Source organism: Sturnira hondurensis, unplaced genomic scaffold (assembly GCF_014824575.4).
Source record: "Sturnira hondurensis isolate 20B ecotype Veracruz unplaced genomic scaffold, ASM1482457v3 Scaffold0017254, whole genome shotgun sequence".
In the NCBI taxonomy this organism is placed as follows: Eukaryota; Metazoa; Chordata; class Mammalia; order Chiroptera; family Phyllostomidae; genus Sturnira; species Sturnira hondurensis.
Genome location: NW_028089885.1, coordinates 25,199 through 94,578, shown reverse-complemented (window position 1 = coordinate 94,578; position 69,380 = coordinate 25,199). Strand labels below are relative to the sequence as shown.

Sequence of the window (69,380 nt, the reverse complement as noted above, 5' to 3'; positions counted from 1 at the left end):
TCCACCCCCCACTCTTGAAGGACACCTGAATCAGCGGGGCAATGACATCACGTGGATGGAGCACGTGCCTGCACTCTGAGAAGCTGAGCAGGCGTTCTCGCCTCCAGGGCCCAGGACGTTCTCCTGAAATGAGCCGCCATCATGGGCTCCTCTTTCCCTCTTTGCAGCAGGGCTGGAGTCCTTTTCAGCACCAGAGTCCTCCTCCCGCATCATAACTCACCTGGAGGCCGCTCTGCACCCAGCTCTCCGTGTTGGCGTGTCCTATCACTGCTGACCTTGTCGTTCTGTGGGGGTTGCGGGGAATGGGGATACGTGGAGGCAGATTAGGAGGGAGGCCCTCTTCCTGCTCCTGGTGATGAGAGTGGCCCACAAAGGGGCCCAGGGTGGGAGAGCCTGAGAGATAAGCTAGACCCAGGGCACGAGGTTGGTGAGCCTGTCTTGCTGGGCCGTCTCTGGGGACAGTACTGTGAGAGAGGGCAGTGACTACAGAGAACAGGACAGGGACAGTCCCCCAGTGGGAGCTCCTGAGACCCTCAAGGGAGTCTCCCTGGGAACCCTGCGGACACACTACCAACCAGGCATGGTGAAAGGGGCACAGGTGGGGAGCAGGCCTGGGCCCTTGTGCACGACGGTCTGGACCAGATGGGGCCCAGCTGTGATGGACGAGCCCAGTCCTTGACCACCAAACCCAGCGATTCAGGGTGAGGTGAGAGGCAGGCTTGGCTGGTCACAGAGGAAAAAATAGACTCGGAACCAGCCACAAAGTCCCATGCAACCCTACTGTGGTTGGGCGCTGGTGTGGATGATGCCAGCATTGGCTATAGGAACAGAGGTGGAGGCCCGGGAGGGGGAGGGGACAAGTTTGCTGGGTGGGGAGAGGCCTTACCTGTGGCAGAAACAGACCCCAGGTGGCTGGAACCCAAACTGGAAACTGGACACAGGTCTGGTGGCTGCCTGGGCCACAGCACAGAGAGGAGAAGGGCAGCAGCTCTGGGAGGTGTGCGTGTGGGAGGCAGCGCAGGAGGGGAGGCCAGCTGCAACGCAGTTCTGGGACAGCCAGCCTGTGTGCCTGACCCAGGGGGGCACGAGACGGCTGAGTCAGAAACAGCGTCCTTCAAGGGAGCCAGTGAGCCAGGCAGGAAGATCGCCTATCTCTCGCTGACCTGGGCCTCTCCCTGCACAGCAGCCTCGTCCCTTCTGGCTGGAATTGAGCCCCATCAGCTCCCGAGCAGGGCAGGGGCCACGTCTGTAGGATTAATGCTCAGAGAGGGTGGCCTGTTCCATTGCGAACCCTTGTCAAGTTCATTATCCACCTCCATTAGCACTTGACCTGTGGCCTGTGCTAGGCTCCTGTCAACTCATTACTGCTAATTGCAGGGACTGGGTGGTCCCTCCAGGTCCCTCTGTCACCTGGATCTCAGCTACTGCCCTGGGGAGGCTGGTGGATATGGGGAGTGCAGAGGGGGGCAGACAGGGGCAGGGGCTGGAGTCAGGCAGCACCTCTGCGAAGGGCCTCCACCCAGCTGCCCGACTCCCCTCCACCGGGCTGGGCCTGGCCCCTCTGCTCTGCATACAGTTTGGTCCACTGGCCTGGGGTCACCAGGAGCTCCTGCGTCACCATGCACCCAGGGGGCTCAGAGTGGGCCCCTGGGCAGAAGGTCTGCAGGGTGGGCGTGGCCCTACTGAGGGTGAGGCTCTGAGAGCACATCCTGCCCTCAACCCCTCTGTCCCTCCGTGGCCACCTCGTATTGCTATCTTGTGGCTGCCTCCCTTTGTCCACCCTCCCCTTCCCGAAGAGGCCACTTCAAGACCTGCAGAGGTGGGGGCTGTAGACTCACTCACCTGGTCAACAAACCCTTTCCAGCCTAAGCAGTGGGGAGCGGCCTGACTGGACCCTCAGTGACGCCATGTCCATTCGTTTGCATTGGGATGAGCGCCTTGCTGGAGGTGCAGTGCTTTAGAGCGTCCTGGGCGGGTGCCGGTCCTCTCCCAGTTGCCCCGGCCCCGAAGATCACCACAGGGGTGGGTGGCCCTGCTCTTGAAAGTTTCGGCTGGGACTACTTCTTTACCTGGGGGGACCAGGGACACCTCCGTGGTTACCCTGGGTGTGGCCAAGGGCATCCACAGGGCCACTGTGTGGCCCAGGCATTCCTGTCCCTCACTTGCCTCTGCAGGTCCTGCGCCCCTGCTCCTCAGCTGTCCAGCCCCCCTTGCCCTCCCCTGTAAGCACGGGCTCCATAATCTGCTGAGGCAGGTGCCCAGAGAGGTTCCCCTGGGCACAGATTTAAATGCAGCTCCTGAAGCTCGATGGTCCCGAGGAAGTCCGCCAGTGTGCGGCTGGGAGTGTCCCCCTCTCTGCAGCCTCCCGTTAGGACTGGTGGGCGGACGTCTCCTCATCACGGAACCAGGATGCATGGAGCCGGCTTCATGGCCACTGAATTATGGGTTTAATAGCAGAGGAGCCGAGCAGGCCGCCCTGGGTGCTCTGTGCTGCCTCTGGGCCGGGGGCCAGGGCTGGGGCCGCCGTCGCCCAGCACCCGCCTGCTCCCTGTCAGCCGGCAGAAGCAAGCCAAGAGATTTATCCTCCCTGACTTTATGAGGTACTAACAGAGAGACGGCTGAGAGGCAGAAGCTAAATAATTGATGGTCCTTGCTTGCTCCTTTTCTCTGGGATTAGCCTGACGCAGCAGGGTCTGGGGGCATGATGACCTCCGAGAGCTGGGAAACGAGCCAGAGGGATGGGGGCCCCTGACTCGGGGCCCCAGGGGGTCACAGGACGCCTCAGGTGAGTGTCGGAGGACCCTGGGGTTGGTCCACCCCCACTCCTCACTTGCACCTGTCCACCGCCATCCCCCAAGCCCGTGACTGAATGTAGTCTCTGTCAGGCTTCTGGGCTCTGCTGTCAGCCATGGGAGCCAGGGGAGATGAGAGGAGGGTGAAGGGATGGGGGTGGGCCGTGTTCCCCTTATCACCCCCCCTTTCCTGGCATCCTCGGCCTCCCTCCACGGAGCAGCCCCACCTGTTGGACACACCTGTCTTCCCCCCAGCGGCTGGGGACTACTCCCCTGCTCACACTCCAGGTTACACACTCAGGCCCTGGCTCTGTGTCCCCTCCAGGCCCAGGCCTGTGTTCAGGGTCCTTGGCCCTTGGCTCTGGGGCTTTCCCAATTGCTGACAAGGTAAGAAAACCCTCATATATCGTGTCTCCCACAGGCCGGGTCCTAGGGCTCTGAGAGGCTCAAAGGCAAGCGACTACATCACAGGGAGGCACATAAAGTGACCTGAGCGGCCACGCGTTGGCCACCATACTCCCCTCCTGTGGGCCGTCCCGGAGGCCTGGCTGCGCTCTTCCCTGGGGTCCCGGGTGTGCAAACTCGCAGAGGCGTTTACCATGCGGGCAGGAGGCTGAGCCAAAATGGATCATCCCCTGAGTTTGTTTCCAATTAACACTTGTTTAGTGCAGTTTTCCCCCATTAAACCTCCCCCCCTGCCCCCCCACCCCCTGCCCCCGTGTGCAACGGGGCGCTCTGGAGGCTCGGCATTATCTGCTCAAATATAAGCAGCTTTGCCACTTACTGAACACAGCTAATCCAATTTGGGTTTTGGGGAATTGGAGGTGGGAGGTGCTGGCCCTCGACAGTCGTGAAAGGGCCCAGGGCTGGAGCAGGAAGGGTGGGCCCTGGGCCAGGGCCGTCTGAGTCCCCTCCACTTCGCACGGCAGGACTGGCCTGGCTGAGGAGGGGGCTGCCATGAGGGTCTCATGGGACAGAGCAGGCCTCAGCCTGGCAGGGCTCACCCTGTGCCACAGCCCCCTGTCCTCACTGTCCGTCCTTCTGTCTGCCTGTCCCAGGTGATAACTGGCAGGGTTGACCACGAGCCCTGCAGGCTGATCATGGAGAGGCCGAGCACCCGCGCACCCTGTTCCCTGAAGGACAAGCTGGGACCCAGGAATGTGAGTGGGGCTTGCGCTTCGGGGCCTCAACATCACTGGGGGCCCAGGGCACACCCCTCTCCGCCTGAGACCCCAGCTGCCCCTGCCTGCCCCTGCCCGCCCCTGCTCTTCTTGTTCTCCCTGCCCTATGCTGGCATTCCTGGGATCTGTTTGTCCCTAGCTGCCAGCCCTGGCCTCAGTCCCCTGCCCACCAGTCCAGCCTGCTGACCATATTAGACACCAGGCTCCCATGGGCCTCTTGACCCGGGGTCAGGCTGACTGGGGCCTTCAAGGGTCCCTCATGCTGGGTTTTGCCTGCCAACGGCAGAAACCGCAAGACTAACTAGAACACGTGCAACTCCCTGTCGACGGATTCAATTCAATTCCACAAATATTGACCGCTGTCTAATCCACTCGCCCTCTAGCACGGCTCGCTCCTCTGAGGTACCCACTGCGGCAGCCAAATCAGCCTGCTTAATCTGGGCCTGACAATGTCACCGGGTCATGGTGGGGGAGCTGGGGCTCTGCAGGTGGGGCCAGAGCTCCAGCCTGAACTCTGCACCCAGGGTGGCCACCACCAGCCATGGAATGTGCTGGGGGGTGTGGGGCTCAGATCACCTGAGGACCATCCATCCCTGGTGCGCCAGAGACTGTGCAGGGGAGGGGCGGGGGGCTCTCCCTGGACCCGGTGGGGGAGATGAGTCCAGCCTACCCAGCATCTAGGCCTGCGTGGGGCATCTCAGCAGGATCTGGTGGCTGGATGGGGGCTGGGACAATGCCACTCCTTGTGAGAGCCCTTCCCCTGTAGCAGAACAGGCCCCGATGCCCGAGGCACACAGCGGGAGCTCAGCATCCCATCCGAGCTCCTCCTCTCCCCTCTGCTCTGGGGCTTCCCTCTCCCATACCCAGCCCCTCAAATCTGCCCCTGGGAATCTTTGCCTGAGAACCCTGGATTTTCTTTTAACTTCAAGGCCCAGGGTGGAGTGGAGGGGGGCAGGGAGGCGCGGGGCATGGTGTATCTGCCAGCTGTGTGTGAGCCCCTTACACCCAGTGGGGCTCAGGGGACACCCAGGCTGGGGCCGCTGCAGGGGGGCAGGTCTGGATTGGGCCTATGGGGCCCGGAGTCTGGTTCCTGGTCAGATGCAGGAGGGACGACCCCGTCCTGCCTCAGTGGCCCTCTGGGCCAGCACTCTGAAGGCCTCCCTGAGTGGCGGCCTGGATATACCATGAGCAGACAAGGTGCATTCACTCGTGTCTCAGGCCCTTTCTCTCTGGGCCCACCTGTGCAAGGCCGAGGCTAGTCATGCACACCTTAGAGAGAGTGAGCGGCCCCTGACAGGCAAGACCCTGGTTTTGGAGTGGTCCTGCTGTAAGCCTAGCCTGCAGATGTGGGGCAAGAGCTGAGGACCTAGGTTACCCCTGCCACCTAGGCAGTCCTGCTCTGGCAGCTAATCTCTGCTGGCCACTGCGGCTCCACAGTGACCCCTGGGCCCTGGGAAATTAAACAGAGATGGAACTGATGGATTAAAGTGGAACAAGGAGAATTGGTTTGTCTTCCTGGGCACTTAACTGCTGCTGTCAGTCAGGTGATTAGCCCCCCGCAGGTGTGGCCCTGGGAAGCAGGGTCACGCTTCAGCCCAGCTTCTGTCAGGGATTTTGTGTGGAGTCCCTTCTCCAGCCAGTGGGGACCAAGCATAGACATACCCCCTCACTGGCCGTGTGACACCCAGCCAGTCCAGTTCCTGTGGGACCTCAGTGGCCTTGATGTAACCCTGGGAGAGCCTGTGACTCATCACTCACTCACTCATTCATTCATGCATTTGACAATCCCTTGCCCAAGGGGTGGCAGTGAGCCTCCCCAGGAGGCACGGAGCATCTGGGACACCCACACCTGGTGTGTATGGGACTCCGACATGCCCACATCCGCCTGCTGTGGTTCTCCTGTGTCCTGGGCCCCAAGGTCTCACTTGCCTGCCGTGGGGCCAGGTGTAGACTCAGTTAGGCAGGGTGGACACCCCCTTGCTCTGGCTGCTGGAGCCTGGAAGGTAGTCTGGGAACTTGGTGAGCATGGCAGGCAGCCTTGGGCTGCCTGATGCCTGGTCTGCGACGCTGACCCTGCGGACTACAGTGCCCACTGTGCCTGCCTTGGGCCTGGCAGGGGTGGGAGGCAGTGTTGGCAGGCACTGGCTGAGGAAGGGCAGGTGACCCAGTGCTGGGCCTGGTCTTGGTGCCACAGCCCCATGCCAGACTGACCCTGGGAGGCTGGGAGGGACCAGAGAGGCCCAGGGTGGCACATAAGTGCAGGGGGCCTGGATGGGGCCCATCCTTGTGGACTCTGAAGTTGAATTCATTACTGGACACTCCCAACACATACAGCTTCCCCTGCCTGCCCCCTAAAAGGGTACACATAAGACACTGGCGGTGGTGAGCAAGCAGCCTGGGCAATGGCTGGGATTTCTGGGCCCAGACCCACCCCTGCCATTGGTCCTGTGTGCCATCAGTTCCTGTCAGGTGAGCACCCAAGACTCGGTTTCCTCCTGCACTTGGCAATCTCAGCAAGACTGGCTTAAAGGTGCAGACAGAAAGCAAAGTTCCCCCATTCCCTAATTAAACACCCAACTCACACCCTCATCCAGGGAGGCAGAGCTCCTGTGTGCCGCCCACCTGGTGGTCCCTGGCAGCCACCTCTAGCTGTTGACAGGGGTGATCTGATTGGACTGCGGCCTCTGGTGGCCCCATGAACTGCAGGAGAAGCTCTGAGGGCATGCCGAGGGCTGAGCTGCCTGGGTGGCCTCCAGGAGCTGAGTGACGACAGCGCAGCAGGACTGAGCAGCCCACTGCCCACCTGGACAGGCAGGAGACTGGGTGTCCCTGACTCCAGCCAGGTGAGAGCCGAGGCCCTACCAGGCTGGCCACATCTTCACACGTAAGCACCCATCGCCTACAGCTCTGGCCTCTGAGCTTTGGGTTTCTGAACCATGATGGGCAATGGGGAAGAGGGTTAGACCCAGCCCCAGACCCGACTGCATTGTCCCTCCATGCGGGTGACCTCTGCTCAGGTCTCTTCCTCAGGCCAGAGTCCCTCCTGTCAAGAAGATAGCCTGGGTATCATGTGACAGTCAGAGGAAAGATCAGCCCTGGATCCCCAGGCTGTTCCCCACCACGGTGAGGACAGCCATTGGCTGTCACGTCACCCAGCTTCGCTTCCTTCTGTCTCTGTAGCACAGCCCACCTCTGTCCACCATGGAGAGGGCCGTGTCCCCCACTGGCTCCCTCAGCTCCCTCTTGGGGTCCTGGGTTCCCCCAGGTGATGCGAGTGGCCTGCCACACCAGCCAGAATCTCCATCTGCCGTATCCAGCCCTTGAGAGCTGAGCCAGCTCTGCTGGGTGAGCACAGGTGTGGGTGGTCCTGGGGTGCTGTCCCGGGACCCCAAATCTTCCTTTTTTAAAGCTAGAACTTGCTGGTGGTGGGAGGTACTGCCCATCCAGGCTGTGCAGGAAGTCTGGGTCTCTGCCTGGGGGTGAAGCAGCCCCCATAGACACCTGAGTATGAACCAGGCCCCACGAGCTGGGAGTGCCCAGGGTCTTGCAGGAGGAGCCCAGGGTACAGGGAAAGGCTTGAAGCTGTAGGTGGGCAGCTGTGGGAGGCCTGGATGCTGAGCAACCTGCTGCGAACTTGGTGAACAGGCCTGTTGGCTCGGAACCGAAAGCTGGTGGGCCATCCAGGTACAAGCAGGGCCCAAGTGGGCGAGAGGGCTGGCAGGGGACTCAGGCCCGGGCAGAGGCTGCCTCAGGCTGACCTGCAGTTGGCATCGGACTGGTGTGGGGAGCAAGAGTCAGCCTCCGCCCCAGAGCCAGGCAGACCACTCTGGATGCTGCTCACACTCTGGGCCCCCAAGGGTCAGGCTGGCCTTGGGCTCGCTGAATGCTCATCTTCGCTCAGCTTCCCTCCTTGATCCCGCCTCCCTCTCTTCCCTTCTAAGAGGCCCCCTCCATGACTGGCTGCTTTGGTAGACCCCAGACTAAGACAGCCAGCCACCAGCATGTCCCCCAGCCCCCCTTCCCTTCTCTGCTCAGCCTCGTCCTGACTGCCACCGCCCCACCCCCTGCTGCCTTGCAGGCTCAGTGGCCACTCAGCCCCTGCCAAGGTGGGGCTGGGTTGCGCCTGCCTGAGGAGGAAGTCCTCCTGGCTGTGCCTCTGTCCTTGGTCAAGGTTGTGGCCTCACGCCTCAGGGGAGCTGGCCTGCCAGGCCATCCCTCCATGCCAGCATCTGGCCCTGAGGGTCTCAGAGCTGCCATCACCCTCAAAGTCATGTCAGGCCGGCAGCCGGAGGCACAGAGGGCCATACAGACCAACAGCTCTCACGTTGCCCCAGGGAGAGCATGGCCCGCAGTCTCCTTGGCTGTCCTCCTCCAACTAGCTGCTCCCCGAACTCAGATCCTGACCCCCTTGACTCCACCCTCTAGGCCCTCCAGACCCAGCTGGTGTCCCTGGCTAGGCAGTCCTGGTGCCCCCTGGAGCCCTACTGTGCCACCCCAGAAGGGGACACAAGTCTATGGGGGCTCCTACCCCACCCCGTCACCTGATGATACCCCTCTGTCTGGATTCCAGGGTCTGGGCTGCAGAGATTGACCTTGACCCCTGCCCTGTCTTGGCCCAGGACCCCTTCCCAGTGTCTCCTCCCGGCCTCTGTTGCCTGGGACAGGTCAGCACTTGCCACTAGATCCATCTGGATCATGTGATTTCCAGGCCTTCAGAAGTCTCAGGGGTGAGTTTCGTGGGAGAAGAGGTCTTTGCCTCACCTTTGCTGTCTTATTTCTGCCCCCCCATCCCATGGAGCGGAGCTCAAGTCTTTGCCTGTCTCGTTCCCCATCACCTGCCTGCCTGAGGCCCCAGCTCCAGGGGCAGCTCCAGAGTGCCCAGACCTGTGGTGCCCAGTCTCCATGGCCACTGAGCAGGTGGGCAGCTGGACAGACATGGTGGCTGGCTGCCAGCCCTCTGGAGTCACTACCCATGGCCCCTCACGGTTGGCTCAGAGTGCCTCTGGGTGATGAGGGCAGACATGGTGCCATGGGTGTGCAGGGGGAAGATGTGGAGCAGCTGGTGAGCCCACGGTTCCTCCCTGTCACATGGGAGGGAGCGGCCCCAGGTGGGACACTGGCTGCTGAGCATCAGTGAGGGGCCTGCCTGTGCACAGGGCCTGGGTGAGAACCGGAAGACAAAATGTGCATGCATGTCTGTGTGCACACGTGAATAACGAGCATGCACCTGTGAGTGTGCAAGAGTGCCTACATGTGTGAGTATGCCAGTGTGCAAGTGTACCTGTTTGGGTGTGTGAGAATGTGTGAGTGAGCAAACTTATAAACGCATGTGTGATGTGTATGTATGTTTGTGAGTGAGCCTGTGGGTGTGCAAGTGTGTTGTGAATGTGCATGAATGACTATGTATATGTGCACATGAGTGTTTTTACTTGCGATAAACCCATGAGTATGCATGTGTGAATGAGTGTACAAATGTGTGTGTGCACATGTGGTCCAGGTTTTACACCTATATGACTTTGCTTCCAGCCATGACTTGGACAGCAGGGGAGCCCAAAGGTGTGGCTCAGCTCCCGGGCAGACTTATGGCTGAAACGCCTGGTTTTGGACATCATGTGACGTACCCAGGAGGCCAGGATTACTCAGAGGGGAGCCCTGGGCCGGAAAGGGTTGGCGGGTGGTCTTTAGCAGCCTGGGAGCCTTGTGCAGGATCTAGGGCTGGAAGACGCACACTTGGCCCTCCTCCTGGCCTCGTGGTGGTCAGTAACCTGCAGGGAAAGTGTCAGCAGTGTGTCCTTGTCGTGAGGTGTCTCTACGACGCTCCGCAGAGGGGGCTGCCTTACTGCCCCGCTCCCAACAGGCCCATGGAGGCTCCGTCTCCCACCAAGCCACTGAGGAAACATAGTCCAGGACCTGCCCCTGTGGATCCTGGCCTCCGCTGGCCCCTGGCCACCATCCCAGAGCAGTGGGCACTGCACTGTGTTCTCGGCGGATCTGGGAGTGAGAACAGCCGGCCGGATGGGGGCGTTTCACACGCATAAGCAGGCTCCTGGAACTGGTGGGTGTTTGCAGGCGCTGCTTTAGTTAGCGCGAAGAAGGTTTGAGACCGAGGTGCTGAGCCTGCGGCTGAGCAGTGCTGGTGGAAGGGGGCTGGGGAGGGAGGTCTGGGAGAAGAAAGTGAGAGGCTTGGCCCTCCGGGTGGGGCAGTGCAACCAGGCAGGGTCCTTGGGGCCCCACGCCAGCCTAGCAGTCACACAGGCCAGTGTCTGCGGTGCTTGGCCTGCAGGTTTGGTTCTGAAGCCTCGGACAGGGAGGCCTGGTGCCCCTAAGGGGACAAGTCTTACCACACGGACTCACTATCACTGACCTCACCCCCCCGGCCCCAGGCAGCAGAACTGTAGCCACCTGGTTGACCCCGTGCCTCTGGACTCCAGGAAGCCACCCTCTCTAAATTGGTGACCCCCCTGGGTGGCACCTCCACGCCCACCTCCCTCACAGCTACCCCAGCGGCCCCAGCGGGTGTTGGTTACTGTGGTGCTGGCTCGTTCGTTTGGTGTTTTTGGAGAATGGGCAGTTGAGGCAGGGAGGGCCTGGCTTGGGTTCCCGGTGGGCTTGTCTGGAGGGTGGGTGTGCACCTTGCTCCTGCACCCCCAGGTCCCCTGTGTAGCCCTTCTTGCCCAGTGCCCCCTCCTCCTCCCCTTCCCCCTGCCAGCCGCCTGCCCGCCCGCCTCAGGGTGTGAAATCTCACAGTGGCGTTCTCCTTGCCAGCTTGCGTCTCACGTTGAGGATGTTTCCATTTTTACAGCAGCAAGCAACATATTCCAAACGCCTCAGCCACAGCCGGAGCACAGCGGCCCCCGGGGAGCTGCTGCCACGTCACATGCTTTGGAGGGAGCGGCTGCTCTGCCAACCACGGCCCTAATTGCTGCCACTCGGAGAGCCGCTGTAGCCTGGGGCGGTGCGGGGTGACTGACACTGGCGGGCAGCAGCCTCCAGGAGGGGTGCCTGGAGCCAGCTGGGCTGCCGGGCTTGCCCGCGTCCACAGCGGAAGGCAGCGCCGCGCCCAGAGACCCGGTGGCCTTGCTGGGCCAGGGCGGGTCCGTAGGCCAGGTGTAGGCGAGGCGTCGGTGGCTCTGGGCCAAGTGGGCGTCAGCCTGGGTGTGTGGGATCCTGGCACTGCTCCTGTCAGTCTTGAAGCCATGGCAGCCCATCCCACGGCTGCTTTGAGAGGTGACTGAGGTGGCTCCTGCCAGCTCTGCTGCCAGCACCTTTACCTGACTTGGTTCTGTTCCCAAGCGTCACTGGTAGCCTCTGTCTTTGTTTCCAGGGATGGGAGAAACATGGTGTCCTCTGTCACCTCCCAACCTTGCTCTGCGCTGATCTCTACTCAAGGCCTCTCTACCCCTCGGCTCAGCCAGCACCGCCGGCACAGCCACTCCAGCACAGGCCAGGCCTGCGCACGCACTCTGCTCCCCCTGAGCTCCTGTGTCCTCTGCCATCACGAGCCCCATGACCCACAGCACTGCACGTGACATCCTGCCGGTGCCCTCTGCACCTCCTGCACCTCGGGCTGTGAGCACCCGGCTGGGCCAGGTGGAAGGACCTGATCAACCTTCCCAGCACCTGAGATGAGATTCAAATCCCCAACTCAGACTTCAAATCCTGGCCCCATGGGCTTGCTGCCTCCTAAAGGGAACTCCTTCGGGTTTAGGGGGGTGCAGGCCCCAGCCACAGCCTGTGACCAGGCCTGACTTCCCTGGGCCCCGGACAGCCAATGTGTCCCGTTTGGCCATCATGCCACCAGCCTCAGCTCTGGGTTCGTGCCTGTTGCATGCACGTGCATGTCATACAAACATGTGTGTGCATGTGTGTGCATGTGAGTGTGTGTGTATGTGTAGATGTCCAAATCCTGGTGTCTGCCCTGAGGATCAGCCCCTGGAGGGGCTCTGCCCATATGTCCATATGTCACTGTATATTCTGAGCATCATGGGAACGGATGCCTCAATGGGCAAAGGCCAAGGCACCTGCGCCCAGCCTGGGCTGCAGGGACACAGAGGCCAGGCAGGGTCCCCCACATTCAGTGCCCCCAAGCCTCAGCTGGGGGCGTCAGGTGCAGGCAGAGGTAGCTGTGACTTGGGAAGTAGTTGAGTTTTGGATTCTGTCCCTTCGGGAAGGACAGGCACCTCCTATACCCGAGGGAGGGAGCTCCTAGGAGAGGACCCCCAGCTGGAAGGACAGAAGGCCCTGGATGCCCATGTGAGCTACTCGAGTGCCAGGGAGGGCAACACGGGGAGAGACTGTAGCTAGAGGCCTGGAGAGGGTGGAGGGGTGCGGTCTCCTCTTTCACATGGAGATTATGCCCCCATTTAGTGAGGGGAAACTGAGGCTTGGGCATTGGAGGCCTTGGCAAAAGCACTAAGAGTTGCTATGGTTCCTTAGCAGGGAGCCCAACTCAATCCCCCAGAGAATGCCAAAAGTCCTGGTAAGGTTCATGGCCCATGGCCCAGGGCAGGCTCCCTTCCCTAAGAAGAGGCTGGCGCTTTGCAGGTGGATTTAATGACAGGAAGTCCAGCAATTGCGTGCACATGACCCTGGTGGGTACCAGAGCTCAGCTCAGGGGCAGCAGGTGCTGGCAGGAAACTGAGTCTGGGAGGGCAGCGTGGCCCCAGGTGGGTAGCCCCAGGTTAGCGTGGCTGCCCCACAGACAAGGCAGGGTCTGCCCTCAGCTGCCCCAGACTAAGTCCCATGATTGTCATGGACTTGCAAGGACCTGGGACCCACACCGCCCCTTCAGGCTTCAGTCCACGTGCATGGACACCTCTGTGCCTGTCAGAGCACACAGGTGCTGCACAGGTAATTACAGTTCTGGCTGACGGAGCGCCTCCTGACAGGAGGGCCCCTGGGACCAGCTGAAGCCGAGCAATCCCGAGTCTCCATTATGCCCTGCAGACAGAGGGGAGCCACAGGGCCAGGCTGGCCAGTCCGCAGCCCATGGCCACCCTGGGCCTTCCGAGCCTCAGTTAACCCTCTCCTCGTCTGGAGCCGGTGGACGCACCCTGGTGGTCAGCCAGTGTGGAGGCACAGCCCAGAATCACACCCTGCCTCCCGGGGGTGGGACTTTAGGCTGTGGGACCCCCAGAGCACCCCAGGTTATGTGTCTCTGAGACTCTCGTTGGTCTGTGACTTCTTTGATGAACTGACTTCCTGGCTGAAACGTGCCCCCAGCACTGTGGCTGCTCCATCCTGCCTGTCCCCGTCCCTGAGACAAATTCTGCCCCTGTCAGGCCCAGGATGAAACCGCTGCCCCGGGGAAATCAAGGCTGTGCAGTTTTGCTAGTGACCACTCTCCTCAGCCTTCCACGTTCCTGGCTGCAGGATGCCCTGCATGCCGGGCCGTGCCCTGCAGGTGTGCCAGGGCCCAGGGTGGGGGCACCGAACCTGATGGGGCTGCAGGGTGCTCCCAGTGTGACTGGCCGTCCTGCCCAGGGTGAGGCCACAGCCTGTGTCCTGGGGCTCAGGGCTCCTCACCAGGCCTCCTCACCAGGCCTCCTCCCTCGCGACACACATGCCCCCCACCCAGCAGTTCGGGTTCCCTCCCAGCATCCCAATGTCCATGGGCATCTGTGCCATTCTGGGGGGCTGCTAGTCCCTCGGGTGCCCCAGCAGCCCAAGGGGACTGGTGAAGGGGGAGCTAACCCAAAGGGATAAGTCTCATTGTAACCCTGTCCCGCCATGTTTGTCCTGGGCTGCCTGTTTTAAGTGGAAGTTTTATTGTTATTCAGGTCTGGCAAAGCCAACAGATCAGAAGACAATTGTCATTGAGAAGATAGTTGGGGGCTCGGGAGGGAAGTCTCGAGACAAAGGAAGCACTGCGCCGCTTTCGTCACTGCCACCTAGTCCACCTGGCTTGCCGGGCCACGACCACCCTAGGACTCTGAATATGTTGGGGATCGCCCTCAGCAGACTTGCCCAGGAGAGGAAATCTCAGAGAAAAGACCACCCATTTGGGTTTGTGGCTGTCCCAACAAAAAATCCCGACAGCACGATGAACCTCATGCATTGGGAGTGCCGTTCCAGGAAAGAAAGGGCCCCCTAGGGAAGGAGGCTTGTTTAAACTACCGATGCTCTTCAAAGACGGCTATCCATCCTCACCTCCATCATGCAAATTTGAAACGCCGTTGTTTCACCCAAACACGTGCCCTTCCGGCACCGTGGGACCCTCCATCCTCAAGCAGGACAGGAACTGGAGGCCAGCCATCACGATGCAGCAGATCTTGTTAGGAATACGGGAACTTCTAAATGAACCAAATATCCCAGATCCAGCTCAAGCAGAGGCCTATACAACTTACTGCCAAAACAGAGTGGACTATGAGAAAAGGGTTCGAGCACAAGCCAAGAAGTTCGCACCCTCATAAGCAGCGGCCTGCGGCAACATCGAAGGCAGGGACTGGTTTGGCAACAAGTTGTTTACCTTCGCAGGTCTGGCACTGCTCTGTGCAATCACCAGTCACCTAGGGGAGGCTGGCGGGCGCCATTTTCCATTTCTGCCGCTGGTACGCAGTTCTCCACTCACTGAGTTGCCCAGGTTTTCATGGAGGCTCTCTTCCTTCCATCTTTTGTACTGATTGTTATGTAAAACTTGCTTTTATTTTAATATTGACGTCAGTATTTCAACTGCTGTAAAATTACAAACTTTTATGCTTCTACGAGTCCCTGAGGAGCTAGTTCCCTTCACTCGTGGGTGCAGGCGTGCTTCCCACTGTCCGAGCTACACGTAGCCTCCAGCTGGCTGTATGAAAAAGAAACCAGGCCCTGGCTGGTGTGGCTCAGTGGATAGAGCGCGGGCCTGCAAACCAGAGTATCGTGGTTCGATTCCCAGTCAGGGAACATGCCTGGGTTGCAGGCCGGTTCCCAGCAGGGGATGCACGAGAGGCAACCATACATTGATATTTCTCTCCCTCTCTCCTTCCCTTCTCCTCTAAAGATAAATAAATAAAATTTAATAAAAAGAAAAGAAAAAGAAACCGGCCTGTTCCCTACCTGCGCCTCTGCCTCCTCTCTGCAGAACCTGGGTTGTGTTTCCGTACCACTCTCTGTGTTTATATGGTGTTCTGTCTGTGTTGCTGTTTAGAGTAAATAAACGGTATATATACATTTATATATATATAAAACTGTTGGACACTCACAGCTGTGAAGTGGAGGAGTGGGACCTGGGGAAGGACCTGGGTGGGTCAGGAGGCTGTGGGGGAGGGGAACTGTGGGTGCTGCAGCCTTTTGGGTGATTTGCCCAGAAAGGAATAAGTTCAGGATTGGCTAGTGTGAATAATTTCAGGACTCTGGGGTATAGGGGCTTCCCTGGCCATCTGGTACCCAGTTCTGGGGGGTTAGGGCAGGTGGGCAGTGGCTCTGAGTGTGAGAGCCCCATACAGGAGCTGGCTGGGCAGCTGAGGATTGGCTGGTGCCCACGTGAAAAGTGCGCTCCGGGGTGGATGCGTTGTTCTGCTCTCTCTCGGGAATGGGCCAACCCTGTGAGGCGCAGTCCCTCCAGGATCAGCAGGGACTCAAGACATCAAAGCAGCGGAATAGAGAGAATGAAGGTGTGGGTAACTCAGCTCCTGCCTCAAAGGCTCAGGGGGAAGGGGGTGAGGGAGTCTAGCAGGTGTGAAGGCTGAGCACGCCCAGCCCAGTCTGCCAGGGAAGCCCAGTGCCCATCATCACCGTCTGTCCCACTGAACCATCCAGACTGTCCTGAGAGGCCCAGTGGCCTGCCTGAGCAAGGGTGGGCAAGAGCCCCAGGAGGACCAGGTCTGCTCCCTCCAGGCTGCCCACTAGCCAGTCTTCACATGGTTTCTCATTCTTATGGCCTTTCATTACTATTTTTGTTGAGGGATATTTCCAAAGTATGAGAAGGAACCCTTTTCTCTGTAGGAGACCCCCTTTACTGCTTCTTGCTGTCTGTCTGCATTTTCTGCTTCTTGCTGCCTGTCTGCATCCCCCTGAGAACATCCCATCTGTCCCATTGGCTGCCATGTCCCAGAGCCCTGCACCCATGAGGCCCTGGGAGGCTTCCCAGGCCGGAGGCCAGAGCTCGTCTTTCTTGCCTCCTTGATACCACCGCGTGGAGCTCCTTCCCCGCTGTGTCCGAGGCTTTGCGGATGGCATGGCGTTGCTCTGCCCCATCTGAGGGCATCTGCCTCCCAGAAGATGCCATCTGACACCTGGACACTGGGTGTCATCCGGGTACTAGGTCTCACTTTTATCGTCCAGTTTTACGATTATTATTCCTCTTAATCCTGACCCGAGCCTATGCTTATTGATTTTAGAGAGAGGGGAAGGGTCGGAGGAGAGAGAAAGAGAGCAGTGGGGGGAGAAACATCAATGGGAGAGAGAAACATTGATCAGCTGCCTCCCGTGGGCTTCCCAACCAGGGATGAAGCCCGCAGCAACCTACGTATGAGCCCTGGCCAGGGATTGAACCTGCAACCTTTTGGTGCATGGGATGATGCTCCAACCAACTGAGCCACCTGGCCGGGGCTCATCCAGCTTTTTTATAGACCCTGTTTTATGCTCTTTTCCTTTCCTTTCTTTTTCTTTCCTTCCTCTTCCCCTCCTTATTTTTTCCACTAAAACTATCCTTTTATTGAGTTAAAGAATGTATATTCAGCTCACTTGTTCAGCTAGTGATCCTGTGTAGTAAACCCAGAGTGAAACAGAGACCTATTTACATTTATTTATTTATATGAATGGTATATTGACTTATAATGTTTGTTTTCTTTTTTTTTGGAGGGGAATATTTTTCATTAATTGTGATAAAATACGCGTAACATAAAATTTACCATTTTAACCATTTAAAGTGTGCAGGTCAGTGGCATTAAGTACATTCACATTGTTTTACAACCATCCCCACCCTCCACCTCCAGAACTCCGTCTCCCCAAACTGAAACTCTGTCCCCACTAAACAGCAGCTCCCCACTCCCCTCCCCCCGTGCCTGCCAACCGCCATTCTGCTCTTAGTCTCCGTGAATCTGACCCCTCCAGCACCTCACAGAAGCAGAATCCCACAGTGTCTGCCCTTTTGTGATGAGCCTGTTTTATGCTTTCGCTGCCTGGCATTTTGGTGTTTTGTGTTCTGCAGCCGTGGATGGTAAGGAGGATGGATGTTTTGCTATTAATTCGGAGGGTTCAAGTCTCAGTTTTTAAAGACACACCTGAATCTCTGGTGCTCCAGTTCTTACCGCTTCCTAATGTGCCAACCATGGAAGAGACCACTCAGTCGGCATCAGGATCAAGATGGAACCCTGGGCTCTGTACCCCTCTACCCCATCCCCTTGTTGCTGATGGAAGCAGGGTTCTTGCGGTGTCACAAGGAAAGTATTCCGGGTCACCCACACATGGGAGATTGTGGTGCGCTAAGATTTATTTGTGGTGCCAGATGCAAAATCAAAGGTGTGCCTGTGGGGTCCCAACGTCTTATCTCTCTCTGTTGCACTGTGGAAGGCAAGTTCACCCTTGCCTTCATCAAGCCCAGAAATAGAGCCAGTGTCCAGAGATTCGGTGCCATAGTGAAGCTCAGTCCCTTTCCCGGCGGTGCTCTGGCTGGCTGGTGCTGCCGTATTCAGTACCCAGGCTCAGCCTGGAACCTGCTTGAAGTCCACGTGGCTGTGGGCCACGGGGTTGCCATGGAGAGAAGGTGCAAATGAATGTGGGGAGTGCATGTTCCTGGGAGAGGGAGAGAGGGGATTCGGGGGACACAGAGAGAGAAAACTCTTTCCTTGCTGCGGTTCTATTATATTGAGCTTGGGAAGGACCAGGCGCTTTTTCAAAATAGCCAATCAACTTCCCAAGCTTTTGAGGGCTTGCGCTGGGCCCACCCACTCATCAATCCATTTCCTAGATCTTTCAGGGTTTTGTGTCCCCTTATCCAATACCGTGCTTTTCCCCAGGCTAGACTGGCAGGCCTCTGTGATCACCCTGCCGCACATGTGCTCACCCCTCCCCGCCTCATTGTTCTATCCTTCTCCTAAGTAATCTGCAAGGATGGACCACTGTTTCCCTGGGGAGGGCGTGAAGCTGGAACTTTCTGGTTAAGCAGACTTAGGCTCCCTAGTTGATTATACTTAATAATATCTGATTTCCTTTGCTCCCTTCCTTTATTAACATCTAACTACCTATGCTAACGCCCTGAGTCATTAGACCATCAGCATCAGCTCCATGACTGTGCACTGTTGTGGGCCTGAGAGCACCCAGGTTCTGATGTGAACCCCAGGACTCAGAGGAGTATCTCAGAGTAGTGTAGGCAGGGACTTCTTGGGCTCCTAGGATGGACTTGGGACCCCAGGCTTCTGGGACACTGGTCCTTTCCCAGGCCTCTTGCCACTTTCCTCCATGGTCAACCTTCCCAACTGGCTGGTTCCTAAGCTGGACCTGAGACCCCAGCAAATGCTAAGCTTGTACCTCCAGACCTCCTTCTAGGGAGAAAAGAGATCCATCTTCTGCTTAGTTTGAAAAATTCCAGAGAAGTATCTTTATAGGTGTAGCCCAGGTAACATGACTCTCCCTCCACCCAATCACGGTGGTGTGGCCAGCAGGAGGAGGTACTGTGGTTGGCGGAGCCTGGGGCATCAGCCATCCCAACAGCATCGTCCCATGCGGAGCCATCAGCCCGCCTTCTCAGAGGAGCTGAGCTCTGTGATATGAGTTGCCAGCCTGGCCCTGTGGCTTATACACGGCATCAGGGGGACTGAAACCCAGGTTTTGTGATTCCAGGTGGAAAAAACAAGTTCCAGAGTGGTAGCAGACTTGCTGGCGTCACATAGCAAGATGGCTGCCCCTGCACAACTGGGTACCAGTTGGGTGCCTGCCCACATGGTACCACCTCCTCCAGGAAGCCTTCCAGGCTTGGTTGAGACAGACCTGGGGTAGTCACCACCTGCCACACTCCGATGGGGAGACAGTGTTCCTCTTACGCATCACGTCTTCACCAAGACGGCACTGCTGGGAAGCAGAATCCGGTGTGGGTCCCGGATGTCCTCGCCCGTACCCACCTGTTCCACCCGTATCCACAAACATGGGCGCTGGGTGCACAGTTACTGAATTCAGTCAACTTCCCTGGGCAGCTGCCGGCCCTGTGCTTAGGAGGTTTGTGGAGTGACCAGTTTTGAGTGCTGGTTTCTCCCTCTCCCCCATTTGTCATCCTCTCACTGGCCCTCACTGCCATCTCTCAGTACTCTGATTTCTGGGTGCAGTGACCCCCTCTTCCTTTCTCCCTAGATCCTGGGCCACCAAGGGGTCCCACATACGCTTCTTCAGCTGGAATGCACCTTCCCTCACCAGTGCCCTTCAGGGACCAAGCCAGGTGCCCTGACCCGCTGTGTGGGGCCCACAGGGTCCAGCAGAACAGGGCCAGGTGCCGTGCCTCCTGATGCCGTGGGCCAGCGCCACCTCATTACAGGAAACACAGCATCTATTTTGTAAATTATGAATGTGTGTTTATGGTGCCCTGGTGTGATTTTGGCACATATGGTGATGAGTCCAGGGGGACACGTGAAAACGACAGGCCTTATGCATGGGAACTTGCGGAGTGAAACTCCATTCCTGAGATTTATGGTGATCCTTAAATATTGAAGATTAATTTTTTGAAAACATCTATAAAACAAGTGATTTATACCTAAAACAATACTATACACTATGACAGGAAGGGATTAGAGTCAATTTATTCATGTATTAGTCAAAAAATCAATTTCATATATTGTGCAGAAAAATTAAAATCCTTTCTACATTTTATAACAAATGATGCATTCTCTCTATATAAAGATAAATAATTGATAACATTACAAATACTTAATCTAGAAAATATTTATTAGGAACAGACAACTCATTTTTTATGTGTTTTGTTGAAGACAATATTGTACAGTTTAAAAATTAATGATGACTCCGCCAGAAGAAAATGTCTACATCCTAATTCTTTTGTTCAGCATCACGTCTTCACCAAGACGGCACCGCTGGGAAGCAGAATCCGGTGTGGGGCCCGGATGTCCTCGCCCCGGACCCTGGCTGCGGACTGGCCGCGGGTCTCGGGTCCTGAGACTCGGCCAGCTCCATTCCCCCAGTCTGAGAAGGTGCATTTGGAAAGCCAGCAAATTGTGTTTCTTCTGCTGTCTATGCTGTCCTTGGCTTGTGATTGAAAAGAAATGTTTGACTCATTTTCTGAGAAAGCACCAAATAATGGGGTTTGAGGGTGAATTCACAGAGGCAAGAAATCAAGGCAGCCAAGCTTCAGCCTGGAACATCACAGAGTTGAGTGGTCCAGGCCCCTCGCTCAGGTCCCAGGCTCGGGCTGTGCAGGAGGGTGGGTCTTGCTGGTGGCATGAAGTGGGGAGCTTGTCCAAGGACACTGGTCTCACACTCCACAGCTGGCTCGGCCTGACCTTCCTGGATGAGTGACCTCGAAGGCCCTCCCCACCACACACTGTCACTGACAGGGGGACTCCCAGCCTTTGCCCGGGGCCCACCTTTCTCTGGGCTCCTCCTCACCCCAACTCCGAGCTGGCACAGCCTACCCATGGNCTTCTGCTGTCTATGCTGTCCTTGGCTTGTGATTGAAAAGAAATGTTTGACTCATTTTCTGAGAAAGCACCAAATAATGGGGTTTGAGGGTGAATTCACAGAGGCAAGAAATCAAGGCAGCCAAGCTTCAGCCTGGAACATCACAGAGTTGAGTGGTCCAGGCCCCTTGCTCAGGTCCCAGGCTCGGGCTGTGCAGGAGGGTGGGTCTTGCAGGTGGCATGAAGTGGGGAGCTTGTCCAAGGACACTGGTCTCACACTCCACAGCTGGCTCGGCCTGACCTTCCTGGATGAGTGACCTCGCAGGCCCTCCCCACCACACACTGTCACTGACAGGGGGACTCCCAGCCTTTGCCTGGGGCCCACCTCTCTCTGGGCTCCTCCTCACCCCAACTCCGAGCTGGCACAGCCTACTCATGGCCCTGTCCCATGCCTGCAGTGGGGGAGATGAGGGACCCAGGCTGGCTCTCAGGAACTCCGCACCAAGGCTTCAGCTGCAGCTGCTGGCGGGGCCTCACCATGGCCCCCTTCCCTCTGCCCTGTGCCTCTGCTGTGCACTCGGGAGGCTGGGCTGGCACGTCAAGGGGCTGATGGTGGTGGTGCCCGAGCAAGTCCTCATCGTCCCTGTGCCAGCCCACCCCAGAGGGCACTAGAGATTGAATAAATAACTGCTGTGTTTATTAAAAAATAAATTTGGTGCCTAACAAAAGTGCTGTTTCTATACATAGAAAAAACGTTCAAAATAAAAAACAAAAACAGTTTCTAAGGCGCTGTGGCATTAATTATTCATCTCTTGCTAATGAAGCAAGCCTTCCCAGGCTGCAGAGCCTCCCCTCCCCCCAGGGACTCCTGGGTACGTCTGGTCCTGCGGCAGCGGGGCCCCTGGGGTATGACAGACCCTGAGGTGCCAGGTCAGGTGGCTCTGAGCCTCAGTGTTGCCTTGTGTAAAGTGGGGGCAGCCATGGACGTCCTTCGTAGCTGTTTAGTGAGTACTTATTCCCCACTTCACGCCACCCGCGGGGCCCACCCTCCTGCGCACACCGAGCCTGCGGCCTGAGCGAGGGGCCTGGACCACTCAGCTCTGTGATGTTCCGGGCTGAGGATCAGCGAGTGTTGATTCCTTAACTCTGTGAGTCCATCCTCACATCCCATTATTTGGTGTTTTCTTAGAGATTAAGTCAAACACGTATTTAAGTTACAAGCCAAGGAGAGTGTGGGCAGCAGAGAAAAACACTGTGTTGACTCTCCTGTGTGCCAGGTACAGGCTGCTTTAGGCCTCAGGACCAGAGGAGGATGGAGGAGAGAGCCTGGCCCGGAGGGGAAAATGGTGGGGTCACAGTCCGGCCCAGCGAGCAGGTGTCTGACCCAGAGGAGGGAGAAGGGGTTGGCTGGATGGCAGAGCCCCTCCAGGAGGAGGGGAGTGAGGACGAAGGCTGGGAGGTTCATCCTGATGGAAAGGTTCAGTTCAGCGAACAGCTGGGTGGCTGTGTTGGAGGGTCTGCCCCAGCGGGTTGAGGCGCCTGACAGAGGGTCCAGATTGTCTGTGGCCCGAAGTTCCTGGTGCTTCCCTGTCCTGCCAAGCTGCTTGCCACTCACCCCTCAAGGCCAAGGGGACAGTGTCTATATGCCTGTCCTGCTTACCTGCTCCAATTGGGTCCCCTCTTTTGGGCTCTCCTTCATGGAGTTCAAGTCTTCAGAGACTGGCTGGCCTGCCAGCTCAGACATCTGACCAGGAGGGGCCACTCATGCCTCCTCTGGGCAGCTTCAGACCCTGCTTGTCCCCCTCTTTCTGTTGATTCTCCTGTGCACCAGACTCCAGCTGCTTTAGGACTCAGAATCCAGAGGAGGATGAAAGGGAGCAGTCTGGCCTGGAAGAGTGAATAGAGGGTTCAGACCCAGGGAGAAAGTGTCTGACCCAGTTTCTGTGTCCAGTGAGGACAGCCTGGGCTGTCTCCTGTATCAGTTAGGATGGGTGGGTTATGCTGCTCTAACAAATAGCCCCCAATGTTAAAGCAACAGTAGAGGGTTTTCTACTCACACTAAACATTGCCTTGAGTTGGCAGCAGGCCCTATTCTAAGTCATTCAATGACCCAGGCTGAGGGGCAGCCACCATCTGGGCATCGCTGGATTCAGAATGGAGGGAGAGGGGATCATTGAATCCTACCAAGCAGGACTCCCACCAAGCCCAGGGCTGTCCTGCCCTACTGCGGCCCACAGCCCATTGGCCAGAACTGGCTGCCTGGCTGCCAGAAGGACTGGCCTTGGGGAGTAGAACAGGAACTTCTTCCCTGAGCCTCCAACTCCCCACTGAGTGTGTCAGGGGATTGACTGCCAGAGGGCACTGACAGGAACCTCCAAAGAAGCTGGGTCCAGGCCCTAAATGGAATCCCTCACCCCTGGGACCCTGAAGCTCTTGGCTTCTGCCATCAACTGGGGCCACTGTAGCTCTGTGGGGACACGAGACATTTGTTCTCTCATTCATTCATTCATTCATTCATTCATTCATTCATTCATTCACAAACATCCCTGAGTCCCTCTATGGCCCAGGCACCTGCGCTTATACTTCGTAGGCGGATTTCCCGGGTGACAGAGGACACTGATCCCATAGTCACCTCACCCAGCCAAGGGGTCTGAGGGGCCCAGAGGATCCTCTCTGAGCTGCCCCGGCAGCCCTTGGTCGGGCAGGAGGAGATGAGCTATGTCCTCCAGCGATCATGGAGGGGAACCCACCAAGGCCTCGAGGCTGTGCCAGCCCCTGTGGCAGGTGGCAGAGGGGAAGGTGGCTGTGGTGAGGGGGCCACATGGGATTTGTCCTGGCCGACAAACTATTCCCGACCTGGCTGCCCCCTCTGCTGGGGCGGAGTGACACGGTCCCTGCGACTCAGCAGCCTGCGGACAAGGATCTGGCACGAGGATTCCTGTGCTGGGTTCTCTGGAGGGCGGACAGAGCCAGGTAAGGCTTGGGCCTGGAGGCCCGCTCTCTTGCAGAATGCAGGTGGGGAGCTGACCTTGACACCTCAGCCGGCTCTCAGCCTGCAAGCAGGTGAGGGGAGGCAGCCTGGCCCGATCTCCTACCTGCCTCTCCCTGCCGACCCCCAACAGGTCTGACCCTGCTGGACGCATCATCGCTCAGCCCAGTATGGATTTCCTGTCTTGGTGGGGGAGGCCACTGGGCAGCCTATGCAGGAGTTGAGCTGATGGCAGCCGAAGAATGTTTTTCTGTTTTGGTGGAGGGAGGGCCAAGTGGGCCTGAGCTGCCCAGAACTGAGGCCCCCTTCCCGCCTGTGGTTTGGGGCTCCTCACCTGGTAGGGGTGCTGGGCTTTGCCCTGTGATGGGAGCAGATCTCCTGCCCAGACAGCTCCCCTGGGCTAGGACTCTCTGCCCCTCCCCCAGGGAGACGCCTCAAGGTCCTTTCTGAAGCTACAGTGACAACACAATTGCTGAGCTCAGTGCACATGTGACCTCATGTAGGGGACAATGTGGTGGCAGTGGATACAGAGAAGGGTCATTGGCCACCTGGCATCAATAGCCAGGCCCCTGAGATGGGGTTCTGAGGCCCCACCCCCACCCACAGGCTCCTTGGAGATGCCTGGGGTTCTCTGCCAGAGCCCTGTGAGGTGTGGTCCCAGAGGATGGGCATGCTCTGTGAGCCCCCATGTCCCCGATCCCCCAACATAACATCAGTGGGTGAAGTGAAGGTGGACAAGGCGGCAGGGGGAGTTGGGAGGTGTAGCCAGGAGCCCTGCTGTTGCTGGAAGACCGGGAGTGAGACGCCCGGCCCAGTTCAGGTCCCACGAGGGGCTCAGGGACCCGCCCGGGCTGGACAGGGTCCACCACTCCCCGGACAGGCTGACTCATGTTCGGGGGCCGACTGGGCTGCCTTGCTGTCGGGTCTGGATGAGGGCCAGGCAGGGGCATGGGACATCCAGGAGCTGAGCCCCCAGCAGCACGGAGAAGAATAAGTGTTCTGCTATTGAAACACGGAGAAGAATAAGTGTTCTTCTATTGAAACAATTTCTTTTGCTCTCCAAGAAACTAACACCCTCCCTGGGTGGCAGTTCTGCTGTATCGGCCTCCTCTCAGCTTCCGAGTGAGGAAGGGCCCTGCCGGGCCTGGGGTCAGGATGAGCAGAGGGCGCCACCGGGTGCTGGGCCACATCCTTCTGGCCAATTCCAGGACCCCAAGGTCCATCTCTGACCTGCCAGTTCCATGTCCCCTTTGCTACCATCACAGTGGTTACCAAGGCCTCCATTCTGGGAGAGTGCGACGGTAACGGGGACCAAAAGCACACTGGAGGCCCCTACGGAGCACCCACGGCAAACTCGAGGGGCCAGGAGGACTGCTGGGGGGTGTGGAGCGTAGTCAGGGAGTGGGGGTGCGCTGCGAGCAGGGGTCCAGGAAGCGGCTGCGCCTGGAGAGAGTGCGCGGGGAGGGGCGGGGGCGGGCGACTCCGGGGCTGGGTCTGCAGATCTGCAGGCCTGAGAGCACGCATGGCTGCCCCACAGGGCCTGGAAGGGGTAGGTAGTGTCCTCTGTGACTGTCCCTGCCAGCACCTGGGGGCATTCCCGGTGACTTCAGCTGGGCCTTTGTCTCCCTGGCCACGTCACTGGATGGCCCCACAGGACCCAGGTGCGTCTGCAGATCCATATAATCATAGCAGCCCTGGGTCAGGTACTTTGTCCCCAGTCTCTTCCTCACCTCGCGGTGGAGCTGCCTGCCCCCCCACGCCCACCTCTGGCCTCTTAGGAAGCCCCAGGCCAGGACTTGGCCAGGTGTGCATGCTCACCCGCACACCTGCCCCAGTACAGGCCAGCCGCTTCTGTCTTGTCCCACAGCTCACGGAAGAGACTGCCCTTTGGGGCTGAGTGTTCTGGACTTTAAGCAGAGGTTCTAATTTTAACGTCAAGTGAACTGCGAACAACACGCCACACAGCAGTGAACAGTGTGTGAGTGTGCACTGTGGGGGTAGGGCTTCGGGGCCTCAGCTTCTGGAGTCTTCTGGCAACAGGACCCTCCTGCCCTGAACTGGGCGCAGAGACCCCATCCCTAGGGCATCAGACAGCGCCAGGGAGGGTCAGTGCTGTTGATCCCCTTCCCGCCAAACTGAGGGCCACCTTCTTGGATCAGCCTAGATGGGGATGCAAGGTAGGGCCCCCCCCAACCCACCTGTGTGTCCCTATGCTAAGGGCCAGTGACGGCCTGGTGGGGGCCTGAACAGTGTTCCCCGAGGCGGCTGCTCAGGAGAAATTCATTTGGGCAGCTTGGTACCCGTGTCAGGAGCCTGGGTCCCAGGAGCTGGAGTTCACCCATGCATCTGCTGCTGGCTCTTTGTTGGGGGCTTCATGGTGACAGGAGGGGGTCTTAGGTGGGGGGACACAGTGTGGGGGCAGACAGCTACAGACACATGAACCCCGGAAGCGAACAAATTGCCCAAATCACAGCCATGAGAGCTAATGTGCTTGCTTGGTGCTGTGTGGGCCCTGGATTTGGGTCTTCCTCTGTGCACACGTGGGCATGTGTGAGAGTCCCCGTGTGCATGAGGTTCCGGAATGTGTACTTGGTCCCTGCTCAGTGCAGCCCGTGGTGAGCTTTTCTCGGAAAGCGCACAGGGCTGGGCTGAGGAGGGCGGGCCGCGGCCTTCTCTGTGGATATTGCTACGAGTCTCACCGTTACCCCATTTCACAGAAGAAGAAACTGAGGCCTGGGGAAGTGAGGTGACCCCAGGGGTCCCTGGTTACAAAAGGTCCCCTCGAGGTCAGTCTCGCTGGCCCTCCACACTCCCTCTAGAAGCTTCATCTGCAGGTTGCCTGTTACAAAATCATGATGTTTGTTCCTCGCTGTGCTTGTGCAAGTCTTTCCATTTGGGGAGCAGCATTTTGGGGTCCATGTCTCAAATATGCCCCACTGTAGAAGTCACCCAGGACACTTGCTCAGCCCTAGAGGCCTTAGACTGGCTGACCTACTCTCCAGAGAAGAACCTGGCCCCTGTCTTTCCAACAGGAACTAGGGGACTCTGGGGTCAGGCTGGTGACAGAAAGAGGCTTGTGGAGGGAGAAGGGTTCTGGAGTCCCACTAAGGCGTCATCCCAGCTCCCGCAGAGGAGGTGAGATCACAGTTAATCCCTCATGTCCTGCTGCCCAGGCTGGGTCTTGTGCCACATACTAATGGTGCCCTTGGCTTGGCCCAGTGCCTATCTGCCCTGAGCTGGGCTTGGGGCTCCCTGAGTCTCAGTGGAATCTGGCCTTGGACCAAGCTCTGACCCGAGCAGGGCAGGTCCAGGCAGCCTCAGCAGCCCCAGGCTGTCCCCATCACACCCAGGGTCTCCACCTCTCCCCGCAATTCTGCTGCACAGTTCCCTGGGGACCTAGAGCTATTTTGGCTCCACCAGCCTTTCCATTCTGCCAGTCTCCAGCAAGCAAAGATGGTGCCAATGTTAACGGAACTGGCGTGGAGGCCCATGTGGCACTCTGTCAGGGAGAAGGCCTGATTAGGAGGGAAGTGGAGGTGGCGCAGGCCAGTGGAGTGCTCCCCACGCCAGGTGGTGGAGTACAGGGGAGCCCTCAGGCCCAGCCCACTCAGGCAGCCACACCAACCTCAGGCCACCAGCGCCAGCGGGTGCAGTGCCAAGGCTGGGTGCCGAAGGAGAGAGCCTTGCTCTCCAGGTGCCCACTTGGTGCTCCACCTGCCAGAGGCCAAAACTGGTGTGTCTGGTTGCAGTCTGGGAGCAGAACTTGGGTGCAGAGATTCCCACCAGGTATGGAGGGGAGGCAGAGGGTGGGCACAGCACACTCAGGCAGGGTACAGGAGTGAGCACAAGGATCTGCTGTGGGCACTGGGGTCCCCTCCCACCCACTCAGCCAGGCTAGCAGATCTCTGGGGAGGTGCCTCATGGGCACAAACCTCTCTTAGGTGCTAAGCGCTTTCTCATTTTGCTCCCTGCTGCTCTGGACCAGCTCCCCTTCCAGGAGGCAGGCAGCCAGCACATCAGCCAGCCTCAGCGACACAGCAGTAATCTGGGGATTTCCTGGCTCATTGAGCAGCTGACCACAGCCTCCAGCCGGGAGTGTGCCAGGTCCAGGCCTTAGGGCTCCCTCCAAGGCACCAAGGGCAGGCGCGCAGCGTGAAATGGTCGGCACTGGTAGCAGGACGTGTTGGGAATAGGGAGAAGGGGAGGTTGCCAAGACCCCAGACCTGAGCAGCTCAGAGGGGTCCCCAGCCAACCTCTCTTCCTCCATTCCCCTTCCACAGGTCCAGGCCCCCTTTAGCATAGATGCTAGAGGGGTCTAGCAAGAAGCTCCCCAGGGTCTGTGGACTCTTAAAGTGGCGACACCTACTTCACCTTGCAGAGGGCCTGGGGAGGGGTCCTCACCCCTGACCACAGCCACGTGGCCATGGTCTGACCCACAGAGACACCCACTCCTGATGCAGCACCTTCCCCACTTGTCACCCATGGGCAACCCCATTTGTGTGCCCAGCTTGGTTCCTGCTGAGGGTGCTCAGCTCCCTGTTCCCTGCTGGGCCCATTCTGCCAGCCCCCAAGTTCTGAGGGGGGACCCAGGAGGAGGGGATGGGCTGCTATCATCAGGCCTGAGGACCACTCAGCCTCAGAGCCACAGCAGGGTGGTGGTGGTGGGGGCTCCTGACTGGGGCAGGAAAGGTGTGTAGGCCCCTAGAGCCATGATCCTGTTGGGGAGGGGCTAGTCAGGTCCCCCTCTCCTGCCACCCTCCAGGGTTTAGGGAAGGGTGGGGGTGTCACAGGTCTTGGGCTTTGCCCTTTAAAGGCTCTGGGACAAGTCGGTGGGAAGCACTGTCTCTCAATTTGGGCTGCCTGCCTGTTCACAACACTATCTTCGGGCCCCTGAGTGGGACAGGGACTAGGGTAAGAGGCCTAGGTTCCCCTGAGCCCCTTTTTCCAGACACACCCCTACCTAGGCCAGACCCTGATGTCCTCCTGCCCCGAGGCTTGGGTTTCAGGTCCCCTAGTCCACCTCCATGTGAGCATGTCCGATGTTAGCCCTGCTTTGCACCGACTCTGCAAACCCAGTCCTGCATCATTAAGTGTCTGTCTGCTTCATGTGTAGCCAGCGGAGCTGGAGGACAGCTGGGAGTGAAGGAGGCTCTGGGTGCTGTGGTGGCGGCCACCCAGGAGGAGGGCTTGGGGGGCAGGTGGGGCCAGCCCTCCAGCCTGGTCCTTCCATAGGTATCCAGTCCTCTCCCCCCTGCCCTCAGCCCTGCCCTGCTCCTCCCTGACACCCCTCACTGGGTTCTCTATGGAGACATGCCACCACCCTGCATGGGCAGCAGGTAAGGTTGACAGGTGAGTCCACAGAAACCCGGGTCAGGTCCCCACCCTGCTCCTCGCTCCCCCAAGGCTCCCCAAGCTCAGGATAAGTCGTCGGCCTCTTGCTCTCCCATCTCAGGAGCCTGCACGGACAGTTTCTTCCACTGGGATGGCCTTGCTGATACTGCTGAGCCAGGTGGAGTGAGAGGGGAGAGTCCCTCTTCCACAGGGCCCTCCGGGACAGAGCAGCTGGGACGTCCACAGTGGACAGCTGCCGCAGGCTGGCTGTTCATGGGGCTGGGCATGTTTATAGACCCTTAGCTGGAGGGCCTACTGCTCCTTGGCTCCCCCAGCTTTCAGGAGTGTTTCAGGAGAAGACGGGGGGCTGCTTTTCTGTCCCTGCAAACCCCCGACCTCTCCTTGTGCCTACAGGGATGCTGAGGCCCAGCCCCAGGGGCGGCAGGAGACAGACCCACCGACTAAGATGGTGGAGAGTGTGTCCTGTGGTCTCAATGTGGGGAGAAGCAGAAGCAGTAGCAGTAGCAGAAGCAGTAGCCTTGGGGATGGCAGAGGCCAAGGGACTCCCTCAACTAAACCATCTGTCCTGGCTGTCGGCGCTGGCCTGGGCTGGTTTTAAGACCCCAGAACAGTGAACACTTTTCTAGGTGTCATGGTCTTCCCTGCAACCCCTCTCCAGACCATGGAAGCCTTTCTAGAAGCGTCCAGCAGATGACTCTCCCTGTCACCCTGGACCACATTTGGGGAGGTTGAGGGCTCTGCCAGCCAGGCCGGAGGAACTGGCTCAGACCCAGGGCTTGAATGGGTGCAGGCAGGGCCAGCTTCCAGGAGGTGGTGGCCCCAGACCCAGGTCTTAAGACCTCTGTAGGATGTGTCAAAGTGGAGAATGCTGGTGCCAGGCACTGCTTGCTGCCTGGAGCACTCATGGCAGCTGGCAGGACCCCGAGGCTCCTGCAGGACACTGCTGTGCGGACGGTGGACCCAGGCGCCCCCTCCCTCCACCGCATGTGGCTCACATCTTTTCTCCGGAGTGCAGCGCTGAATGCTTCTGTTTCATTGTGTTAATTGGGGTTGATTTTTACAGTACGAGCCTAATGGGGTGGGAAAATTGCCAGTCTTCGTGCACCAGTTAACCTGCATGCAGGGAGCAGGTTTGTGGAGGGGAGTGTCCTCACTATTTGGGCCTGTCTGTTCCTGGCAGACCAGGGTTCGCACAGGGGGCAAGGCTGGAGCTGTCTACATCTCCCACCTGGTCCCCTGAACAGACCAGACCTAGTAGCTGGGTGGGAGCCACAGGCTTTCCTGGGCATGGGAGGAATTCTGGCAACAGCGCCACTGTCTTCAATTCACACCAAGTCAGGCTTGGCTCAGCCCTTGTGGCCAGTTCCTTACCCTGCAGGCCCCCTGCAGGGGGCCAGCCTGGTCCCACTACATGCTGCATGGCCTTGGGGTTCCCTCTACCTGCTGGGCCTGGAATTCCAGGTGTGCGCTTGGTGCCTATGTCCAAGGGCCATTCAGACTCGAGTGCTGGGTGCGGGTTGACTGGAGGGAGAGAGGGCCTTGAGACCGTGTAGCAGGAGGTCCTGCCCAGCCCCTCCCCCCTCCCTGGGGTGCTTGGCCATGTGGGTGTCTCTGAACCCCTCCTGCTCTGACCCTCCAGCTGGGCCCCCTCACAGAGGCTTTGGGAGCTGCAGGGACCCCTTCTATGAACGTTCACTCATTCTTCTGGACAGGCAGGAAAACCAAGGGCCACCGAGATGTGGTGACGTGCCCCAGCCACAGCCTGACTCCAGACTCCCCAAGCCCTGAGTGCTGTGGATCCATTCTGTGACTGCTCAGCTGGGTGGGGACCAGCCTGAGGGGAGGTCAGGTTCAGGAAGGGTTTTCTAAACAAGGGGGTCATGTCAGAGCTGGATGTGGAAGTGGAGAGTCCTGAGAACACGGAGGCCTTCTAGGTCTGGGAGCTTGGTAGGCAGTATCAGGAGGGAGGGAGTGGGGCCCCTGGATCTCCCCAGGATCCCACAGGGAGGCCCAAAGCCAGGATGCTGGTGGGCAGTGGCCCCTACACTCTTCCCTGGGGCTGCCCAGGCTTCAAGTGGAGACCCTGCCGCGCCCCTGGGCTGTGATGGGCATGGGGCCAGGCCTGTCATCCAGGGCTCCAGGGAAGACTCAGCTCAGCACAGGGAGGGAAAGGAGTGGGAATGGGCAAGGCAGGACTCAGAGCAAGGCCTCCAGAGGTGCCAGGGCATAGTGAGAGAAGTTGTGCCAGTGTGGCCACGTGTCGGCACAGCTCTGAGCACATCCACATGCTGACTGAGTGGCATCCCCGGGCCTGGGGCACTCCCGGGCTGACTGGCACCCGGAGAGAGATGGATGTCCAGGGTCACGAGGTATTCTGGAGTTGGGACGAGGACACTGGGGCAGGGTGAGGGAGCCACGGGCTGGTGTGTCTGAACAAGTGTGGCCTCAGGCAGGTCCAGTCTTGCCCAGATATGTCCCTTCACACCTTGGGGCCTCAGGGTCCTTGCCTGCACACTGTCAGTAGCTTCTTCCTGCAAGGACATGAACGAGAGGAGGTGAATGAGGCACTCACCCCATGCCAGGGTGGCTCAGAGCGGGCACAGGGCTGGTGGCCAGGGCAGGTGCCCTGGCTGTGACAGAGGCCTCAGCCTGGCTGCTGGGGTCCTAGCTCATCCAACAAATACACACTTGTTTCCCTCAATGTGTTTCCTGCTTGTTCTCAGTCTCACCGGACATCAGTGTACCATCGGCTGCTGAGCATTTTACCGCTAGTATTTTAAACTGGTATAAAGAGTAAAGACTAATTATTTCAATTACTGTGCAAAGCCCCGGCAGCCAGGTAAATGGGGTAGGTGCGCCCATAGGAGGGCCTAGGCCAAGCCTGCCGTCCCTAGGCAGATGGCGGGCAGCACAGGGTGGCCCTGGGACCCCTCAAACCTCAGAGGGCTTGCAGAGAAGTGGCCCCTGGGAGCAGCCCAGCCCCAGGGTCCAGGGCCCTGACAGGGCCACTCACTTACCCCATTCACCCAAGTCTGGGCCCCGGCTCAAGATGTCCCCCTCCACTGGCTGTGTTCAGCAGCCTTCACGGGGCCAGGGTCCGGGACACAAGGACGGGCCTGTGAGCTGTGAAGGGTTCTGTCCACAAGCTGTCCTGTGGCTGGCCTGGCATCCTTGGCCAGGGACCAGAAGCATTCGCGGTAAACCAGTAGCTGGTGTCAGGGGAGGTTGACGTGCTCAACACTGATCCTCCTGGCTTTAATTAGCTTCCTGTGCAGGTCTCAGGGCCTGGGAGACACAGGCTGAACGTCAGCCACAAGCCCATTTGCCAGCCCAGCCGCCAGCCCAGGTCCATAGGCAGGATCTCAAGGAACCAGCTGGGCCAGTGAGGGGTCGGGGTTTGGGGGGGAGCAGGTAGGAGCTGAGCCCGCTCCCTCAGGCCCAGCACTCCCACCCCTCCCGGCCGCTCGCCAGCACGAGCTGGCGGGTGATCTCATCTCTTCCTAGGCTGTAAATATCACCCAAATGCTCATGACTCCCAAATTGTCCTCCAGCCCGAGCCCCCTCTCCTGAGCTCAGCCCGAAGAGCCCACGCAACACCCCCGCCCAGATGTCTCCTGGGCCTCGACAACATGGGAGGCTGCTCCTCCCCGCGTCCCCACCCCAGGGATGGGGGCGCCCCATGCCGGATGCAGACACTGGGAAGCCTGCCGGCCGCTGGGTCTAACTCAAAGGGGCACCATATCTCCTGGCCATATCCCTCCTGACTCCCAACCCCATTCTGGCCAGATTGTGCACCCCTGCCCCTGCTGCAGGCAAAGCAGCCAGAGGGAACGTCTCAGGAAATCAGATCCCACCCTTGCCTGCTTGGGACGTAGTCCCCAAAGCCTTAGGGACCCTGCGCACATGCCCCAGGTCCACCTGGGCTCACCCACCCACCCGCTTCACATTCGGCATAACTGGTTGGTTCCCATTCTCCACCATGGCCTCAGTCTCTCCCTCCTGGGGGAGGGGAGGATGCACCCAAGGACCAGGTTGTAGCTTAGCCCGGGCCCTGCAGCCTCCAGTGATTCTAGCTGCTGGTGACATACACTATTGGCTTGAAAATTGTCCTGAGGGCACACAGGTGTCTCTCAGTGAGAATCGGGCTCAACGGAGGTCATGAACTTCCACCCTGGGAAGCACATAAGCCGAGGAGCTCAGGTGGGCCTCAGAGCTTTTTGCAAATGGGCGTTTCCTGGAAATCCAGGAAGACAGTGGGAGACTAAGGGCTGCCATGCCATTCCAGAGCCCTGCAGCTTCAGCCTGGGGCCCTGGGCCTCCTAGCACCCAGTAGTGTGGCTGCGTCTTCTTGGGCAAAGCAGCGGCTGCTCAGGGGAAAATGGATAAAAAAAACTCCTGCCCACGCTCTCCCTCTGCCCACAATGCCCAGGCCCAAGGCGGCCCAACACCCTGACACCGGAGTCCACAGAGCTGCCTCATGGGAGCCTTTCAAGGGGGACACTTGGGCTTCTGGGACCCTGAGGGTTGGGGCGGGACCCTGTGTAGGGCTCACCTGAGCTGCCCCTTCTGAGCCCAGGGGCAAGACGCCAGGTCTTGGGGGTAGGACACGCTCGGACCCATTGCAGAGGGGCAGACTGCTGGCACCACACAGAGGCGGGAAGCTCCAGTGGGCCTGGGCCCAGGGGTCTGGAAGAAGAGATGGGGTGTGTGGGAGGGCCTGGATGAGGAAGGGTGAAGCCCAGACAGGAGAGGGGGGTGCCCACCCACAGTGCCCTGATACTGCCCCAGGCAGCAAAGGGAGGGTCTGAGTCCCAGCGAGGGACAGAGGAGAAGGGGCCTGGGTGCTGAGCATGCCCTCCCCCGGCCTCCCTCCCTCCTGTGGGCTTCTGCAGCCCCAGGGGCCCTCCTGGCCATCTGGCTCCACCAACAACGCTCTCCTTCCTCCCTCCCCAGTCCGTGTTTTCCTCCTTCTCCCTCCCCGCAGGGCCCCTGCCCGAGGAGGGTAGCGAGACCTCCTCCACGTGTCCTCCTTCCCTTTGCTGTCTGAATCCTCCCCACCTAGGCCGGGGGGAAGCGTGTGTGTGCATATTTCTGCCGGTGCTGCATGTGCATCTGTGTGAGTCCACGTGCAGGCCCTGCCCTGCCTGTGTGTTATGCGTGCACACGTGTGGACAGGGTTATGCAAACACCCATGGGCCTGTGTCTGGAGTGTACCATAGTGTAAGTGTGGGTTCCCTGGGCGCATGTCTGAGCAGGTGTGACTGCAGGTATGGTGTGTGACCACGAGCAGGGGTGTGGGGATGCATACAGCCCCTGCTGGGCCCCTGAAGTGAGGGAGCTGACCTCATGCCCCAGCTCTTTGGCCCACCTGCACAACACCCTTCTGGAAACACTCCAAGCCTCATGGGAGCTGGGGGGCCACTGGGGCAAGGCTGGCTGGGGTGGCAGACTGGGACCTGCAGGGACCTCACGTGGCGCCAGAGCAAATGTCCGCACAAAGGCAGCATGTCTAGCTCCCCCAGCTGGTGTGTGGTCTGTGCTGGACACACTCCCCTCCTTGAATGCTGTTATCAGCCCAGCATGGCTGGGGAGTGAGCAGAGGCACAGCCCGAGCTGCCCACAGCCCCGACAGCGCCACTTGCAGGGGTGGACCCTTCTTTTGGTCTCAGGGCCTCTGTGGGGCTGTGAGTGGGGCAGGGCCCACCTCCCCTCTCACTGCCCATAGCACCCATAGCCGGAAAGGCCACTGCTTAGAAAAGAGCTCTTTATTCCACATTGCCCAGTATTTTTACACAAGTAAAATAAAATGCATATTTCTGTACCCCGCAGTCCGGGCGGGAGGCGGTGTTCTGGAACAAACACGGCCACTGCTCCCTGTAAACATGATGGAGTGGAGATGGGGTGGGGGGGAGGTGTCCTTCAGGGACGGCACCTGTGCCCCGGTGTCGGCCGCAGTGTGGAGGGGACCCCGTATGTACACACGCCCGGCCACTGAGAAAGGCTTTGCTGTCCATCGGGGGCTGGTCAGCAGGGCCCCAGCACGGTCCACAGCACCAGCGCAAGACCAAGGGGTGCAAGGCTGCAGGCAAGGCCAGGAAGGGCACCTGAGCCCTCTGCATCTCCAGCACCACCACCCACACCGCCCGCACCGCCTACACCGCCCACACTGTCCACACCGCCCACACCGCCTGCCTGGCCCAGACGGCACTGGCTGCGAGTACGGTTCTTCCGGGAACAGCCTGGCCTCCGGCGAGGCCCCATGGTGGGGGGTCCTGGTGGCTCAGAGCCCTGGGGACGAAGTGCGGTTAGCGGGGGCTCAGCCGAACCAGGCAGGATCCCGAAGGGGGAGTCGTTGATGTGCCTCGGACCAGAGCCATTGCCTGGAGGGCTGTCACCTGGCGGTGCTCGTCCTTTCAGCGCATTGCCAGCTGAGGCTGGACCGGCCTCTAGCACCGAGGCCTTGTCTGCAGCCTCTGGCTGGCAGCACTTCGGAAGCCCCAGGAGCTGCTCATCCGCAGGCCCACCAGTCCAGAAGGGACGTGAAGGCCCAGCAGCCGCTGCACAGCCTTCTAGGTCGGTGGCCGCCAGGCGCTTAAGGTCTCGACCAGCCAGGCGCCGGGGCAGGCTGCAGGGCAGCTCAGACGAGGAGCCACGGAACTGCTGCAGCCAGGCCCAGAGCGGGCGGGCCCGGCAGTCGCACACCCAGGGGTTGTCATTGAGCCGCAGGTACTGCAGGGAACGCAGGGGCACCAGGGCCTCTGCGGGCAGTGCCGTGAGGTTGTTGGCGAACAGGTAGAGTGTCATGAGGCGGCCAAGGTCATGGAAGGCGTGCGGGTGCACGCGGGCCACGCGGTTCTGGTGCAGCAGCAGGCGGTCGAGGCTGTGCAGGCCGCGGAGGGCACGCTCGGGCACGCTGGGGATGCGGTTGCCGTGCAGGAAGAGGTGTGTGAGGTTGCCCAGGTCTCGGAAGGCGTCATCCGGCAGCGCCTGCAGTGCGTTGTCCTGCAGGTAGAGGTACTGCAGGGCGGCCAGGCCGCGGAACAGGCCAGGACCCAGCTCCTGCAGGCCACAGCGGTCCAGGTGCAGGGTGTGCAGGCGGCCCAGGCCGTGGAAGGTGGTGGGGTCCACGGCCCGCAGCTGCGCGTTGTCGCTGAGGTCCAGCTGCTCGAGCAGGGCCAGGCCTGCGAAGGCAGCAGCGTCGATGTGGGCCAGCGCGTTTGAGTGCAGCCACAGGATGGTGAGGTTGCGGCAGGCACGGAAGCCAGCCGCCGGCACGTGCGCGATGCGGTTGCCGTGCAGGAAGATGCGCTGGCTGGCTGCTGGGATGTCGGTGGGCACAGCCTGGAGGCCCTGCTGGGGGCAGCTCGTGGTCACCTTGGGCTCGTCGTAGCACACACAGGCTCCTGGGCACAGAGCTGCCACTCGCCACACCTGCAGCCACAGCACCCAGGCCAGTAGCCAGCTCCCTGTGGGCAGAGGAGAGGGCAGTTAGCTGGCAGGGAGCCTGTGAGGCTGGGGGTTGTGTGGGAACCAGGCCGCTCCAGGATAGGCTGTCACCCCTGGAAACTCAGGTGCTGTGATCCCTGCTCTCCCTGCCACGTGGAAGCTGCTGCCTCAAAACCTGCTGGGGAATCACACGCTCCTTTGGAATCACAGGACCGTGGTGCTGGGGGCCGGTATTTCAACCTCGGCCAGAAATGTGCTCTGGAACCTAGGCCATCGAGCAACAGCCCTCCCTCCAGACAACAGCTCTGGCCAGAGGCACATTGATGACTCCCCTTCGGGACCCTGCTTGGCTCAGCAGAGCCCCTGCTGACTGTGCTGAGGCCCAGGGCTCCGAGCGACCAGGGCCACCCACCCTGGGCTCTGGCCAGAGGCCAGGCCACTCGACATCTGCCTTGACTGCAGATGTCCATGCCGTCCAGCCCAGAGCTCCAACACCCCAGCCGGCGCTCGCAGCCCTGCCGCTCAGGTTAGCCAGGACCCATGGGGGCCTCCCAGGGCAGACACTCGCACCTGTGGACACCTTCTTGGGACCTATGCGAGCTCTGTCCCTGTTGGCCCAGCACTGTCCCTAGCCTGTCCCCAGCCCCACCAGCCCACAAGTCAGGCTGGGAGAGAGGCTCTTGGAAGATACTCGAGGGCCAGCCTGGCAGAGCTCCTTCCGAGGGGCCCTGAGTGGAGGCTCATGCCCAAGACTGCCAGGTGGTCAGCTGCTGGGCCCTCTCCAGCTCCAAGGGGGTAAGTGAGCTGTGGTTCAGACCCTATGCACTGGCCCAGCTCCGGGACATGCTGAGGCCCCAGGGTGGCCCTGATTCTGAGGAGGCCTCAGCACTGCAGGGATCTGGGCTTTAACAAGGAAACCGCAGGCACCTTGGTGGAGCCAGGGGCCACCACCTCTAGTGGCCCTCCTGCAGGTGCCTGGGGTCCCACCAGCTGGCCCCGAGCAACATGCTGGCACTGAGCAACGTGCTGGCACAGGATCAGGAGGCAGGACGTCTGAGGGCAGGTGGGTCAGAGGCTCAGAAGGGCGAGTCTCCGATCCGCAAGCAGACCGTTCCCTCCTCCACACACACCACAGCCACTTGGAGGGCTTCCTGCCTTGGCCCAAGGCACCTCCTGTAGCCTCCTCTCTGCAGCCCCGTTTGCTGCCTAATCTCTCCCCTAGGTTAGGAGCTAACTCCTTACCAGCCCAACAACCTTGGCACAATCCCAGCTGCCCCCAGCCTTCCCAACAGATCCATTCTTGGGGGTTCCGCCCCAGCCCCAAGGGGCTACACCCCCATTCTCCCTCCTCCACCGAGGGGCCAGATACATGGGGCCTCACCAGTGGCCTATACCAGGCAGCAGACCCCTCCCAGGCTTGCATCCAGCCCTGATCTCAGCAGGAGGGCCACTCAATGCTGAGCTCAGTGCCTATCAGCCTACCATTAGAGCGGCTGTCTTTGAAAGCGGAAGGTTCCTTCTGCCTTCAGGAGTGAGTCTATTAAAATGCGAATCCCCCTGGGAGGGTTCTGGCTTATCAGCTAACATTTGAGTTATCAGCCAACACCTGCACTGATAGCAAACACCTTCCTTGGCAGCTAGCTAAGAGCAGGATTTTGCAGACAGGAGCTGGCTAAGCACTGGGGATGGGGCCGGGAGGGAGAAGAGGACCACAAGCTAACTTCCTCCATCCAGCACTGTGACCTTGGGGTTCCCTGCCCCTACTGAGCCCTCTCTACCTGGGCTGGTCAAGAAGCTCACCCGAAGCGCAGGGCCCCAGCAGGCTGGCATGTGGGGCAATCACAAGGGGTGTGCACTCCCAGACTCTGGTCCCCAGGTCCTGAATGCCCCCTCCCCAGTCTGGCGACCTCCTCTGTCCTCCGTCACCTGCTGGGGACCTGGCAGCCCCAGTGTGGTGATCCAGAGAGATAGGCACAGCCCAGGGTCCCCCAGGCCCTGGGTCCCCCTCCTGGCTGGCCTTGTGTGGGAGGCTGCGAGGGGCACCGCTTCGGCAGTTGTTCTATTTATACTGCTGACATCCTCTCTGGCTCTCTCCTCGTGGGGCCTCCTTGGGAAGTCAGGCCTCATTATGCCAGCCAGCTCCCACCAGCATCTCACCTGCTGTCACAGGATGTCACTGTGCTAGGCAAACAGCACTTCCTGTCCTCGAGACCCAGGGTGGGGTGGGGCGGGGCTGCAGGTACTCACCCGGCCAGGCTGGAGAGGGGGCATCCAGGACCTGGGGACCAGAGTCCGGGAGTGCACACTCCTTGTGATTGCCGCACATGCGGGGCTGCAGGTATGCACCAGACCCCCTCAGCAGCTCCGAGGGTGGGTCCCATCATGATTCTGCCACGCCACCAATTGCACCACGCCACAGCCCAGGCCACACCACTGATCGGCTGTGTCACCAGCCACCCACCATGACCATGCTGCCACCTCGCCGGCCCAGAGACATTGCTGTTGCGCAGTGCCCTGCGGTGCTCAGGCCTGCACTACAGTCTGTGAGCTGGGCTGGTGTCAGGTTCAGCTGACTTCACCAGAATTGGGGCTGGCTGCTCTGACCGCCAGTGGCCCCCAGCCTTGGCCCTCAGGAGATTGTGCACCTGGGGCCACCCCCACTCTAAGAATACCCCAAGCAAGGTTCTGGGGCTTGGCCGAACCACCACGGGCGGGGGTGGCTAGCAGAGGGGCCGAGCAGCTCAGCCCTGCTGGGAAGCGGGATCAGGCACACAGACGTGTGAGCTAGCTGCTTTTCAGAAATCAACTTCAGAGGCGCAGCCCTGGGGCATGGGCCCTGATGCCAGGGCAAAAGCCGGCGGTGGGCTCTCTCCTCACACAGCCGCAATAACCGCAATAATTGGCTCCAGTTCGGCCCCTCTTGGGGCCAGCCCACTGGTCTCCATGGCAACCCCTCTGCTGAGCAAGCAGAAGGGGGCATCTTTTTACGAGATATTCAAACCCAACTTTGGAGTGTGGGTTCACACTCACAGCAGGGGCCCTGGGGACACCAGAGACCAAGCCAGGCAATGGGAGGCCATCCCCTGACCCCGCCCCTCGGGCTGGGCCCAGTCACCCACCTGACTCCTTCAACACCCACTGTGGACTGCAGCCCCTCCCAGCACTAAAAGACCTCCCTGTCCGTCTCCCCACCATTCCCATCCCGTTCCCCCACCTGTCCCCTCGGCCTCTCCCTTCACCCTGCTCCCCATTTCGCTGCAGCCCCCAGAGCCAGGCCTCTCTGGCTTCTAGGTTTGTGCCCTTGCGGCTCCCTCTGCCCATCAGAGGCTGCAGGCTGCACTCCAGCCCACCTGCCCCAGCCTCTCTGGGCCCCGGTCCTCAGTGAGCACCAGTGCCAGCTTGCCTCCCGGCATGTGTGGCAAGAAGACAGCCCTGCTGTGGCTCTGGCTTGCACACATGGAAACCACAGTGCACACAGAAAACCTGGGCACAACACACCACCCCAAAGCCCCTGTCACTGTTGTGGCCCCACACCAGGTCGCCAGGCCCCCAGAGCTACACACACACGGACACCAGTCCCTCTCCCCCCATTCTTAAGGCAAACACCGGTTCAGTGCCCTCGGGCTTCGGTGGTCCCACTCGGCAATGGGGTGGCAGAGACACCCACGTCAGGGGCTGCCATGAGGTTCCGCCCGCTGGTATAAAAGGTGTGAGTCTCAGGTGCATAAGAATCAATTTTCTTCTCAGTACCATGAGCCCATTTTACAGATTAGGAAACCGAGGCAGTCAGTGGTGAGGCCCTGACCTGCCCCTACTGGAGCAGGTCCAGGAGGAAGGGTGGGAGATGGGAAAAGCCACACCACCTCCTGGCCAAGCCTGAGGAGTAGCCACCGTGTGACCTCGGCAGGAAGGGACCCAGGCTGGAAAGATGTGGACAGGTGCTGGGCCACATTGCTCCCTCCTGTGCCATTGGTGGCTGGGAGGGGACATTTCTAGGAAGGCTCTGAGCTTCTGCCTGCCCCGCCATCCCCAGGAGACTGGGGTCAGTGGGCTGTAGGGGGCTGGGCAGCTCTAGTGTAGCCATGACAGCGGTCAACTCGGGATCCTCTTGAACACCAAGAACATCCCTCACAGGGGCACGGCATGGACCGCAGTTACAAGGCAGAACTGGAGGCCACAGCTCAGCACACCAAGGCCAGAAATAGCTCCAGGCGGGGGTGGAGCCAGCGGTGTCCACCTGCCGCAGGGTCGGGCTATGCCCATGCTCCTCCCCTCTGCTGCTCTCCCCCTCCCTGCCAGCCTTCCACTTACCACAGGCTCACCACCGATCCTCTGCCTTCCATCTGTCCCCTCTCGATCTTCACTTGCTTCCCACACTCAACCATCACTGTCCGTTTGTCCTGGGGTGGTGTGCATGTCCACTGCATTTCCCAGGCCCCATCCCCAGCTCCAGGTAGGGGCAGCCCACTCCCGCAGGGGTGTGGTCGACACCCTGCTGTCCCCAGTGCCCTAACAATCTTCTCAGGGCAGTGGCTGCAGGCATGGGCTAGGTCCAAAATGGACCAAGTGACTGCTGTGGCAGCGGGAGGGTACTGGATCCAGGCCAAGTGGTGCTAAGTGGAGGAAACTGAGGCCAGTGTGGGCGGGGCCTGCCTGACGTGGTGCTGAGACTCAGGCAGAGCCAGCAGGACCAGCCTCCTGAACGCACACAGGGGCTCCAGGCCAACAGGCCAGGCCCAGGCTGGTCCCCTGTCTGCAAACTCTCCTAGAGGCTCAGCTTATGCACCCATCTCAGTTGAAGAAATGAGTTTCAGGGGGGGAAAGCCACTTGCTCACAAACCAAGGCTAGTAGGGTTCCCACGGTCATGCTGCCAGGTCAATGAAAGGCCTCACCAGGCAGTAAAGGGTCAGGGCTTCTCCCTCCCCCACTCACCCATCGCCCCCACCTCAAACCCAAGCTCCATTCTCCCTCAAAATTTCCAGCCCATACAGCATCTGGGATGGCAGCTCTGGGCCCCTTTCAAGTCAAGGAAACAGGTCTTCAGGGGAAAGCCTGGCCCACTTGGGAGCTGGAGGCCAGAGGCAGCGCCCTGTGACTGGGGCCTCGCTCTCACTCAGCCCTTGCTTGCTCCGCAAACTGCATCAGGTGACCTGCTGGGCACTGCAGGCCTGAGATCAGGACATAGGCCTTGGCTTGTGACAGCTGTGATCTGGGAGTAGAATGACCACAGGTGCTCACCCTGCCGTGCTGCTGGCATGTGCTACCTGGGAATTTAAGGTGCCCCAGAACACCGAGCCAGCTCTGGGTGTCAGGGTATGCCTGGGGAGGAGTCCTGGAAACCCCGCTAGGGTCCGGGTCCAGGCAGGCAGGCTGGTGATCAGGACCCTTGGCCTGGAGCTTTGGAACTCTGGAGCTTCGCCCTGTCCAGCCCACACGTTTCTATATGCCCACCTCCCTTGGCCCCCACCCCAGGGACCCCCATGCTGGGGGCTGAATGCCAGCACTTAGAGGTTCTGTCCAGCCCGAGGGAGTCAGCCAGCCTCTCTGCCCTTCCACTAGGCCACCAACAAACACCTGCTGCCTAATTACCTGGAGAATTCTGTCTCCACAGCCAGTTCCTCACAGTCCCTTGGCTAACTGATTCCAAAGGCCATCATAGGCTTGAGTTTCCAGAGAACACTAACGAAGAACTGGCCGGTGGCCAACATGCCCCTGCCTGGGGAAGGGGCTCAGGAGAGGGGCACTCCTGCCCCCACGCCCACCTGACTCCTTCCCACCACTCGCTCCCGTCTGGGACTGAGTGCCCGGCCTGGTGGTGCCAACAGTGTTGGCCTGCCTCCCTCCCCATCCAGCCCTCCTCTTCCCAGGCCCCTGCTCCTGCCACTTACATGAAGCTGGCCGTTCTTCTGAACATCAGCCGCTGACGGGGCAAAGTGCAGGAATGCACAATCAGGGCGCACACAGTAAAAATACATACTTGGGGTGCATGCTGTAGGAGTACACTCCTGGGCCTTCAGTTGTGGGGTGTGTGGGGCTCAGGGCAAAGGGGTGAGTCATCAAACAGCAGAGGGATTGCTAAGGTAAGGCTGGGCAAATGGGGGAGCCCCCCCAGGAGCCAAGGCTAGTGGAGGACACTGGGGTGGGGGCAGATTACCACGTGCTCTCGGCACTGGCCAAACATCGCCGACAGGCCGGACAGATGGCCTCTGTGCGAGCCAGATTTACTCTGCCCTGAAAAGACAAGTGCATACCTTGGGAGGCTCTCGTCTACCTGCCCCGTGGGACCTGCCCTGGTCTGGAGGGAGAAGTCAGGTCGCAGCCCACCTGAGCTGTCCCAGAGCAGCCGAGCTCTTGCAAACCCAGACCAGGGAGGCTCGGGCCCCTTGAGGGGTTGAGCGTCTGCAGGGGGCTCGGGAGATGTGGGGCTGACCGGCGGCAGGGAGTGCACAATAGGCACCTGCAGAGACCGAGGACAGGCCCCTTGTGCATCGGTGAGCCTCGTGGGGCCCGGCGCTTTCCAGGGGATGAGGTGTCGAGAAGCAGCAAGTGACCCTCCTCAGCCCGAGAGTCTCCTGTTTCAGTCACCACCAGCTCGGGGCTGGGGTGCCAAGTTCAGGTGGCCAAATCAATACCCTCGTCAGAGCCTATGGGCTTTTGGGCCTCCTGTTCCACGGGCATCTGGCAAGCCAGCCCTCTGGCCGCTGCCTGGGCAGCAGAGTGCAGTGGCCTAACACAGCGTGGGGCCCACAGCACTGAAATTGTTTAGAATTTGGCAATTTGGAAAAATAGTGTGCCGACCTGGCTTATGACAGGAGCCTGGTGAACACCTGCTGCCGGTGGATGTTGCTGCCTTCACCCTCCCCGCCACCCCGGCCTCACAGAGGTCCCTCAAACCCGCAGGTGATGGAGGTGCTGACGAGGCCACACAGCGGAAAGGAGCGGTGCCTGGCAGCATCACAAGGGGCCGGAGGGGGTGAGGAGAGAAGGTGGACCTGAAACAGCATGCAGGTCAAGAGAAAAACAATTATTTCGCTAAGGAGGCTGTCAGAAGACTGGCAATCAGACACTCATAGAGGAGGACAACTTAAAGCCCAGGACAAAACTGGGATGTCTCCGGGCACTGGGAGGAGGCACAGGCCCTGCTTGGGAGGAGGAGGGGGGCCTTCGGGGAGGCGTGTCTATAGGGAGGAAGTTCTGGGTGGGCAGGGGGGCTGGGGCTACAGCCTCTCAACACCGATCCAGCCCCGCCCAGGGTAATGCGCCCTCCTCTGGGGGCCCTGCAGCCAGCTGCCCTGAGCGGGGCTCTCTGACCAACTAGCATCGCCCTGTGTGCTTGGGCTGGGAGGAGTGGAAGTGGCTGGTCCTGACGCACTTCCCAGGTTGACAAGAGCTTCTTCCCAAGTAAGTACAAAGACGGGCCAACAAAGCCTAGGAAAGAAGGGAGGCATGGGAGGGTGGGTCCCCCATGGCATCAGGCCCCCAAGTCACCTTCGGACCCACAGCCAGGGTCTTGAGTGGCAAGTGAGCTTCAGAGACCCACAGTCCTTGTCATTATCACAGCAGACATGGGCAAGGCTTTGGGATCACAGGGCCACTGGCACCTGGGGTCCACTCAGAACGCGGCTGGTCTCACACGAGGGCAGGGATCCCCAGAGGCGAGTGAGTCAGGGGCCAGTGCTGGGCAGCCACCAGACATTGCTGAGCAGGGTGGGGGTGGGGAGGGTGGCTGTCAACCCCGCTCCTCTGGCAGGGCGACAAGGCTGAGAGATGTTAGGTGACCACGGGGCACCTGCAAGGCCAAGGACAGGGTCCAGGCCCACCCACACTGTCCCAGGAGACCACAGCAGGCCCTGAGTTCCAGGGACCTGTGCAGTAGGAAGGGGCAACTGGTGCCCCACCCCGAGGTGGGCCAGTGGGCTCTGGGCTCCCTGACCTGCACAGCGCCTTGTCCTCAGCCCATGCTTTCTGTTCCCAGGCTGCTGAGAAGGGCCCTGGGGTCCGGCAGCTTTGGGCTCGGATGTGAGTTCTGCACCCCTTCCCTGCAGCTGGGGAAGCTGCAGGCCTGCTCCGCCTCTGTTTCCCGCCTGTGACACGAGGATGACCATGGGTCAGCATCTGCCTCCCTGGGTCCCCACGGTGCCTCCGGCCTGAATGGCCACTAAGTCCCTGCACCTGGGGCCCCAGCCCAGTTCTGCCTCCCCAGAGGCTGGTGTGGAGCCTCTGCTAATCTGGTCTCGTCAGCCCGGCCTCAGGTGAGGAGCCCTGGGGAGTGAGACCCCAGGGCTGGAGATGGCACCCCAGAGCCACGCTGATGGTCTGCTTCCCACAGTCTGGGGCTGCTGCAGCCTGGCCTGACAGCCCTGCTTCGCTCACCCAGGAGAGGCTGCGTCTGGGTGGGAGGAGGCACCTGGAGCAGGCTGAGCTATGAGCATGCAGAGAGCCACTCTCCTCTCCCCCTCCCCTCGCCCCCTCCACCGAATGCAGCCTCAGTGCAGAGCGCAAACTCTCACACTCCAAGACAGGCCCGCAGCCCAGGGCAGCCGCCTGGCCTCACGAGACAGCTCCATCCGCCCTCAGCGCTGAGTCACGTTGCTGCTCAGATGGCACAGGCATGCTCGCTGGTCTGCTTCCCCGCCCACCCACCAGCCGCATGGGACACGTGTGCATCCCTGGGACCCACGGTGGTGGTGAAGGTGTTCGCGCTGTGAGGGGCAAGGAGCAGGGTGTTGGGCTGTGCCCTGAAGGGACACCCAGAGGGGAGGTCTCCCTACAGTGGCTCTCGCCCGGTCGCCCCCATCCTGCATCCACAAGCTCGGCCCCCAGAGGAGCATCCGGTCCCCCTTCGGTGCTTCCCTACCAGGTGGGACCAGAAACCAGGTGTCTGGGAAGCGCACCAGTGGAGACAGAGGGAAAATGGCGGTAGAGGAAGTAGAGATAGTGCGGGGAACAGATGCGGGTGAGGAAAATCTCATCAGTGTCCTTGCAGAGATACAGGAGGGTTCAAAGCAAGAACAGGGTGCTACGACCAAGGAGCCATCGGAAAACAAGAAGAGTGCCTGGAGGTTAAAAATAGAATTGCTAAAATTAAAAAAAAATCAATAGAAGTGTTAGAAAGCAAGGTCAAGGAAGTCAGGAAAAGAAAAACAAAAAGAGAAAGAGGGGGAAACAGTGATCTCCAGAAGACAAAGGATAGGTCCAGCATCTGCCTTCTTGGAAGTTTCAGAAAGAGAAAACATAGGAAATAGAGAAGAAAAAAATTATCAAAGAAATAATACCAGAAAATCTCCCAGAGCAGAAGACCCGGCCCTCCAATGGGCAGGTGCCAAGCACAGCCAATGAAAGTAGCCATGTGATTTCGGTCTGTGAAGGTCACGAGAAGCACCCAGAGAAAAAGCCACGTGGCGTCAGACTTCACCACAGAGCACCAAACACTGGTTTGTTCATTGCTGTGGCTTCCCAGTTGTGAGCAGAGCCATTTCCAGCACGGAATTCCGGACCAGGCCCATGCAACTTGAATGGATTTGCTAATATTCGAGGACTCGGAACGATTCTTCGCTGCGTCTGCCTTAGAGAGTTTGTTTAAGGTGTGTTTCAGCTAACAGAGAATGTAAACCCTGAAGGCGGAAAACGCAGGGTCCAAGAAACATTGGGGGATGAAGGGAGGTCCTGGGTGGCTGTCAGGGGGCCATCACTCCCTGGCCCAGGTGAGGAAAACCAATAGAATGCCTGATGTGCAGAAGAGTACACACATAAGGGTGGCAGATGGGACAAGAGAAAAAAAAAAGACGACGTCAACCGTAAACTCCAGGAAAAACAAAAGGCCGCACAACAGCGGGAGGGTCACTAAGGTACCCCTCTGTGGCCAGATGGCAGAGAGCATTTATTTATATGACCCAGGCTGGGCAACACTGGCTATGAATGGAACTGATGGTAGCAAGACGCTGGGGAAGGTGCTGAAGAAGAGGGAGCAGGGTTGGAGCCGTGGAAACGTGAAGCCAGCCACCTGGACACACAAGGAACAAGGCACCGGCGGCTGCAGCCTGGCACTGCAGACTGATTCTCCAGACCAGCCTCCGGGCTGGGTGCAGGCTTTAACTGTGAGCAAGATACGGTTGACCACTGTGTTATCTTCATAAAAAGCCTGCATGTTTGGTTTGGCACTGGCATTTCAGAGACAGAGACAGATAAAAAGAAGAAAATAAAGGGTATGTGCCAGAAGGCGGGGAGGAACACGGGTCAGAAGCAGGTGTCTTCGTGGTGCAGGAGACAGTGGGGCTATGGGAGGGTCCNGGCACTGCAGACTGATTCTCCAGACCAGCCTCCGGGCTGGGTGCAGGCTTTAACTGTGAGCAAGATACGGTTGACCACTGTGTTATCTTCATAAAAAGCCTGCATGTTTGGTTTGGCACTGGCATTTCAGAGACAGAGACAGATAAAAAGAAGAAAATAAAGGGTATGTGCCAGAAGGCGGGGAGGAACACGGGTCAGAAGCAGGTGTCTTCATGGTGCAGGAGACAGTGGGGCTGTGGGAGGGCCCCGCAGCGCTCGGCCTGGTGTCTGGGCCGGGGACAAGGCTCCTCAGCCCCTGCTCAGCCGAGGGTGGCTGAGGATGCCCCCAGTCGCCAGGGACGCTCTAGCCTCTTGGTTCCAGAACCTCTGAAATCCAGACACTTGAAGGGACAGCCTGCAGCCTGAAAACCCATGTGTGCTCAGGCTCTGCACAGTTCTGCTGCCACCAGGCAGACACGTCTGCCCTGCTCCTGTCCCCTAGATCCGAGTCCCCTGCCCCCCACTGATGTCCCTCAGGAGCAAGGGGTCTGGTGGATAAGCCCGGCAGGCGCCTCCTGCACTTGTGGCCCCAGGGAGGGTTCACCCTGGCCTCGCCCGGCACAGACGAGCTCCCTTTGGCTTCTATGAGAGCACTAATCGCGTCTGTGCAACGGAACCCACGGCACGCAGGCAGGGGCGACGTGAATAAGTAATTGCTCTTTTATTAACAAGTGATAAATTATTCCTATATGATTGTGTGTGATTACTCTTCCTTATTTGAAATCAATTTAGGATGGAAACCGTTGGCGGCTTCTCACCATCTAGGGTGGGAGAGGGAGGCGCCGCTGCCTCCTGGAAAACAGGTCAGTGTATTTCGGCTACTTCCTGAGGCTGCTGCGCCTGGCGCTCCGGCAGCAGGAGGGGGTCGGCTGCCCTGGGGGCAGGGCCAGGGCGAGTGGCCTCATTTTCTCAGCATTTGCCCTGGGGATGGGGAAGAGGTCAGTGCTGGTAACCCAGCGTGCTGTCTCCTCACACACACCTGAGGGAAGCTCCAGAAAACACCTAGCCCACTTCCCTACCCACCAGACCCAGGGCGTAGACGCCCCTGGGGCCAAGGATCAGTCTGGGGGAGGGGCCCCAAAGCCCCAGGCCTTGTGGGGGACCACCACAGGCATGAGCAGCCATGGCCGGGCCATCTGCAGGCTGAGTTCTACTCAGTCCTTCATGGGGCCTGAGGAACAAAGCTGCTGGACCTTCCCCCCACAGAGGACCCTGCTGGCCTCTCCCACCTCCCTGCCCAGGAATAAGTCATAGCTTGACTTTATTAAGCCTGAAAAGGCATTTGCCTTTTTCCTGAAATTTTTCCGTGATTTCACAACACCCCGCCCCCACCCCCCTTCCTTCCTCCTCTAGCCCAACACTGGAGGGTCCCCAGCATGGGGCCAGGCCCAGGCCAGACAGACCTGGTCCCCTGCCCAGTGTCCCTGGCAGTGCTAGCCTGCTCAGAGCTGTGCCCTTGGCCCAGGCCTCGGCCCCTCTTCCCCTCTTCCCCTTAAGGAATACTTAAAGCCTTGTGAGTGGTCAGCAGCCTCCCTCCCTTGCAGGGCTCACACAGGAAGCCAGACCCCGCCCACTGGCCCACCCCTCTGCTCCTCCCCAGCTGCCCACCCCCCACCCCAGGACTGCAGCAGGCCCACAAGACTGGGTCACCCCCAGCCGAGCCGCTTTGTCCAGTTAAGCTCAGACACCGCCAGTGACCCTGGCCTATCAGGCCTGGGTTTGTCATCTGTGAAATGGGAGGTTGGGTCTCAGAACCTCACCATGGGTGGGAGCACTTCGGTGAACCACCCCCGCAGGGTTCCTGACACCCCTATTTCTGTCCGCTGCCAGGGAGTCCACTTCACTCCATACCTCCCCGATCCACTTCGCAGGTGCCCAAGCTGTTTGTTTCTGTCAGTTGCCCCCTAGGCCCTGGGCCCCAAGGGGGCAGGGCCTAGGCAGGGGGCAGGGCCGTGGCAGGGAGCCAGCCCACAGGAGGTGTTCCATAAATGCCTGTCACGTGCATGCAGGAAACACCCTCCTCTCAGCACGAGGCAGCCTTTTCACGCCTGTGGCAGAAAGCATTGCCTGAGGATGTCCGGGCCCAGGAGAGTCCCTGGGGTACCAGTCAGGTGATTAGGTTTAACAAGGTTCTGGGGTGTGGCCCCACAGTGGGATCAGAGCCCTTAGAAGATGAGGCGTGGGACCTGGCTTTCACTCTGTCCACGTGAGGACCCAGCCGGTGAGAGAGCCCTCACCAGAATCCGCCTCTGACGCACCCTGGTCTCAGACTCCAGCCTCCGAAACCGCGAGAAGGCGCCTCTTATTGTTGAAGCCGCCCAGTCAACTGGACACATACATGCAAAAAAAGCGGGGGGGGGGGGGAAGCCGCCTGTCTGTGGTCTTTTGTTATGACAGCCCGCTGTTTGATACAACTCCTTTCTTAAAACTCCAGTACATTTTTCCAGGTTTTCTCTCAGGACAAGGCACATAAACCGGTAAAATCAGAAGTGCTTTCAGTCTGTTCTGTTTGGTCTCACGTGCGACACTGGACGGGCAGCCCTGCCCTGGAAAGGTGGGTGAGGCTCTTCTCAGGCAGCAGGGTCCCCTTCCAGGGGCCCCAGGCCATGGGGTCCCTGCCCAGGGCTCTGCCTTGCTGGGGAATCAAGCAGGTCTCCCAACCTCTTAGAACGGGCCCCTCACCTGTAGACCAGAGACCCGCCCCACGGGGCAGAGACCACACAGCTCACATGGGCAGGCACACAGTGGGTGCACAGGAAATGCCTAGCCCACCCAACCTGGGGGAGCATCTAAGGAGTGCCTCATGTTGCCCCCAGCAGGGACCATGGTCCCACCTGACAGAGGTGAGGTCAAATCATAGCTAGAAAGGGCATGCTGGTGACCCGACCTCACCTTAGGCACTGACCCCTGCAGGAGCAGTGAGCCTTACTTTTGCTCAGGGAGCTCCCCCGCCTTGGGAATGCCCTCCCTATTCCCAGAAACACCCCCTTGGGTGGGCTCTCCTTCCCAGACCCCCACCACACCACCCCTCAGAGGAGGGACCCTTCCCAACCTGCTCTCCTCCCACACCGCTGGCCTGTCCAAGGTGTCCATCCTCAGATCGGCCGGAGCAATGGACCCAGCCCTGATGGGGACTGATGGGGCCTGATGGGGCCGAGGAGGGCCTGGGGCACAAGCAGAGCTGGTAGAGCTTGGCTGGGGTCACAGGTTCATGGGCACCCCCATGGGGCAGCGAAGGATATCAGGGAGTCCTGAGGGGTCCTGCATGAGTGACAGGCCGGGGCGGGTCTTGACCCTGCTTGGGCCTCAGGGCCACGAGGGGATAGTGAGCACACTGCTGGTCACCTGGGCTGTCGCCCCATGTGAAGGTCTGCAGCCCCTCCCTCCCTAATTCCCACTCCTGCCCAAAGAGCACACTGCCCCCTCCCCCGGCCTCGCTCACTGAGGAGGATATGAGCCTCTCTCAGACTGTGATGGGGGTGCCCGCACGGGGAGGGCTCCTTAGGGACACTCACACGGGCTGCCACCCACATCAGGCCAGCCCAGGGGCCAGGCCAAGGCTCGGGTAGCTGGTGAAGGACGGAGCCCATTAGGGCCGCCGTCTGTCTCCGGCACGATGGGTGCTCTCAGTGGCAGCCAGGAGGCGTGCAGATAGAGTATCTGTATGGGGAGAGTTTTTCTTTTGCTAGTTTTCAAACAGGAAGCCAAACACTTGTCACACCTGTCCCCGTGTCAGCCTCTGCCTGACCTAAATTGGGGCCGAGGCAGGGAGATGAAAGACAGCCTGGACATGGCTGCGGTGCAGGGCCCAAGGGCCACACAGCCCAGAGCCCACAGCATGGGAGGCTGGCTCCTTGCTGGGCCGGGCGGGCGGCAGCAGCTTCCACAGGGCAGCCATCTGGTCCAAGGTGCCCACCCCTCCCTTTGCTACCCTCTTGGCCTCCACAAGCCCCTCACCTGCCTCCTGTCTCCCTCCTCCCCCTGCACAGGGCCAGCCCAGGGCGTGCCTGGGCCCAGCCCCACACAGTGGGCTGTTCTGGAGTCTCCAAACTTCTGCTCCCTCCAGGACCCCTCCCCTCAAACAGTAGCTCCAGCCCCTATGACCAAGAGCCAGTGTAGCCTTGGGGAAGGGGGGTGGGCCTCAGGGTCCTCACCACCCTGCTGGTACCCACACAGTACTTCTCTCTTCTGGGGACCTCACAGGCTTTGGGGTGTCTTCCTGGGACCTGGGAGCCTCTCAGGTGGAATGTGTCTCAAGAATCTAGGGGACTCTACTGTGCAACACAGGCCTGGCCTGAATGTAATGCTGGAAAGCATTTGCTGAGAGAATGGAGGGAGGAAGGAGTGATCTTCTGGGACCTGTCTAGGGCTCTACCCTGAGTGTGCACCCTGGGTAATCCCACTAAGGGTGGAAAGGGTCCTCCCCAGGAGATGACAGTGGGGGTCACCAGCCAGGTTACACTCAGGAACCACGTCCCATGGCCCAACTCAGCCCCTCTTTTGGTTCTCGTCCCGTGGGGAAGGCCACCCACGTGCCAGGTAGCTGATGCTCATTGCAGCAGTGGACAGTGACAGTCCTGCTGCTTTTCCAGTTGGCCTGGGGGTCTTGGCCTTGGTCCCCAAGGAGACCTGCCCTCCTGGTCCCCACCAGGCTCACTGGCCACTGTCTTGCATGGCCTCAACTCTCAGGAGACCCTGGCAGCTGGGCAGGGCATGATCACTTGCTCTATGCTCTCCAAGGACAAGGGCTGGCGCTGAGTGGGTACTGGGAGAGCAGGGAGGCCTCACCAGAGTGTACGGAGGGACTGGGATAGAGGGGAGCACAGGGGAAGGGTGTTGGCAGGGCTCTGGGAAGAGTGGGTGGACACAAGGGCCACTCCAGGGTCCCTGGCTGGGCTGCTCTGTGGAGGTGGGTGGGAGAGCTGAGGGCAGCACTCCCTGTGTGCCCTGGGGCCCCACAGCTCTCCCAAGGTTGCTCCAACGGGACACCCCGAGTGTCCTGGTGGTTGGCCAGGTTTGGCCCTTCTCTGGAATTCTGCTTCCAGCCACATCTTTGGAGATGGGAAGTGGTTCTGGGCTGCAGGCCACACCTGAGGGGTAAGTGGCCCACCCTCCTACTGCCCAGACTCCACGGTGCCCAAGGACGGGGCAGGAAATGGGCTGCCCCTCCCCCCACAGAATGAGGCTGGTGCAAAAAGAACCATGGGCAGGAGCCTCTGCATAGCCCTGGCCCCCCGTGAGGTCTCCACTTGGGCTGGACGGGCCTACTGTGTGCCTGGAGCAGCTATAGGATGCCATACACCCAGCTCCCACCCCCGATAGCCCTGTACACAGCCGTCCTCCACCACCCCCAGAGCCCAGTACCCCGCATGTCTCCAACTTGGCGCGTTTTCCTACCCACGAAGGCACCGAGTTGGTCAACAGCTGCAGATAACAAATGAGGCCTCTGGTGACCAGGAAGAGCGGGTGCTACCCAAGGTCACACAGCAAGTTGGCGCAGCACAGGTTGATCCAGAGGCTGCCTAGACTTGGAGGAGAGACTGCTGGCAGGTCCCCGAGCCTGCCCCATCTGGGTCCTGGCAGCAGGTAAATAAAGGCAACATCTCAACAAGGTCACAGTGGCTGGCTGGGACAGACCGAGGACACAGTGCTGGGCCCAGGCACTCGGCAGGCAATCCAAGAGGGCTCCCGAGAGGAGGTGAGGGTCCTGGAGCCCTGCTTTGGCCTGAGCCCCTCGGCACTCCGCCCGCTTCCTCGACGGGCCCCTTACTGGCTTCAGCCTCAGCCTGACATTTCCCGTGACATTTGCTGCAAAGAAATAGAGTCATAAACCCAAAGGTTAAATTTGCACATTGCCTCATGCTGTCAGAAGTGTGGTCCCTCCACCCACCAGGTAGGGTGGCTATAGGGTGTGTGGGTAAGGTGGCCCACCCATTCTCGGTGCCTTTGCTGGGGGCCGAAAGGTCCCTTCGCAGTCCCTCAGAGGTATCTCAGTCACTGTTTCCCAACACAGACCCCGGGGGCACTCCAGGCCCTGGGGGGGGGGTTGCTGCAGAGGGGTCAGCAAGGGGCCCTTCCCACCCTACTTGCAAACCTGATGCCCTGTGACAAAAGGAGCTCCATCAGCGCCCGTTAACCTGGCTGCTCCCAAATCTGCTTGACTACGAAACCCTTGCTCACTTCCCACTAACTTCCCATGGAACTTCAATTCCACGGAGCATGATGTGTGACAGTCAGTTAGGAGCGCCTTGTCGCCGACCACAGAGTGGAGCAGCACCCCAGGGTACCGAGTGGGCTGCCTGAACTGAGCTGGGCAGCTCCGGACACCCCAGCCCCTCCACCCAGGCTCCCTCTGTCACCATCGGCCCAGCTCCACCTGCCAGGCCCACCTGGTTTCTGCCCAAGCAGCACCTCCCCGTGCCCCCTCTGGCAGCTCTGCACACTGCCCTGCCTTGCAGCCACACCTCCCAGGGCTGGCTGCCCTGTCCTGCGTGTGGGTGGTGGGGGCACAAGGCTGTGGGAGGTGCCTGATGGCTCGTCCCCCCTCCTCCCCCCTTGGAGCAAGGCTGCGGCCACTTGGAGACAAGGCAATCGGACAGCTGCAGGGCAGAGGCAGAGGCTGTGCGAAGGGGGCAGGAGAGGGGTGGCTAGAGGTGCCAGAGCTGGAATACCCAGATCAATATGGACGTATATTCACTCACTACCAGTGAGAAATGCAGAGCCCACCGTGGAAAGGTTCGGAGGGGTCAAGGAGAGGGGGATGTGACCAAACCTCCAGGGGACCTTGTGGGGTTTCCATGTGCAGAGCAGGTCTCCCCACACCCGGCTATGCAACCCTGGGCAGTGAGAGAGGCCGGGGCAGAGTTGGAGGAATAACGGTGCATCCTCGGGAAGGGGCTCTGCACGCACCACTGAACCCATGATGCACAGGAATAGTTCCCGATGTGCAAAGTGTTTAAAATACAGTGACAAAAGAAGAAACTGCCACACAGAACACCCGTATGGTGGGACTTGGTGGGCCCACGCACTCCCATGACGGTGCAGCGAGATGCAGGGGGTGTGGACAGTGAGCCTATCCTCTGGCGGGGCTTCCATTTGCAGCTCTGTGACCATCTGCCCTTTACAGGATTTAGTCCTATAAACACAGGAGGCCAAAGGTCACACCCCTTTAATTGCCTGGCTCAGAGTAGGGTCGCACAGCCCCAAAACAAATAAATGAATGAATGGATGAACAAGTAAATGAGAGAATGAACCAGTGGCTGGGGTTGGGCTGCTCGAGGGTGCAGAAGCAGCCAGGCCACAGGGCAGGGGATGCTGAGGGGTGCAGAGGATGCAGAGGTCAGGCCCTGGAGGATACATCTGGGTACAGTTGGGGTGGGGCGGCCAGGCAGGCTCCTACAGACCTTGAGGCTCAGGTGCTGGGTGGCCTCAGAAGGTCAGGCAGCCCTGCCTTGGGCAGAGGGTGGGGGTCATTGGCCAGGGCCCACCAGCCTGGGGGTGGGGCAGCATGGACGACATGGAACAGGCACAGCCAAGGGTCCTCAGCTTTCCCACACTCGCTGACACACTCACTCCCTCACCACCACTCACTCAGTCAACACATTCACTCTTTCACCATGGAACTCCCCTTTGGGCTCCGTTCTCCCAACCCCTCTCCAGGTTCACAGACTGAAGCTCCAAGGCGTCTTCCTGACCACAGGCCCAGGAGGGCAGGAACCTCATCCCCGGGGGGTGGGCTCCTTCTGCCCCCATCAGCCAGGACCCTCCTGGCACTGTACCAGCTGCCAGAAATGTCTATGCTATGGAGCCATGAATTCAAGGCTGGGGCAGGGAGCAAGGAGGGGCCCTCGATGTCTGTGGGCCTGGAGGCAGCAGAGGGAGGGTCGGGGGGAGTCAGAGAGCCTGAGAGGGCACAGACGTGCAGGCCTGGCTGGCCCTCATCCTCCTCAGACCTCAGGACTTCCACAGCCCCAGCATGCCCCACTTGCCCTCTTGCTTGTTGAGACTCTCCAGGCCAACCTGCCCCCCTAGGCTGTCTCCCTTCCCTGTCACCCGGGACCACAGGGAAAGGCCCATCCTGACTGCAGGGTTCCAGCTGACCACGAAGCTGCACACAGAGAGAGGGCGGAGGCTCTGGGTTCTGCAGGCTCCCTGCTGGTGAGGTGCAGAGCAAGCTGCTGCCCCAGCTTGGGAAATATATAGGGAGGTGGCCACCTCCCACCTCAATAGTGCCCTGTGCCTCCCTGCTCCCCCACCTGCCCCCGCCCCTTCCAGCTTCCCTGTGACCTCTAGGGGCCTTTATTTCCCATCTGCCAATGGGTAGGAGGGAGGGGTCTGCCTGGCAGTGCAAGGAGGACTTCCCTGGATGGGAATGGCTGACAGGGGTGGGACAGTGGTCCTTCTGTGTATTTTGAAGGTAGAAGCCCTGGGTCAGAACTCAGTGGGGGCCTCCGCCTCCACCTTGAAGTCCTCCCAACAACTCCTAAGGGGATCCTAATTATTGGCCCATGTCACACGTGAGGAGACTGAGGAACAGAGTGATGAACTGTCCCACCAAGGTCATACCTCCCAATGGGTGGCACCGCCAAGACCCAAATCCAGGCCATTGTCCTCCTGCCAACCCACGCACCCTGGAGCTGGCGACCACCACTTGTCCTGGTCCTTGAGTGGGAGCTGGCTTCTTCCCACTCTGACTGGGGGCGCGGGGGCGGGTGCCTGATTTACATGGGAAGGACAGGCTTAGACAGGGAGAGTGGCCTGCCATGCTTCCTGCCTTATCAGGGGACTCACCCTCACACACCTTTTAAGAATGACTGGCTTGTCCCCATTCTACAGACAAGGACACTGCTGGTGGCTGGGGAGCAGGCAGTGTGTCTCTGTCTCCCTGAGCCCTGGCTGGGGTCTTCCTTACCCCTGAGCGAGTTCCTGATGCCCTTGTCTCAGAGCCCCACACAGCTCCTGAGGCAGGTGACATACCGCGGAGCCCTCAGCCTGGAGGGACTGAGGCACTGGGGTCAAAGCCTCCTAAGGTGGCCCTGGGTCAGTAGACGGCTGGGCACACACCTGCACCGGGCTGGGCTGAGCAGAGGTCACTGCTGAGCAGCCAAGGAATCTGGCCACTTTGTCCCTGTGCTGACCTCCAGGTTTGAAACGGACCTTCCCTGTCCAGGGGGGTCCCAGTACCCACTGGCCACCACTGCCCCATCATGGTGGGGGAAAAGAGTGCCTGGGGGCCCTTTCACCCCACAGCCTGGGCTGTGCACTGAGCCAGCCCCCAACACATTCCTGGGGCCTCTGCTATAGATTTAGGCAGACCCTGGCCACAGACCACCTGGGCACATGGTGGCACCTACACCCAGAGGTCACGAGACACATGCTGATGTGTCCACAGGCCTGCACACAGTCATGCATGTGGGCACACATGTACAGATGCATGCTGAGTTACACACACACACTCACACACAGAGGCTTGAGGGGCTGTAAAGAGGAGACTCCCCGGACACGGGGGCTGGTGGACAGAGGTGGGTCCAGGATCTTGGAGCCGGTTTCTCACCTCCTCAGTCTGTGAGCTCCAGCTGCCCATAGCCTCCCCCTCAACACATGTGCGTGTAGGCACGGAAGCAGGTCCTGCTCAGGGGCCCCGGCTTGTGCCAAGTGTGGCGATCACAACAAGCGTGCTATGTACATGTGTATGGCTGTGGGCATGTAGGTGGGGGTGAGGATGCGGGTGTGCACCCACAGCATGCATGCACATGCACACTGGGGCAGCCTGGCATGTGTGTGCACATGCGGTGTGCGAGTGTACAGCCCTTGTAGACTCATGCACGTGCAAGGAAACGTGTGTGCAGCCTGCGGCATTGTGGACGGGAGCAGGGCAGCCCATGGGGAACCATGGCAAGGCAGCAGTTGGGCCCCCCGCCCCCACACTCCGGACCTCATACCAGGTAGAGGAAGGGGCCCCATGAGGGCTGCCAGGTGAGCCCCTCAGCAGAGCCCCGCAGGGGCCCCGTAGGCTGCGGATGCGAGGTGCCCGTCTGCCCTCTCTCGTCGCGGGCTCCCTGAAGGGGCAGCACAGGGCTAACCCCGCGTACCCCATGCCCTCTGCTGTTGCCAACGCCCCCATTTAGCCCGCTGCAGCCTGACCCCAGAGACAGGAGAGGTCCTGAGCTGAGTCCGCGGGGCAACGGCGGAGGAAGCCGGTACCTCCACCCCTGCTCGGTGCCCACGTTTCTGCAAATCTGCTCATTAACCCCTTCGCGGCCGGGGTGCTTCCAGGCTAGACCGCGCCCTTCCAGTCGGCAGCCCCCACCCGAACCTTTGCCTGGCGTCGCGGGCTAGCGGGATCCGCTGCCTCCCGTTCCGCCGCCTCCGCCAACTTTCCCAGTAAGCGGCAACTTTTCCTGCAGCCGCGGGCTCCGCCCTCCCGGGGCCGGGCACCTGCGGCCCCAGTCGGTGTGGCACTGCGGTGGCCCTCGCCGCTGCCTGTGACCCTGCCGCCTGCCTAGGCAGCCGGGACCCGCCCTGCAGCTCCGAGAGTCTCTCCCACCCCGGCGCCCCACCCAGCGGCCAGCTCGGGCGCGGTGCAGCACTCACCTCCGCTGGACGCCTTCTTCATCGTCGGGGTCGGGCAGGGCGCGTCCCAGACCGAAAGTCGCTTCGGGGCGGGCGCCCGTCTTCCCGCGGCCGGGTCCGCATCCAGGCGCCGCCGCTCCGGCCCGGCCCCGGCCCGGCCGCGGGACGAGGCTGGGCGCGCTCCGCTCCGCCAGTCGGGTGAACTGGCGGGGCCGCGGCGCGGAGGGCGAGGGCGGCGGCGACGTGGTTCGGGAGCGGATGAATGTTTTATGGGATCATGTGGTCTGACGCGGGAGGAACCCGCCCGGTACCCACGCCGGCCCGGCCCGGGCGGGGCGGGGGCGGGCCGGGGCGGAGCCTCGCGGCGGGCGGGGCTCTCACCTGGGCGCGGGCCGGGGTTGGGCAGGGGCGCGGGCGGCGCGGGGCGGTGGTGAGGGTGGCTCGAAGCCGGGGGGCGCGGGCCGAGCCGCAGGAGGCGCTCAGCACGCCCGGTGCACCGGCGCTGCGCGGCCCTAGACAAAGGCGGCGCATTTCTGAAGAGTCGGCGGCCCCTGCAGGCAGCCGCGGGCATGGCGGCCTGGGACACAGCGGCTGGGAGCGCGGGCGGGAGGGCGTGGCGGCCCGGGCTAGCCGGGTGTGCGGGTCTCCAAAGTAGCCAGCTACTCGTAGGAGCTTTGTCCGGAGGCCTGAGGATGGGGGTTGGGGCGACTCTGGCCCACTCCCTTCCCCGCCTCCTAAATTCTATAGCTCCCATGCCCAGCGACCCTTTGCTGGAGGAGTATTGTTTCATTTCTGGTTTGAAAACAGGCTCGAAGCTCCAGAGACTTCTGAAACCCCTTACCCTTTCTGCACCACCCCAGGGAAGGGACGCAGGCGCAGTCCTGCCTTTGCCCCTCAAGGTAGCCCGCCACCTGTTCCCTCCTGTGGAATGGGGCTCCACGCCCAACTGCTTAGTATCCCCACCCTCCACAAAGCCAACCAGGGCTCTAGGACTAGAGACCAAACGACCCCACCCCCTACCCCATGAACACGGGCACAGGCAGGCGGCCCAGCCTTCCTCTACCTGGCCTCACAGATAAGCTTCTGCGTATTTCCTGGAGCTGCCCTGCTAGTGTGCCTGCAGGCTGTGCTGCCCACAGAAGAGCGCTGGAAGGCAATCAGCTTGGTCTGGGCCTGGACCCAGGTATCTCGGAGCCCAGGGAGCAGGTAAGAACACGGTGTGAATGGGGGACTGGCTGACCAGTTCACAGTCAGTTCCAGTCTGCAGGACCCAGGGCCAGGGCAGAACCTCCCCGTGGCTGGCACTCCTGGCTGAGGGCTTGGTGGCCCCTGTGGGAGCCCTAGTGCATGTCACCTGGTGATGTGAAGCTGAGAGACCTGGTAACTGGGAAGCCCAGTACACTCTGTTCCTCATCAAAGCAAACCTCCTGACCTTGGCTGCTGCACTGGTGAGGTCAGCAGAGCACAGAGCTCATGGCATGCCAGCTTTGCCAAGGGAGCATGGCACCCTCTGTGAGCCCCGTGCTCCCATCTAAGCACAGGGCCCTGGCAGCTCCGTGGGGTGGAGCCGCGGCTGTCTGTGCCAGGCTGGCATTCTGGCCTAGTGTGGGAGCCCCACTGTCCGGTCCCCTTTGGCTGCTGCACTGTGGCCCTGAGCACACTTTTGCCCAATTGCTCCTCATCCCAGCCTCGGTTTTTCACCTCCTGTGGAGTTCATTCAACTCCCAGACACACAGCAGGTGAAATAGAGCCTAGATACTCCAAGCTTCTGGGTGGCTATTCTTGCCCCTGTCACCCTAAAGGGGCAGGAGGGGAACCCCTGGGCCCCTCACCAGTGGGTGCTGGTTGCTGAGTGCCACCAGTGAATCTTCCCCACAGCCACATGGGAAGTGCATCCCCCACCAGACAGCTGGGGAGCTGAGACCAAGGCTCACAGAGCCATAAAGGGATCGGTGCTTGTCCCTATGCCAGCACTCTTCCCCCCAGAAGAGCTCCCAGCCCAGGAAGAGTTTTTCCTGCAGGGCCACCTTAGCTCAGGCAACAAGCCATGTGGCACTGGCCATCAGTCTGAGGTCAAGGCTAGTGTGGATCAAGCTCACAGCGCTGCCCATGCTTGCAGAGGAGCCTGGAGATGACATTTACCTGATGACTGCTCCTGGGTTCTTCGAATGATGCAGCACCCAGGGCTAGCACACCGTTGTTGAAACTGTGTGCTCACCTTCCTGTAGGCTCAAAGCTCCCAGCTGGGAGCAGGCGTTCTGGGGCAAAAGCGCACGTGGAAGGCAACGGGGAGCCAGTGCTGCTTACAGTGTGGAGGCTTCTGGCACCAAGACCCTCTCCAGCTGCCAAGCCCGGATGTTTTTGGCTGTTCTGGGCTGGGGCCTGGGCCTGACACCTGCCACAGGTCTTTGTATGAAACCCAGGCGCTGTGGCCATGGGACTGGCGTCCTTTGCCCCTGTAGTCAGCACCTTGGCCAGTGCCACCCTCACTGGAAGCCTATTGGCTGACTGCCCGGTGTTGGGTGGGATAGGTGGGTGTGGGCCTGCCCTGAGGGACTTCAGGCAGAGGTGGAGCTGAGCAGGACTGGGTGGCTGGTCAGTCCAACACCAGCAGGACACAGCTCCTTCTTCAGGCTGCAGACGTGGGGCTGGTTTGGTAAGGCACATTTATCAGGGTGTGGGCAGGTGCAGGACAGCATGAGGGACAGTGTGCCCACTGGGTGGGCAGCTATGGAGCCATCCCCACGCCAGGCCTACAGTGTGCAGGAGGGAAGGCACGTGACAGCTGCTGAAGAGTTGGTGGGGAGGGCTCGACAGAGGCTGCAGCCTCGGGCAAGGGGTACAGCCAGCCCTAGGGATCCACCCTGCAGGAGGAGACAGAAATCCTATGGGAAGAGCCTCTGCCCTGTAATGCCAGCTATACCTGTCAGTTCCTGGGAGGCCTGGCATGGGGGCAGGCACGGCAGGCCACTCAGGCCGTGTTGATCTGTGTCCCCCAGGCTTTCTGGACACAGGTCTCTGAGGACCAGGTGTGGGCCTGGGCCTGGGCATGGGACTGTGGGCAGCTCCACTCTCCAGCTGATAAGGCCTACCACCCCTTGCCTGGCCTGAGTTTCTGCCTGAATAGCCCTTCAGACTCATTACATGGGGCATAGCCTCCGAGAAGCTCGCCAGGCCTCCAACCCCTCCAATGAGGTCTGATGCTCTCTCACTCCCACCCTCTGGTCCTGAGGACCAGCCTGCATGATAGCATGTCAAGCATTTGAGGCCCCGTCAGCTGCATGAGCATGCCCAGCCTCCTGGTCTCTCTGAGTTCAGAGCAGCATGTGTATGAGACAGAGACTAATATCTTCTGGGAGAGGTCAGCTGCTCACTGCCCCTTTCTGGTCCACCTTTCTTGTCCCCGGAGAGCAGCATGCAAGGCCCTACAGGGACAGTTTGAGGTTTTCACTCAAACTCATAGAGTCCAGCTAGGGCAAAGGGATCCTTCTCTGTGGCAAGTTTTCTTTTTAAAGATTTTATTTATTTATTTTTTAGACGAGAGGACGAGAAGGAGAAAGAGAGGGAGAGAAACAACATGTGGTTGCCTCTCGCGCTTCCCCCACTGGGGACCTGGCCCGCAACCCCGGCATGTGCCCTAAACTGGGAATCGAACCGGCGACCCTGTGATTCTCAGGCCAGCACTCAACCACTGAACCAGACCAGCCAGGGCTCTGTGGCCAGTTCTGAGGGACAGAGTTTGACCTCCTTAGAAGGTCACTGCTTCCATGGGCTCCAGGAGCCTTGTTTCCATCCTCAGGAGATAGAACTGTGGTGGCTTTGCTCCAGCAGACTGCTGGAGTGTCTGTGGCCATCCAGTTTCCCAGCAGCCTCCCAGGGAGGGGTGGGGAGGTAAGAGACAGAGTGCATGCCCACGTTCTGAGCTACCCCCAGGCCAGTGCTAGGAGAGACCCAGAAGGAAGCTCGAAGGTCATACAGCAAACCTGTGCCTGCTGCCCAGGTGCTGCTCCAATGTAATCCTCCCCAGCACTCAGAGTGGGCAGATGGGAATGCGGTCCCAGTGCCAGGGAGCTGGGGGTGCACCAGCTGCCATCTGCTCTCACCATGGAGGGTGGCTGCCTGCCTGAGGCCTGAGAGGACTCAGTGCCAGGCCTGCTAGGTGCGTTGTGCCATTCTGTCCTGTGGTCCAGATACCACACCGCTACCCACTTTACAGACAAGAAAATTGAGGTCAAGGTGCCCAGATAGACCTACCTCCTGGCAGCCCCTCCCAGAACTTTATTTGCTTACACCCATTGCTTCCTGCAGAAGCCCCACCACACCTACCCCTACGCCTAACCTTGGGGCTGCAGGGGATGTCTTGGCCTTCTGTCACTAGCCTTGCACCCCCAGGGTCCTCCTGCCCAACTTTGGTGTGCATAAAGACAATCTGCTTCCTCATTTCTTAGCCATCAAAGCCAAACACAGCAGCAACCCAGGGTCAGGGCAGGGAAGGAGCTGATAGCCTGACCCTTGGCAGCATCCTCAAGAATCCCATTGGGCCTGCCCATCTCCATATGCCTCCAACCCCCACACCAATCGGGGGCCTCCTCCCAAAGGATGGCGTCCTAGATTCTGCTGTGTTGGGTGAGCTCCTGGCCTGGCCACGTGCACCTCCTGCCTCTGAAGCGCTGCTGGAGATTGTTCTTGGGGCACGTGCATTGCACAGTGGTGTCCCTCACCATGCTCACCCCCTGGGCCTGGAGCCCCCATGGGCAGTCTCCAGGATGAGGAAATTCAGGCTGGGTGGACATGCAGTGCTGGCACCTGTCTCTTAAAAAAGTGTTTTAAAAATTTTCACCTTAGGATATATTTATTGATTTGAGAGAGAGAGAAATTGGTTGCCTCTCATATGTGCCCTGAGCAGAGGTCAGACCCACAACCTAGGTATGTATCCTGACCCAGGATCAAACACCCAACCTTTTGATGTGCAGTATGACACTCCAACCAGTGAGCCACCCGACCAGGGCAAGGCATCTGGCTCTTGCATCTGACCTTTCTTCTTGCTCCCATAGGGAGGTGTGAGTGTCCAGGTCTCCCTGGTGGTCACCAGCAGATGGGCTCAGGGTCTTCTCCCAAAGGGTGCAAGCAGGCTGGTAGCCTCTGTCTGGGCACCAGCCCAGGCCAAGGATAAGTAAGAGGTTTCTGGTCCCTGAGGGCTCCAAGTCTGGTGCAGGGGCAGAGTTCAGGAAAGCAAGGTCCCCAGGCTGTGTCCAAGGCATCAGCACTTGATTCGTTCCCTTTCCCCCATCCCTGCAAGAAATGCAGTCCTTCCAGAGCCACCCACTTGACAGTGATGGCTAAATTGGGAGACACTGTTCACACCAGGGGCCCAGCAAACAGTTAAAGCTGGGCACCCGCAAGTGCCCAGTGGAGCAGGGAATGCGGGCCTAGGCATGGCCACAGCTGCCAGCTGGAGTGAACAGGAGTGGAGGGTGGGACATGAACTTTGTACCTCTCCCGGAACTGCAGCGAGTGGGCTCTTGCTGGGTTAATTCAGATTCTGTGCCCAGCTTCACTTTTCCCAGGGCTCCCCAGCCCCTGAGCCCCTTGCTGAGCTGCCATGACCCACAGGGCATGCAGATTTGCTCATTTTGCTGAGAGAGAGGCCAAGAGCTCATCCTACTGAGGGCAGAGCAGGGCTGTGGGGCTTGGAGACCCCACCCACAGAGCACCGTGGAGGAGCTCCTTGCCTTTGTGCCCTCCATGCTTTCATCTGCACTCTTATTTAGTCATTTAGTCAGTCACCAACATGCTGGGAGACTGGTTCCAAGTGCCCTCGTATCTCTCAGCTAGACTCCACTTTCCTCACCTCCATGGGGTGCAGGTGGGGAAAGTGAGCCCCAGGGAGGATGGCCTTGTCTTGAGTCATTCAGCTAATGAGCCCAAAACAAAGGGTGTGTCTGTGCCACATAGTCACCCAGAAGCCCACAGGGACCAAGGTACCAGTGGGGCAGACAATTAGAGCCTGCCTGGCATTCTCTTGCTGTCCCAGATTCTTCTGTATTGGCTCAGCTCAAGCCCTCAGTGTTCTGCCCCCTAGCAAGTGGCTCTGCACCCTGAGAGCCACGGGGCAGAGTGGATGCAGGGTGGGGCCTGGCAGAGCCTTCATGCCATGCTGAGCTTCTCCTGGACTGAGCCTTGCCCTGACACCTGCCCAGGGTCATGGGCGAGGAGCAGGGCAGGGTCCAGACCTGGCCTTGAGGTGAGACAGGAGATTCTCTGGCTGGTCCCAGAGATTGGGGCCCTGGGCTGGGACTCAGTGGGTGCAGGGCCTCAGTTTTCTCACCTGTCTAGTGGGCTCTTTTGCCAGCCTCTTGCATGAAGATTGAAGGGCATATTTGTGATTCCTGGTGTGAGAGGGGGCTCAGGGGCCTCTGAGACTGGGGTATTTTTAGCCAGTGTTCCTGCTGACAGCCCAGGCTGGCTGAGGTTTGCTGCCAGCTTCTGAGGCACTTCTCACAGCCTGTCAGGGGTCTGGGGTCTGCTCATCCCACCGCAGCCCCGCTGGGTGCCCCTACTCAAACAGCCTAGCTCATAGCAGTCCTTCAACCAAATGGCTGGTTTCTGTCAGGTGAGGCCCGACTAGGTTGGCTGAGCTTGGATTCTGGGGGTGGAGAAGAAGTGAGGGAAGACCTGGGCACAGAGCCATGGCTGCCTATGTCACAGATTCTGGGCTCTCTGCTGCCGCTCTTGACTGGCCGGCCTGAGGATCGGGTTTCTGGGAAGCTTTGATCGATGCCCAGGCTCCAGGATCTGGGCTGAGTTTGCACAAGTTCAGCTTGAAGACTGACTGGCTGCTGCCTTTCACCTGCCTGCAAACTTCCTCTGGAATGAGTGGTCAGCAATGGGACCACAGTGGCTCTTCCTGGGCCCATCTCCTCTCCCAGACTCTTGTGCTCAGTGCTGCCCACCTGCTCTGGCCACTGGTCCTTTCCAGCCCATTCTACAACACCAGGTGTGCTCCGTCCAGGTTCGTGAGAGCAGAAAGGCCCACACTGGGGCTTGCAGAACCTCTCGGCTCAGCGGGAACTATCTTCCTTCCAATAGGCAAGTTATGCCGTCTGGGGCAGAACCACACAGCCCAGCACCCTGGAGAGCGCCGCGCCTGCGTACTCCACCCTCAGGGCGTGGCCAGGCTGGAGAGTGAGGCCCAGGCATTCACCAATGAGGAGAATCCTGCACTGGGACCCAGGTGCGTGTTCTGAAGTTCTATTTGCTCTCTAGGTAAACCAGGAGGCCCAGCTTTAGTAATTCTGAAGTTCACGCGAAAGAATAAGCAAGCAAAGAAACCAAGGAAAAAATTTAAACTAAGGGTTCTGCTGGAGATTGTCTGTGTGGGATCCTAAAATCTATTCTAACACGGCAATGATTAACCCAGCCCGTGAACAGTCAGAGGGTGGAAAAGAAAGTCCCGGAAGAGACTCCAGTGCCAATGCGGGAAGGGGGCAGCGTAATCCAGCGGGAAGAAATGGAATTACTAAAGAATTTAAAATGTACAATAAATGCAGTCTTAGGATTACTAAGCAGACATTTGGGGAAAACTTCTGGATCACTACCTGACTCCTTCGCATTGAAATAAGTGCCAAATGAACCAAAGCTTTAAAAAAAATTTTTAACAATCACTAATCTTGAATTTTTCTAAGAATTATACCAAACCCAGAAGCCATTAAATAAAAGAGGATATATTCAACCTCATAAAAATAAAAGGCAGCTGCATGGGAGGTGAACCAAATAAAAAGATGACAAACTGTGGGAATACCGGCAGTTCATCTTGCAAAGGGCTGTCTCTCATTACCGATATGAATTGTTACAAATTAGCAAGAAAAAGACCAACCACCCAGGAGAAAGATGAGCCAAGACATAAAACGAACGCATCAAAACAGGCTCACCTTCAGTCAACACGAGGAGAAAGAATGTTTAAATCACAGCGAGAGGCAGTATGCCACCCCTGGCCGGATGGCAGGGTTTATGAAGAGGGAGGCTTCGCGCTGGTGACAGTGGAGGGCACACAAAGGAACTTCAGGGGTGGGAGAGGGGACACCAACAGGCATGGCTGGGGGCTGGGGGTACCTGCAAGTATGGTAGGGGTGTCATGTGACTGGAGAGGGGGTGGGAGGGGGACACGTCCTTGTGCCCCTTTATTCCACATCCCAGTCTGGGAGAGCCAGTCTAAATAAGAAAGTAAAGCATTCTTTTAAAATAAAACAAATGCCACTGTCCTCTCCTGGCTGACGCCCCTATGAGGCAGCAGGCAGAGGTGTTCCTGGCCGTCCACCTGTGAGTAGCTGCCAACAAGAGCCCGCGAGCACCTGCCCATGAGCATCTTCATTGGCGATGTGCTGGCAGGGACCTGGGTTAATGACTCTCTTGCCCTGTTTCTTGGGAGCAGAGCCAAATTCAACAGGGGTGCCTGGCGGCACTGCTTGGCTCACAGCCCTCACTGCAGGCCCTGACCCAGAGCCCCCGCCCTCCTCATCAGATCCGGTCTCCCCGCCCACATTGCTTTTCACACTCCAGCTGTCCCAATGTGTCACAGGTGGCCAGTAAATCATGGACCTCCCACGGACTGGCCCTGTGTGCCTGAGATATCTCCTCCTCTCCCATCCTCAATTTCCCTGATGGTGAAATGGGGTGACACCTACTTCACAGGAGGAAGAATTAACAGAAATGGGGAGAGCAGGAAGAGTGGGGCATGGAGGGAGCAACGTCCTGGGGGGGTCCCGGAGCAGGTCAGGGGTACTTGTGTTTGCAGGGACTGCCTGGGGACATCATATGGGAGATGATGCAGAGACACCAATGAGATGGAAAAGAGGGGGTGATCCAGGAGGGTGGCCTGCCGGAAGAAGCCTGACTGCTGGTCCCAGAGTCCAGGTCAGGGTGGTTGAACCCAGCTAGGAACACTGTGCAGGAACCCTCCTGCCTGCCCCTGCCTGCCCTCCCCTCACCTCCCTATCCTGAGTAGGGCCTGACAGACCTGGGCTGGGGGCAGCCCCTCGTGCTGAGCATCCAGGAGTGCAGCAAGGTAGGCACCGTTGTCACCACAGCCAAGCCTTTGGGTTTCCCCTGCCCCAGAACCTACCAGCTTGTCTCATTCTGTCAGAGCTTTCTGGGGAAAAGGTCACCTGTCAGCTAAGGCTGAGCTGGAGGTGGGAGGGTGAGGAGCCGCGGGGAGGAGGAGAGGGAGGGGCCTGAGAGATGACAGGTGTGAGAACTGGGAGAGGCACCTCCAAAAACCACTTGACCTCGCAGGTCAGGGAGGGCCTCCTGTGTGGCCCTGGGGAGCAGGTTGTGCTGGCTGGCCCTGTCCCACCCAGGCCCTGGGACAGAGGGGTCCTGCCTGTCAGACCCAGCTGCTAGAGGGGGGAGCTCAGCTCCGAGAGCACTGGGCCACAGCCAAAAGCAAGAGAAGGGCTCTGCTGCCCAACCGTAGGGTGCCGAGCACTGTGTGAGTGAGGCAGCAGTCTGTGCCCATGTCACAGATGCAGACACTGAGGCCCAGGAGGGTCCCCATGGTACACAGGGAGGAAGAAGGGTGACGCTTTCTCCACTCTGTCCGGACCTGACTCCGGGGAAGCCTTCCTTTGCCTCTCCCCATCCCCGATGCCTGGGGAGGTCAAGAACAGGGAGTGTGGTGGGGGGTGGGGGAGGCCACAGCTGGAGGCCCTGCTATCACACCGCATCCCCTTGTTTGGGGGATTTTTTTTCTTTTTTTAAAGCTTTTCTTAAATTTTTAAAAGGATTTTATTTATTTTTAGAGAGGGGGAGGGAGGGAGAAAGAGGGAGAGAAGCATCAATGTGTGGTTGCCTCTGGCACGCCCCCCACTGGGGACCTGGCCCTCAACCCAGTCATGTGCCCTGACTGGGAATTGAACTGGCGATCACTCTGGTTCACAGCCCACGCTCAATCCACTAAGTTACACCAGCCAGGGCTCTTTGGGGGAATTTCAATGACTAAAAGTCAGGCAGATCCTCAAACACAAAGAGAACATCAGGTAAAAACTAGGGAAATAGGGACAAAAACACACTCTTGTTGGTGTTGACGTTCCAATACTGGTTCATCAATTATATGAACCCATGCAAGATGCTAACGGCAGGGGGAAACTGGGTGTGTGGTGGATGGCAACTCCCTGTACTATCTTCTCAATTTTTCTGTAAATATAAAACGGTTCTAAAATTAAAAGTTTATTTTTGAAAAAGATGGATTTGTTAGCGAAAAGCTGGGCCCTAGAGAACCGAGCGGGAGAAGCACCCTCTCTCCAGCGGCCGTAGCTCAGGCAATGCGTGTGTTTGTGTGATCCTCCGGACCATCCTCCGTGAGACCCTCCGCACGATCGGCACGCAGCTGTTTTCCATTCAGTCCGCCTCAGTCCTGCGCTACCTTTCTCTCTGACCCAATCTGCTCTGCTCTCACCCACGCTCCGCCCTGCCCTTCCTCTCAAATCTCTCTTCCCGGCAGCAGGAGGCCCGATGGGCATAATCCTTTCCTTCCGCACCACAGGATGCAGTGATTGCCCCCAGTTAGGCTGGCCCTTACTGTTCAGGGGGCATCTCTGCCCATCAGACCGGGCCCAGCCCCCTTTCCCATGGGCTGAGGTCACCCCACCCCCACGGACTATCCCACATGCAGACAGCAGATGGAGGGCGGGCTCGCTCTGAGCTTCCAGGAAGTGGGAGCTGTGGGTTCACACACTGCTGGCCCTCTCCTTTGAGGCTGTGGCTGAGTCTCCCTTCTGTTTCTTCTGCAGAAAACTGGGTGGTAGGGGAAGCCCAGGCTGGAGGGGCAGGCAAGCTGGTTCAAACCCCCACACTGTGGCCCTAACCCTTCCTGGCTGATGGACTTCACTCTCCTGGCCGGAGGGCGTGCTTGACAGAACAGGCACCATTTAGCTCCCTCAAGGCAGTGCCCAGCCAACCGTGCCCACCCAAGGAGGGGTTGGGAGGGACTTTGCTCATTGTAGGGTTTCCTCGACTGGGCCAGGAGTACTGGTGATATCTTTGAGCTCATCAGGAGTGATGGGGAATAAAAGGTGGGGGGTGGAGGTAGGGTGGGGGTGGGTTTAGCTCTGTCAATGACCTGCTATGTACCAGGCTGTAGGACTGACCATGGCAGAGGCTCCCACCAAAAGTCCTGGCCTCTTCCTTCCACTCATGTCCTGGGCTGGGGCCAGGCTCTCTGGGGGCTCATGCCATGGGGGGGAGGCACGGGGCTCCTCTGTCCCGCAGAGGAGTGGGTGCTGTCACACAATATTGTGGGCTGGGTGGCTTCCAACCGGCACAAATGTACCGCTTGCAGCTCTGGAGGCTGGACATCAGATCAGGTGCCTATACGGCCTGGGTCACAGGCTCCTTGTATCCGTCCACAGCTGAAGGAACCAGGAAGCTGTCTGGAGCTTCGTTTAGAAGGAGGAGAATCCTGCTCATGCAGGCTCAAGCACCTCCCACAAAAACCCTGCCTCTTCACTCTATCACTTGGGGGTTAGAATTTCAATGTAGGAATTTGGAACCGGGTGGGGGGTGTGGTGCACATTGAGACCATAGTGGAGCTTGACAGGCAGAGGCTGTAAGCATGGGACACCCCGGCGTCTGCCTCAGACAAGGGAGCAGGTGGCTAACATGCACCCTGTCTCCTCATACAGCCTGCAGGGCTTGCTCAGGGCTTACCTGGGGCCTGGAGTCCTGACCCAGCCCTGAGGCACACATGTCCACTGAAACCGCCTGGTTTTGGATCCAAGATCCTAAGCGGCCTGGCCTAGAAGTGGGTGTGGCCCCCTCTCTGCTGGAATTGGGCCCAGCTGAGTCGCTGCTCCCAGGGGCTGACGGGAAATGTGGAGGGTCGCCTAGATACTGTGCAGGGCAGCGCCTGGAGGAGCCGCCTGGCTCCTGCTGTACCCTTTCCTATGGGGGCACCATCTTTCTTTGTGTCTGTGCCCCTCACCTACTCCTAGGACCAGGACCATGGTGCCACCTGCAAGACGAGGGCTTCCCTGGCTCAAGCTGCTCAGGTGGGATGGGAGTCCAGGCCAGGGGAAGGGTCTACGAAGCCTGGAGTCACCCTTGGAGCCAGCTTGGGGTGCAGCCTGCTTGGCTGCCTTTCACTATTTCCTTCCCTTCATCAGTAAACTCCCAGGGAAGTCC

The 69,380-nt window shown here is 59.5% G+C and overlaps 1 protein-coding gene and 1 pseudogene across 1 annotated transcript; one reads left to right on the top strand and one right to left on the bottom strand.

Moving 5' to 3' along the window:
• The first annotated feature begins 13,836 nt into the window (after positions 1-13,836).
• Positions 13,837-14,403, top strand: LOC119001832 (SUMO-conjugating enzyme UBC9-like; annotated as a pseudogene).
• A 20,240-nt stretch (positions 14,404-34,643) lies between these two features.
• Positions 34,644-57,414, bottom strand: RTN4R (reticulon 4 receptor). Its single transcript, XM_037067352.1, has 2 exons — positions 57,225-57,414; positions 34,644-36,321 (listed from the first exon to the last, which is right to left on the bottom strand). The coding sequence occupies exons 1-2, from the start codon at positions 57,244-57,246 to the stop codon at positions 34,880-34,882; spliced, it is 1,464 nt and encodes a 487-aa protein (XP_036923247.1). The 5' UTR covers positions 57,247-57,414; the 3' UTR covers positions 34,644-34,879.
• Between the last annotated feature and the right edge of the window lie 11,966 nt (positions 57,415-69,380).

Coding starts and splice junctions, on each gene's coding strand:
- RTN4R (XM_037067352.1), bottom strand. CDS start 57,246: ATGAAGAAGGCGTCCAGCGGAG. Junction 36,322..57,224: donor GAAGAAGGCGTCCAGCGGAG/GTGAGTGCTGCA, acceptor CTCTGCCCACAG/GGAGCTGGCTACTGGCCTGG.